We start from the raw sequence: 71,074 nt of genomic DNA, 5'->3' as shown, positions 1-71,074 counted from the left end.
ATGTCGAGCCAACAATGAGATCACCAGGATAAATTTGGTGTCGATGGGTAGCTGGTCATTTGATCTCTCTGACGATGCAAAAATTACCACTGTATTGTAAAGTTTTGCTGTCGCAGCTATTCTTGGAAGTTGGAGCCGGCGTTGATTGCGTCCGCACTCTCTCACGCCTGCAGCGTCTCTGTCCTTCTCAAAAAGTCCCACGCTTAAATCGATGTTAGCTTACAGTGGCGAAAACAAAACTTAAGCAGCTTATTAGCAACAGTTAAATAAGGCAGAATACACAAATGAGTGTACATGATTAGTTATATGGCAGCTTTCCCCTTACGCGTATGGCGAAAAGCGAAACCGTCGCACGTGGAAACTGTGTTGATTCGGCGTCTATTCCGAGCAACCAACAGCACTGTTGAGCGCTACCTTACTGTTTGGCGCGGAAACACGTGTGCAGCAGCTACGCGCCCGTAGCATTCTCCCTATAGCTACAGAAAGTTGTCGGTGAGTATAGATGATAGAAATTTGAACATTCGAATAATAAAAATGTTCTCAGCAAGATTTATATATTTTAAATTTTATTACGATAGGGTGGGCCGCCTATCGCGGCTCATTCTCTAGCACACTATAGAGAGAAGCGGGAAGGAAGCGCCCCATGTTCTATCGTGCGCAACGCTCCGAGGGAAGGGTAGGGACAGTGAGGGGCGCCCCCCCCCCCCCCCCCCCGTCCGTCGGGCCGCAACTTCGGGGGGACGGTGGGGACGAGAGGAGGTGCGTTTTACTCCGGGCGGCCCTGGTGGTCGGGCGCGCCGGCCGGTTCGCTGCATATTGAAGGCCATCTGGTGCGCCGAGAGTCCACCGTGTTGGTGGTGGTGGTACAAACTTTATTTAGTGAAGGCCAAAAAAAGAAAGGAAATTAAGATGCCACCGTTCCGTGGGTGGCCTTCAGGCTGCTGGACTTGGCCACCAGATCATGCCTGGCGGCGACTTCCGCTGCCCAGATCGTTAGCCGTAGCTGGACATCCGGCTCCGTGCTGGCCAAAGCAGCCTCCCACAGCTGCGGACTAGATACATGCCAAGAGGCAGGGGGTGAGTGTTTAGGGCACGAATACAGAATATGAGCATAGTCTGCTCGTGGGTGACTGCAGAGCGTGCATTCAGGTGAAAAGGCACCGGGGTGAATAAGGGCAAGTCGGGCAGGAGAGAGGAAAGTGTGGGCCTGTAAATGGCGCCACGTGCTCTGTTGGAGCTTAGACAGGGATTTGTGAGGGGGAGGGAGGGATAGGCGAGAGTTGCGGTAATGAAGGGTGATGTCATGGAAGGTGAGGAGGGAGTCACGCGTGTCCATCCCGGAGTGGAGGGGGCCAGCTCGGTCTGTCATCTCGCGAGCGATGGAATTTGCCGCCTCGTTGCCAGGGTGCCCCGCGTGAGCCGGAACCCAGAGGAGTTGGACACGACGAGAAGGGGGAGGGGAGTGCTCAAGGATGCTGAGCGCGGAGGAGGAGATGCGACCCTTCGCAAAGTTATGGACTGCAGCTTTGGAGTCGCTGAGTATGAAACGGGCTGGGGTAGTGGCAATGGCGAGCGCAATAGCTGCTTCCTCTGCGGCAGTGGAGGTGGGGGCAGGTATAGTGGCAACGGTCAGGGGAGAAAGTGTATGGGAAATGGTGGCAAGGGCGTAGGCGGGGTGGGAATTGTATGGCGCCGCATCGACATACACAGCGTTAGACTGTGTGCCGTATTGGCGCCAGAGGGTAGAGGCACGGGTAAAGCGGCGGGCGGCGTGATGCTCAGGGTGCATGTTCTTGGGAAGAGGGTTGGCAGTGAGCATGGAAGATACAGAGGAGGGTAAGGGGTGGGTTACACAGACAGGGGACACAGGGGTCAAGCGGAGGCAAGAGAGAAGGGCTCTACCAGATGGGGTGCGAGAAAGGCGGTCGAGTTGTGCCGTGCGATGGGCCTCCACAAGCTCTGAAAGAGTATTGTGGACGCCCATTGCAAGCAGACGAGATGTGGGGGTGTAGGTGGGGAGCGCAAGGACTGACTTGTAGGCTTGGCGGATGAGGCAGTTCACCTTGTCTTCCTAGGCGCGAGAGAGAAAGAGATAGGGGAGGGAGTAGACAAAGCGGCTGAGAACGAACGCCTGGACAAGACGACGGAGGTCGTGCTCACGCATGCCGTGGCGCCGGTTAACGACACGTCGAATAAGTCTGACGGTCTGGTGGACGGTGGTAGTTAGGCGGGAAAGGATGGCAGTGTGTTTGCCGTTGGATTGGAGAAGGAGACCCAGAATGCGGAGGCAGGAGACAGAAGGGACGGGGTGCGCGTCAATAATGATGCTAAGGGTGGGGGAAGAGGTGGGGGGCGTGTCTCGAGCCGGGAGGAGCAGAAGCTCCGACTTTGACGGGGAGCAGGCCAGCCCAACTGCGCGAGCATGACCGGCAACCACGTCCGCACCCGCCTGGAGGACGGCCTTCATCTCTCCAATATTTCCGGTGGTTACCCAGAGGGTGATATCATCGGCGTAGAAAGCATGAGACAGGTTGGGAATGGCAGCGAGAGTGAGTGCCATGGGGAATAGAGTGATGTTAAAGAGAAGGGGGGAGAGGACAGAACCCTGGGGGGTGCCCTGATTTCCAAGAGTGAAATTTGGAGAAGTCAGAGGGCCGAATGAAATCTCAGCGGTGCGACGGGCAAGGAAAGCCGTGATATAACCGTGGATACGAGGACCCACGTTAAGGGTGGAAAGAGCATCTAGGATGGCGGAATGAAGGACGTTATCAAATGCTTTCGTCATGTCCAGTGCCAAGACCGCACGAGTGCGCTTGGCGTGAAGAGGGTGGAGAACTTCTTCGGAGAGCTGGAGCATGACGTCATGGGTAGAAAGGGAAGGGCGAAAGCCAAACATCGAATCGGGGTAAAGGTGGTTCTCTTCTAGAAAGCTCTGAAAGCGGTCGAGAACAACGTGCTCCAAGAGCTTACCGAGACAAGAGGTGAGGGAAATAGGGCGGAGATTTTGGATGTCTATTGGTTTGCCAGGTTTGGGGATGAAAGTTACCTTAGCGTGGGTCCACTCGGAAGGTAGAGTGCTTTCATGCCAATGTTTGTTAAAGAGGTCAGTCATGGCCTTGAGAGATGGGGTGTCCAGATTACGGAGAGCCTTGTTAGAGATTTGGTCGGCCCCCGGTGTGGAGGTGGTGCGGAGCTTATGCAGTGCGGCACGAACCTCACCCAGGGTGATATCTGCGTCGAGCGCAGAATTAGGGTTGCCGGCGTAGGAAGGGAGAGAGGTCCATTGCCAGGCGAGCAAGGCGGAGGCGCAGCGAGCGGTTGTGTTTCTGGGAAAGCCAGCGGCGGTGCAGGGAGTGATACGCCTCCCAGAGGTGCAGGAGGCGACTATCAGCCGTGTAGGAGTAAGGAGGGGTGGGGACGGTGGAGGTGGCAGAGGAAACATCCTGAAGCAAGTTAGTGGTCCACTGAGAAAGGTCTGAGATGGAGGTGGAGGCTTGTTGCCGCGACTGGCGGAAGCGATCCCAGTCCACCACCTGCACCAGACGCTTGCGGGAGGAAGATAGGGTGGGAAAGGAGAAAGAGACGGACAGGATATTGTGGTCGCAACCAAGAGATACCCAGGTGTTCGTCCACACCGCGTCCGGGATATTTTTGCAGATGGAAAGGTCCGGATTAGTGTTGCGTTGTACGCTGGAGCCAATGCGGGTGGGTTCCGAGAAATCGTTAAGGACGGTCAACTGTTCGTTCTACAAGAAGGTCCATAGTGCCAGGCCCTTCCTGCAGTTCTTGGGGTAGCCCCAACTTACGTGATGAGCGTTGAAATCCCCAAGAATTAGGAGCGCGTTCCGGCTCGCGCGTGAGATGGCGTTGCGGAGAAGGAGGAGGAGGGGAGCTGCAGGTGTGCGGGGAGGGCTGTATACATTAAGGACAAAGAGGCTGGCATCTTGCCGCCGCCGGGGAAGGAGTTCCAAGAAGAGGTGAGTGCACCCCGGAACGTCGAGCGGATGCCCGATTGCCATGTAGGCGCGATGAACTAGCGTGGCAACGTTCGGAGGTGAAGGGGAAGCAGGGTGGAAAGCTGTGTAGTCCCGTAGTTTTACTGGGGAGAAGGTTTCTTGAAGGGCGATGATAGCGGGGAGGTCGGAGGGAGGGATGTTCTGGAGGCAGCGTGTTCCGCTTTGCGCGGAAGCCGCGGCAGTTCCACTGCCAGAAATTAAGGCGCGGGGGGTGTCTGGCCATCTTGAGGCCTGGTTGCCCCTGCTGTTGCAGGGTGTTTGGGAGATGAAGATGAGGGGAGGAGGGATGAGACATTAATGGTCATCTGGGCAAGATCGGCCTCGAGGGAACTCTGGCGGGCCTCAATTTTGGCCATGCGGTTGTTAATTTGAGCCATCCAGCTCTGCGTGTCCGTACGCAGAGCTGTAATGGCGGCCATGATGCGTCGTTCATGTGTCTCGAGGAACGAGGCCGTGTGGCGGATGACAGCCTCCATCTCCGGGGTGGCGGCAGGTTCGGTAGAGGAGCGCCTCTTATGTGGAGGGCTGCGGGTGGGGGAGGCGGCACGAGAAGAAGCGGCCGAAGAGGAGGCGGACATAGGGGCGGGAGGTGGCGGCGGTGGGGTCTGGAGAGCAATGGGTTGTGAGGTTTGGTGAGGGGATGAGGTGGGGTGGTGGGGGCGCGCGAGCAGCGCCTGCAGCTGTTCTTTCAGTAGGGCAATCTCGTTGCTCTGGGCTGCGATTAGATCTTTGAGCTTTTCTTTTTCGAGGTCGTGTGTGGGAGGCTGCGATCGCCAGCTCACCTGGGAAGCAGTCGATGGGTTGTCTTGCCCCGGTAGCGGTGGAAATGAGACGGAGCGGTGGCGGGGGCTGCGGTCCCGGCTTGATCGGGAGCTGGATAGTTGACGGGGACGCGATGAGCGGTTGTCTTTGGCGGATGGTGTTGACTGCGCTGAGTTGGATGGCGTTGACTTGGGACTGGATGCGAGTGGGGAGGGACCCCCCCCCCCCCCCGTTCAAAGCGGAGCTTACATGGGCTGGACCCCGTGACATGTCTGCCGCTGCACAAGATGCATTTAGGAGTGCAGTCAGGGGGGTCCCGAGCCGCGTGCACAGCTCCGCAGCGTGGGCAGCGTCCGGACCTGGACTTGGTACATACGTCGGAGCGGTGACCATGGCTCCAACAATTGAAACAAGCTTCAGCCTTGGGGCGGAAGGGGTGACAGATAAACAGGCCGCAGTTGAACACCACGGTGCGAGGGAGTTCTTTCGTGCCGACGAAGGTGATCAGGATGGACCGGGTGCGACCCATCTGCCTTGCGTCGACGATGGCGTAAGTGCTGCTGGGATTCATAGCCTGCAGGTCCTCGATAATCACCTCTTGGTTTTGATTGTCCACGGCGTTGTAGATTATGCCGCGGAGGGCGTTGCCAGGTGCGGCAACATAAGCGCGCAGTGGGTACAGCTGGGTGGCGAGATGCAACTCAGAGGTTCGCACATACTGTCGGGTGCGTTGGTCCGAGGGTGTACTGACGGTGAAAGAGTTGTTGTACGGGTTTATGCGTACGCGGTCCTCGACACGGGCGTCGCCGTACTCAACGCTGGCGCTAGAACAGAGTGAGGCAAGGAGGGCCCCATTGGTGGTTGTGCGGAGGTCGAGGCCACCTCCAGGGCGGAAGACGATCTTGTAGTCTTCCGCTGGGAGTCGAGGCAGCGGGACGTGGCGGCGTAGGCGGTGAGTCTTCAGCGATGGCGGGGGTGCCATGGCGGACTTGAGGTGGGCGTTCGTGGCTGAAACGGCTTCCTTTGGATGGGCCGCACGGTGGGCTTGGAGCATTCGGGACCAGCGAGGGTCGTCATCAAATTCTTGTTGGGAGATGAGTGTACCGTCGACTATACTTTTCATATCGGCGGCTTCGAGACGAGGGGAGCGAGTGCCGGCGCGGCGGACGCCGGTGCGACGCTAGGTGCAGCTGCGTGCTGCGGGCGAGGTGGCGTTGCGCCGAGCGTTGGGCTTAGCTCGGCGGCCCCGTGGCTGGTCAAAGATGAGGTCCTGGTGAAACGTTGGTCGGCGTGTCCGGGCAGATGAGGTGTCAGGAAGGTCCTTACACCTTCGGGTGCTCGGTAGCAGAAACTGGAGAATATCCCGGGCGAGATGCCAGAACCAGGAGCAGAAATCGCGGAGCCCATGCGAGGCACGTCCGAAGAACGCCGGGCGTGGGTTGCGTCTCCTCTTCCACCGTGTTGCCGTGTTTTCGCGGCTTAGTTCGTGTTGATGCGAGACGCAGCATGAAGATGAATTAGCTCAATGCTGCTGCCGCGCTTCCTCACTCCGCGTTTTGACAGCCAGTTTCGCCTGTTATCGAGTGAGGTGTGTTATCCTTTGCTTGAGCGCGCCTGGCCCCATCCTTGTTAGTTTCTTTAGTATGCTTGTGCTTACAACTTTATACGGCCGATAAAATTACTATCCTTACTTGGTATTACCGTCCACTAGTTTTCTATCACAGTCGATGCTTCATGTTTCGGGCGAAACTGCTCTTCTTTTATTTGGTGCAGTTAAAGAAAGCCGGCATACTGATGGTGTAGTACGATTCTTATGAAGCAAGTGTGTAAGCTTGGACCGGCTTTCTGGACGCAAATCAGTTTCATGAATCTAAACGCATGTCCTGAAACGTGCATTTCTGCCTTTACAATGGACTCTCCTACACAAGAAGCACCTCAGCGCTACGCTATATTGTCACGTAGTAGTAACGGTGAATAATATTGCGGCAAACTGCGAATGACGAAACTAACATTTTTTGGGCAAACTTCTGCCCACAAAGGCAAGTTACACTCAAAGCACGGTGATAGCGGCGAACGTGGTCGGCGATCATCGAAATCTGCCGGTCATGTGCATCGGCTTTATACATGAGCCACCGAAAGTTCCAGAGTAATCGCGTTTGCCTGCGTGTTTTCCAGAAAGTTATACACAATTCGCGCCGCACTTGCAATCAGATTACACAAGCTTTGGTGACAACAGGCATCAGAAAGAACCATCAATAACATTCGCGCCCGGCGCTGAGCTATAACATCTGTTACATGGTCAAAACTGGTCATACGAAAATGATAAACAAGTACACGTGTCAGTGCCCCTTCTCAAGAAGCGTCGTGCCGATGCTACAAACATAAGAGCGAAAAAACAAAAGGCACTTATTAAACACTAACAAAACAATAGAGAAACAAAGACCAAAGTGATACAGTCCAAAAAAAGTCCTGAAGTTCGCTAGCGCTGGTAGAACGGCTTAAGTCGCCCAACCTGGATTATGTCAGGTCGTGAGTGGTGCCGCTGTAACAGCGAAATACCGTCTGGCACGACCTCATATTCCAGTGCGCCAATGCATCGGATAATCTAGTAGGGTCCGGAAAAGCGACACAGGAACTTTGCGCTAAGTCATCGTCGGCGTATTGGGGTTGCCGGGCTTGTACTCGACGTAACGTTGTCGAAGGTTGTAGTGTCGGCTGTCGGTCCTCTGCTGGTTCTTGATCTACAGGGGGGTGAGCTGTCGGGGTTCTGCGGCGTGCTGGAGATCGATGGCGACGTCAAGATTCTTTTCGCCGGTGACGTGCAGCAGCATGGCGTCGAGAGTCGTCGTCGGGTTCCTGTCGTAAACCAGCTTGAACGGTGGGATCTCTGTTGTTTCTTGCGCCGCCATGTTGTAAGCGAAGGTAAGGTACGGCAGGATGACATCCGAGGTCTTGTGTTCTACGTCGAAGTGCATTGGCAGCATGTCGGCGAGGGTCTCATTCAGGCGCTGCGTAAGACCATTCCTCTGTGGTTGGTAGGTAGTTGTCCTCTTGTGCCTTGTCTGACTGTATTGCAGAATGGCTTGGGTGAGCTCCACTGTAAAGGCCGTTCTTCTGTCGGTGATGAGTACTTCTGGGGCGCGACGTCGCAGTAGGATGTTCTCGACGAAGAATTTCGCCACTTCAGTTGCGCTGCCTTTCTGCAGAGCTTTCGTTTCACCGAAGCCGGCGGTAGTCCTTCACCACGACGATCCACTTATTTCCGGATGTTGACGTCGGAAAGCGTCCCAACAAGTCCATCCCGATCTGCTGAAATAGTGGGCAAGGAGGCTAGGTCGGCTTAGAAATCCTGCTGGCCTTGTCGGTAGTGTCTTGCGTCGCTGACACTCTTAGCATGTGTTGACGTAACGGACGACGTCGGCGGTCAGGCGCGGTCAGTAATACTTTTCCTGTATCCTCGATAGCATGCGGGAGAATGCGAGGTTCGCCGCATTTGGATCGTCATGTAGGGCGTGCAGTACGTCTGGACGCAGCGCTGAGGGAACAACAACAAGGTAGTTGGCGCGGACTAGGGAGAAGTTCTTGTTTACGAATACTTTGTTTTCAAGCGGCCATCCGTCAAACCTCAATGAAAAGCACTGGCTTCCCTCACTGAGCAGCACCTACTAAAATTTATATTTGAGAAGGTAGGCGGAGTTTCAAGAACTTTCAGTTAGCAACATGGCCAAAGGAGCCATGCACAACATTCGTGGGCATGCGCAGAAGGATGCGCTTGCGAAGACGTGCAAGACTCCACGCCTATAGGAAACGTCACAAAAAAAGTTCATAAAAATAGCCGGAGGGGCTACGTCCAAGATTCCTGCACATGACTCCGCACAATATTAACAAATGTGCAGGTGTTCAGACAAAATGACATCTCATTGTTGTGAAAGCTTCATAGCGGTGAAAGAAAGCAGGAATTGCGCGATAGACAATACATTTATTGAGGGATAAAATTTTACTAATTAGCTTTTTTTATTTCTTTAGAGGACATGTCATAGCAAACTGAAGGCAACGAATATTGAAAACATACCAATTTGCCATAAATTGTGCCTGGCACGACTTTACAGAAATTGGAATTCTGCATCTGCAATGAAGTGCGTTGCTGTTCTAGTTATTTTTTCTACACGCTCTGAAGCAACATTCTGTACATAAACATCACAACTGGAACACCAATACATTTCATGGCATGTTTGCAGTATGTGTCCTTGAGAGTATTCTGCGGCAGAATGCTTCCGGCAACCGGATATAGAATGCAGATTGAACAGCTCTGCCGTTAACCACAATTGGTTTTTTACACGATAATCAGTCAAGTATTGGTAATGGTCATACCAGCGATTACTGCGGAACTTCTGTCTCGATTTCTATAAACTTGTTCAGCAGAAATCGAAATGTGAATCCAAATTCTCTAGTTTTTATATTCAAAGACAGCCCGGATCACAGCGTATAAATCATCTTTGCCCCCTTGCTACTTTTTGAGCGCCGGTCACTTACACAATGCAGCGTGTAGCAATTAGTATAGAATGCACGGTGCATCATAAAAGTTGTACCTTTTTAAATAAGCTGGCACATATAATTGCTAATTTTAGGACCACATGTTTAAAACACAGAATAATTGGTGGATTACGTGTGCTGCTTTAGTAGAGCTGAATGCACTGTATAAAGGTTGGACTTGCAACATATTTCTTTGCTGTGGTCCATGTTGAAAGAAAGATTTCCGCAAACAGTATGATGCCGTCATCACATTATAGTGAAATTTCTAATAATCATACAAGTGGCAAGCACATCTGGAAAGGTGGCACATTTCAGGATTACTACGCATTTCTGCATGCAACATTGTCTGTATCAAAACGAAATTTATGGAGGTATGAGGCAGCACAACCCACATTATGGAAATGATCTGTGTAGCAGCTGTGACAAGAGAAGCTGACACAGAACATTTAATGAAAATGTTATGATTACTTTATCTGCATATACAAAACAAGATGATTCATCATTTTCTCTTCACAACCAAAAATGCATCTTCATTTGCTCTCTTTTTTGCTTCACGGCCATGAAGCAATAATGAAAAAAATAGCTTCGAGCACAGCACTGCGTGGCAGCGCATATTTATTTCTACAGAAGCAACAGGAATGATGCAAACAGACGTAAATGTTGAAGGTTCGTGTACAGTATGTCTAAATGCAAAGAGATATAAATTTTAGACTATTATATGGAAGACGATCTCAACCCTATTGAGAGCACAATCATGTCCGTTTGCGGCGATTATGTCAGTTGCTAATTCTCCGATCTCCTTGCGGGGCTGTAGCGCCTTTAAGGACAGAATATTAATGTTACAATCTTATAGTTACTTGTTTAAGTTGCACTGCAAACAGCTAACAACATGTAATGAAAGAGGCTTAAATAAATCACGAACAGATAAAATATTACCGCAGAACATATAACTAAATGCGCAAAATTTCAGTATGCTCTATGAAGGAAATTTTGGTAACAATAAAAATTCAAGATTAGTTATTTAAAGATTACCAATCATTTCAAACTAAATATTGCAAATTAATTCCCAAGTCAGCTCGTACTCCACTCCAGTACAAAAAACAGCCCCGCAAGAATGTGACAGTTTACAATAAAAACGCCAATTGAGTGATACAAACTGAAGTGCCGCAATATAATATTCTTTATTAAGGATAGTTTACAATTCATTTGTAAACGTATGACCATCTGAACAAAATAACATCCGTTCCGTGCATGAGGTCTAGTGCTGTGCGGACTCACAAAAGTGCAACACATACTCGAGCTTTAAGAATAACCAACACAGTGGCTGATACAGACAAAAAAAATGTGTGTTTGTGAAGCGAGCAAGTAGTTCGCTTCAATAAACCTGATTAGTGTAAGCCGGAGCATGAACTGATGGCGAAATGCACGAGACACACGAACCAGCAAATAAATAATTGAACAAGAAGCATTGCTTACCTAGGTCACATTTATTGCTGTCTTCGGCATTAGTTACAGCAGTCACAACATAAGCGATACTGACCACTCTCACGTAATCGAATAACTTTTACCACTGCCCATCGGCAATGCGGCTCCTTGCAGCGGCCACGCAACGCGACAAACATGTCGCTGCTCCACGGCGGCATGGCTTCTTTTCAACGGCTCGCGCCACTTTAGTAGTTTTTTCGTAACTGTACCACGCGTCACGAGAGACTCAGACACACAACACACTTGGTAAGCGCACGTCACCAAATCGGAGAGCATTGAAACGTGGTTAAAGCGATGAAACAAAGCGCGACATGATCGTTACGAAAAGACCGCATCGGCGATACTCTTCCCGGCATGCTTCTTGAGAGCTGCACGAAGCAGAGGAGATATGACTGCGCTCATGTTTGGCTGAAGCTGAAGCGCTTTTGATTATGGCATCCATTTATAAAGCGCAACTAAATGTAATAATCAAGCTAGAGTTCCGTCAAAGTGTCACATAACCATATATCAATATTCTAATACTCTATAGTTTAAAGATGTTGCTGTACGTTTGTACTTGTATATATCCTGTTTGCTCCTTTGGCCGCTCACCATTGTGGCCTCATACCGTGAGGGCCCGTTCATCTCTCTACGAGGCCTTACTGGAGTGGCTGTCGCCCGCGGTAATGTGAATCTAGCGGCGTATTTTGTGCATGTTTTGCAAATAAACTCTGAAAGCATAACTGACGCAGAAAGAGAACGTCTGTAAGGTCGACCTGAGCCCTCCCAGCCTTTCGTGATGTTGTGATCAATGGTTTTGCTCCGTGACCACGTTCGGTGTGGCCAGTTTACTTTCAATGTTTATTCACGTTGTTGACTGGAAGGCAAGCAGCTTAAATGTTTATTGTCGATGTAGCAGTAAACCTGTGCTGTCTAAAGTTTTCTTGGTTGCAGAAGCAATGCACAGCGCAATGATGGTGCAGAATTAGGTTGTCGCTGGTATCAAGACAATGCGCTGCCACCGAGGGAAGAAAGAAAAAGGTGAAGGGCAAGGCAGGGCCGATGGTGATTGTGTCATCATGGCATAATCTGAGACCGCGGTCTTTACGCCCCAAGCGCTTCTTTTCTCGCGTGGGCTCCGCTTTCAGAAAGGGAAAGTTCTTAAAGTGCAGTGTCATTTGTTGCTGCATCATAAATATAAATATGTGTTTAAATATGCTCTATATACAATTTCTGTTCAAGAGTAGGTGTAAGGAAAGAAATGTACACATAGACAAACACACCCCCCATACACACACAATACGCACGCACAGATGCGCTCGCACACACACACTATCTCTCCCTCACACACACTATCCCTCCTTCGCATGCACACACGCACACACACACACACACACACGCACGCACACACACACACACACACACACACACACACACACACGCACACGCGTACATTCACCCTCACACACACACACACACACACTAGCTCTGTCTTTCGCGCGTACACTATACAAACAATGCGCACGCACCGACATCCACGTGCACACAAACATGCTCACACTTTTCGCACGCATGTATGCTGAAATACGAACTGCACAGGTTCGCAAACGTACACATTCACACGCGCTAGCCCATGCACTGCGAGCACGTAAGCGCACGCACACATGAACTAACGCGCGCGTACTCGCGCACACACACGCAAATGCACGCATGCACACCAGCCGCGAATGCTCCAACATGCATACACGCACTCGCGCGCATGCAAATGCAAAGATGAAGCACACGCACGCGGATACATGCACGCGCTCACACGCGCAAACAGCCATACACACGCCCGTTCAAAACGTGCACGTACATAACTACTCTCTCTCCGCCCCGGTTGCCTCTCAAAAACATTCGCGTGCAAACACACTGCACAACACTTGCTCTAAAATTACCGTTCCAACGCCAGCTGTAATAAATCGCGCCACGGTTGAGCCTTGGCACATCTTCAAATCAATATGCCCTCTGCAAGGAGGTTGCAATATGATTTGCTTCTGTCGTGTGACTTCACCGCTCATCTTTGACCAAAACACTGCTTTAACGCACGAGCAATGTTCTAAGTGCCATAAATGCATATGTTGTTAGAAGGGACTACACTCCCTTTGTAGGCACGTTGTGGGTACCAGCCCATAATTTAAGGCGACACCTGCAACAACGGCACGTACTATTCGCCACATGCGCAATGACCCAAGTTTGTCCGATGGTTGGTCTCGAACACTGTTCCCTTAGCATAACAGTCCGACGCGCTAGCCGTTCGACCATGGTCTACTCAGTGATCCTGGTAGGCGGGAAAACGGATTGATACAAACAAATACACATGTATAGATAGATAGATAGCTAGCCTCCAAAGTGTGCATGAACTACGAATGCTAGCGCATTATTAGCGCGAAATCCAAAGAGCACTTAAACGGCCACAGCCCGGTGCCATTCAGCAAATGGCGACACCAAGCTTTCTCAGATGGTGAACTGTCGCTACTGATAGCCGCATGCACTATACAAAGAAAGAGTAGCCGCTTTTATTCTACTGAAGAGTAAGTGTGCGAAATGCTTCATGTTCCTAAACAAGAAACACTATGTCAATTTTGTGAGAGATATGAACGCCACGAAGCCCTGCAGTTGTAACGAAATGCACTTTAGGTACCAGTTGATTTCATATGTACACATGCAGTAGGTTGTGCAGGCTAGTGCAGGCTTAAAGAAGGCAAACAAGTAAGAAAATAATTTAGCAAGTTAAAAACACCGTAGAAGGAGATGCACTATAATGTATGCAAGGTGTTGTGTTCCCTTCTTACATTTGGGGGTTACATTGATTCATTAAAAAGGAAAACTTCGGAAATTCACTGCCATTGTGAAGCAGATATCATTCGACTATATCATGCGATACCATGCAGTATCAGTCGTAGATATCATGCGATATCAAGTCCTCTCAGGAAGTATCCAATGCCGTACCGCCACGTTTCTTGAATTATTTTTTTTAGATATCGCTCTGGTAATATTAGGCAAATACAGAATCATTTGAACGTATAGCTTTCGAGCACTAGTACGTTTCAAAGCACATATGCATGCGAAACAATACTATTTTGCATTCAGGTACACGTGTCCAATTTCGTACCAGCTGACCTCAATAGAATAGAGATAAAGTCTGCACAAATGCGTGGCAGATAGCGCGCGATTGCCTATGCCGCGTGAACTTGTGCACCTCTACTTTATCGAATACACACATCTAGATGCCGTTTATCACCATGTGTTTATTACCCATCTTGTTATTCTCAGTTTCCACATTATAGCGAACATATGTTTTTGTACAACGGAGTACCTAAACACTCCGTGTCATAAGCGTTTAGTTTGTAAACCGCCGCTACGGCACGATCACTTGAACAAAAGACGATAGAAACTGGAGAGCTACGTGCTAGGTGAGATAAAAAAAGAAAATGAAGGCCGCTTCCCCTCCACATTAAGAGCTTTGAGGGGCCTATGTTTAGTATTTCTTCTGCGTTATGCTCTTATGCAATTATGCCAAAATGACAATGATAAGGACGCTGCTGTTTTATTTGAGTGCCGCCACGTGAATGCTCAGAGGCTTTATGCGCTCCTGCATTTCCGACAGTGTTTCGTCAAAACTAACCTGATCTGCATTTTGAAATAGCCGAAATCAATGCGTATGGAATATGAAATCACCACATTTCAATTTTCAAGAGAAGGAGGCTGTCATGAGTAAGGAGGCTCCAACAAACGATACTCTGCGATGACGTCACTTTCAAGGTGATGATGTAACGGAGTGTTTTCGTGGAAAGATAAAGAAATGGGCGTAACTGTGACAGAGCAGCTGGTCAATGAACCATTGCAATGACAAGAAACTAGGCTTCGCGTCCGTTTGTTTCGAAACGTGCCTTATCGGATGATAGTAGAGTACATACATATTTTGTGACATAAAGCACACATGCTCTTTTTCTCTAGGGTTATTGTCTGGGAGCTATATATGAAGCACTGGAAATTCTCTTTGGTGCCAGTTTCAGCTTGTTTTCTCGAGACACTAAAGAAGTGTGAAGCCCCAAAAAATATTTGAGCAGACAACACTACAATTGATATTAAGTAACGTTCACTGTGAGCAAGACCTCATTCATCAAGAAATATTTAAAGGAACGCGGCAGCGTTTTATTTTAGGTAAAGATGACGAGTGTTTTACGCGTAGGTTTTGCTGCGGTTCTAGGGGAAGCTGGAAATGTTTGGTATATTTTAATGCAGTGGATGAAGCTAGGTTCCTGCTCTCAAAATTTCTGCATGTTAATTTTTTTCTGTTCTCGTCTAGGCGAAATGCATCTTCGATCTACTTGGTGTGCAATTCTTCTTCTGACCATTGGTGAGTCAGAATTTTGAGCTATAGTAACATAAAAGACTGCGCTATAGACTATAAACGCCTTGCTTTCAACGATGATAACATACAACACAATCTTTAAAAACAAATGCTACGCTAACAAAAAGTGCGGATGTGTTCAAATATCATCGAAATTATCAGTAATTGTTCAACCAATAAATCGTCTTCTCTGCACTGACGCAGGTGTTCACGGGCACACCACTGTTACAAACTTCACTGAGGCGAGTTACGACATGGGTGAAGAAGCGCAGAAAATTGGTCAAGTTATGAAGGAGTTCAGTAGAAGGATGATGGTCGTCCTTCGAAACCAGTCAAACGTTGACGATGAGGTGAGTCAGTGGTTTGAATTAGGGGCGTGGACGCCCGTAAGGCAAGCATGATTGAGTTGTGACCGATTTCTGGTTTTGACATGGGGCTTCGGCTGTGACTATGTGACATATGTTCTTGCGAACATTTTCTCCTTACCTGGTATTAGTACACCACTGTTTGGCTGTTTAGGGAGTTACTGGCTGTTAGTGTGTTCGTAGGCATTTCATTGGACAATCGTATAGAAGAAAGTCGCCTAACAAGCGTAGCCTGTGTATTACACTAGCGTAAACTTTCCTTATTCACTCACCCATTACTGCGGCTAGGAAGCTCGTTAACTGCAATAAAAAATAAGAACAAAATAAGACGGCGCCTTTTGTTGCTCACTACAAGAACCTAGGAATAGCAGTTAGTGGGGCAAATACACGTCAAAATAAGGAGTTCTACAGTTTGTACACAGCTCCTTGTAAGTGCGAAGTGTAGTATGAACAGCATAGAGTAACTTTTTCATCGTAGATTTTTTAGTCAGCTATCATAAAAATTCATGCACAGCGAAATGAAACTCGCTTGTAAAATAGTCGAATATTTTATCTGGCTGCTTTTTCTAGCCGTTGGGAGTCTCTGGCGCTTAGGACTTGCACACAGGAACATTTTCCTTCCAAATAGCGGCTTGTTATTGGCACTGGCAGCCGTTGTCATCTAAGTGGCAGGAAATGCTAGCGCTCGTCAGTTAAAAGGCACTTTTGCAAAGGAGGACCTTTGTGAATGTAGGACCAAATTGCGGTCACTTTGCAGGCGCATCCGATGGTACTTACATTGTCTCAGCTGGAATCAAACTAGCTGATTTAGCTTAGTATGCGAAGAAGTTGCAGAAATGCTAATGTTAAGCATTGTTATAGTTGCAATCAAACAATCGTTTCATCTACAATCCGAACGAACAACGTACAACCCTATGAGCATTGAAAACGAGAACTAAAGGCACTGCAATGAAGACAAGCACGATGACGACCACAATGACGACACGATTGCTCACAGGTCGCAGTCCTGCATTGTATAAATGGTAGCAAATACCACGATGAGCCAACTTTAAAATTACTGTGCACGAAACTTTATAAGCTACTTCAAGTACGATCATTACTTTAGAATGACTTAGCATCGATAATAGAATTTCATGGTCCAGAAACATCTAACCCTCCTACAGAAAAACAGATGCTCGTATGTCGCTAAATATGTTCTGTTCATTCGCAAGCCTGATGCTCAAGAAAGGCTGACTTCCACTGAGCCACTCATGCCCACTGCATAATCATGAACGCGCCAAGTGCCTTTCGCTAAAGCACTCAACATGACATAAAACTGAACACATAGGGTGTTCGTTATTTACTGAGGCTTGTTTCCGGCCAATCCTGATACGTACTTCCATTGCTAAAAATGATCTGAAAAGCACTGGTTGGCCGTTAAAAATACGGCATTGTCACAGTGCAGAGCAGCCGACACGCATTTAGTTTTACTTTTCTGCACTGACATTGATAGCCTTTGGGAAAAAAAAAAACGGTAATTGTGATTTAGGTTTCAATTTATATTTGCTCGCTTTATTAAGCGCTGCACCTCAACTTCTGTAACCGTGTTTACAGGAGCTGTGCTGCAAATATAAGGACATCATTTCCGAGGCCCTCGACGCTGTGAAAGACCTCGATCCCTTCGAACCTGGAAAGATGCAGCAGGCACGCGACGCCATAGAAGCCATCCTTCTAAGAAATCAAAACAGGACTGCCTTCGAGGACATGAACCTTTTCGGTGCTTTCATGAAGGTTGTCGGAGATGACATCACTGACATCGGCCAGGAGTTTATCGACCGAGGCATCCAACTGTGCGGAAACATTGTGATCGAAGATGGGCTGACAGACTTTGAGAAGAACAACTTTGAGTACTGCGCCAACGTTTTCAAGCTGAGCTCAATGCAAAACTGGAAAGAATAAAGTTCACCATAATGGATAAATTTTTCTAAAGTACAACAAGGGTGTTCCTCTGCTGAGCGAAAAAAAAAAATCACATTGAGCTTGATAGGTTCTTCGCGAATGCATGTTTTGGTCAAATATGTGATAGTAGTACAAAGGTATGTTCCGCTGCACAGCGAAAAACGTAAGATTCAGTCTTCTAGGTCCTTCGCGGCTACTTGTTTGATCAAGTACATAAGAACCAAACATATAGCATACCAAAAACTTCTTCCATTAATATTTTCTATTTTGTTTCTTCTAGAATATAGTGGTCGGCTAAACAAACCGCTTTCACCGTGTTGCCTAATATTTTTTACTAGCAGTTTGGTATTCGTAGTGCTCGAAAAGTTTTTTAGGGCTTGAATAGTGTGAAAAAGCTACATCTATCACACTTCAAGTTTCAAACTTGAAAAAGACTTGAAAAAGACAAACTTGAAAAAGTTGTCAATTGTCAAGATTTCACAGGCGGCAATGAATCATAGGTAAATATTTCGGAAACGTCTGCCTGGTTGGCCACAACTAATTTTAGGGGAAGGGGAAGACCAATCAAAATTTATTTTAAAAAGCCCGAAGTTTGGCAGCCCGATCGGCAACATTTTCAGGGGTCAGACGGCGTGAGGAGCAGCAGTGCTTATAAGCCTTCCTGGCGCTTTGTCAGGGGCGCAGATACTTTTCGTGCACCTAAAGCGTAAGCGGCGGGAAATGTTCCTGACGAACAATTGATCTTACCCGGCGCTTTCTGAATGTGCCAGGATTCAAAAAGCAGCCGGTGCCGGTGGTTGTTTCCTTTCTCCAAGACGGCAGCACCGTCGGAACCGATCCGGTGATGAAAAGCTGGTAGCGTTCTGCTAGAGCAATGTGTCCTCTGTTTAGGTAGTGAAGGCCATACTTGTACTGACGAATTCTTTCCGAGAAGTTTTAGAGTGCAGCTCTTAGATGCTCGTTCCTGTAGCGAGCGTTGAGGTCGGCGTCGGCGTAATGGACCGAATGAGCACATAGAAGAAGGAGAGAGCTAACGCTGACCACAGCTGCGGATGAAAGACGCGAGGATGAAAGCGGAGGAGGAGGGTATGGCAAAAGCGTGAGAATTAAAGCGTAGTACGGCTACGATGGCTACGAGATGGCACCCCAGTAGGACATGTCGTCTGGGAGGTCTGTTGGCGGCGCACGCTGTTACTCGTGTTACCGGTGCGCTGCCTTTTGCGGTCTCCAGTTTAGCGAAGCAGTCACGCCACACTTCGCTTGGTTTACAACATTCCGCGCGAGACAGATTGTCCACGCAAGCAAATATATCACAAAATGAAAATGCGGCAAGAGCTGAGCTCAAATTTCGCATTAGGAAGTACTCGTAATTGTTGGAAATATCTTTAGTCTCGCCATTGTATGATGAAGGAGATTCGGTGTATCTAAATTGATATACACAGCCAGAAACACCCCCTTTTGGACGAGGAAGGAGGCTGCCATAGAGAGGCTGCCATATGAAAAAGGCTTGTGAGCAACATCAACCCCTGCCCCATGCAGTACACGGGCTAATGTCTCGCTGGCGCCTTGGGCATTTGGTATCGAGAGACGGCGCCTTTACCTGGGTGGTGCGACGGTCACCATCTTCCTGTCGTTCTCGTACCATCAGTGGCGGGAGTGGGAATAAATTCCTGTATGTAATCGTTCATCCTGAATCTCGGATTAATGCGTTCTTTTCTTCCCCCATGGAGGTGTGGAGACGACCAAATTCGCGCAGCTTTCTTTTTGTGTCAAGTTTAGCTTCTATTTAATTCACAGGCAGTATGGTTTGCTATACAGGTATAATGAAGGAAATATCATGGGGCAGTTAGTCCAGGCTTTCAATCTGTGCAGAGTTCTCTAAATCTGAAGCAACCAAGGTGAAAAAAAGCTCACGCGCAAGAGAAATTTTGAGAAATATTGAAACTGAAGTACAAATAATTTATATTTATTGTTCCTTCAGTAAAATTTCAAGGCGAAAGCCTCATGTAGCATGTTTCGTGATGACCTTGGAAAAGACGCGGCGTCAAATAGAGTGGTACAAACAAAGACCCGTGACTTTCTTCGAGCGAGCGGCGGGTGGAGAGGGGAACGAGCGGTGCGCGCAGACAGACAAGCAGGTGTTGCGTCGCTGATGTCAAGTGGGGCAGCGGCGGTCGTGGCGGAAGTTCACTGCGAAGGGACAGAGACGGCGATGGTGGACGCTCGCCCGGGGCCTAGCGGATTCCGCGGTAGGCCCCGGATGCTCGCCAAGCTTGAAACAAGGTGCGGTGTGGGAAACGGCGGGAGCAAAGCGTTCGGCCGTGAGTGCTGCTTTCCCCGGCTGAGAGGACGCAACGTTGTTGTGTTCAGCTTGTGTTATACACTTGTAACACTTACTGGAGGCAAGCATCAAGCTTCTTTATGTAGTGTATACAGTGCTGGTTTGCGTCGTTGAGGGGGTCGACCTAAAGCGCTACACGTGTACTTCCCCCTGCGGCTTGTAATGTGTTGCAAGGAGCCTGACCCCTATGATCATATGACTTAATGCGTTACCAAGTGTGCAGCCGGCTTTGCTCTTCGCAAGTTACGGGAGTGTATCGTGCCGCTGAACTTTTCATCATTCAATGCATACGATATTTACGCAGTTAGCGCGAAGGCAATGGAGTGAACCCCTTGTTCTCTTCTACGGACGGTTGCTAATCTGATACAGCAGGATAAAGGTCACTCTGTATGAGTCAGTTTTGCAAGACACATTGGTATTAGAAACGATCATGGCTGCTTCAATATTGAAATATGTTTGTACGTAAGCGCGTTTTAGAACACCTGTATTTGTCAGCGTGCTGGGAAGCTTGTTATGAGCATTTGCACTTAAAAACTTGGGACCGAATTCACAAAGGTTATCGTACGTGGCTGCTGATTATGATTGGCTCATCGCCTTCCCTATATATATGTCCCACATTGATATCATCTGGCAGGAACGCCTTTAGCGTAAGAACATTTTTGTGAATACGCGCCCAGTTTCATTCGCAAATGGAAGATGCAGGTGCCCGAGACAAACTAGAAGCTACAGCTGCCAGCTTCTGATACAGGCAAAGGTCTTGTCACAAGCTACACGATTCCACATGCTTTGTGGAGTCCCTGACACCAGCAGTTCAAGAAAAAAAACACAGACTGTGTCTTGTTTTCCGCAACATTAAAAAGTGGCACTGTTTTTCAAAGCAGAACCGGAAGCATATAATGAAGGCACTTGAAAACTTTGCTGTCGTTTTCTTTTCGTCGTCGCCCCTAATATTGAATGCTGCGCAGCATAAAATCACAACTATGCGTGTTTGTGAAAGTGTTCTTCTTTTTTTCAATTTTTCTGTGCTGAAACGAACGATGAAAAAACACTTTGTTCCAAAAAAGTGCGGCTTTTTTGGTGGCCCTTGACATAGTGGGAAGAATGCGGCCATATTGTCTGCAAATAATGGTGCGGATCCCGCAAATAGTGTAGCTGCACAAGCCGCTGATCATAAGGAACGTAATTACGGGTGTGGCAATATTCGAAAATTTTGAAGAACGAATCGAAAATTTTCGCCTAATCTATACGGAATAGTCACTTCATAAATGCATATAATTTTAGAATACTTTTTCAACAATAAGTGCTCCCAAATCAACATAAAATGGGAGGAAAGGTATGGTAAGGTTTCACCCCCGTGGACATAGTATAGACGTAAAACGTGAGAACTTGTGTAGTGGACCAGGCTACGTATCTTAAGTAGCCATTATTAGAGGCTGTACAGCGATTATTCTAGCTCTCTGATGAGTCCTGTGCATGCAAAAAAACGATTTATTTCTTCTTACGCAACATTAGTGCTTTTATTAAACAACGTTTCATGCCGTACTACGTAATGACAGAAACTTGCGAACTTTAAGAATACCGGGTTGGGAACGTCATTTATATTCATTGTGACAACAGCTATTCATAAAACTACTCCAACAATATTTGGTATCCGATTCAATTTGCTTCTGGCACTATTCGATTACTATCCCTTTCTGTCTTATAAATTACTATTCGCAGAACCAGACGCACAAACCCGGATACAATATGAATTAGGGCTGACTACGGCGGCAGCACCAATATAACCTGGTTTCCCTGCTGTAGTTGTCATTTCATCGCTGTAATTTATTTCCTTTATGATATTGTGACGATTTTCTTCCTGTCATGTGATCGTAACCTTTACCTCGCTTTTATCGTGCTGATGCCATTGCGTTGTCAGTTGTAATCAAGCCGCCTTCTAGCCGTCGTCATCATTCTATCGCCGTCACGTAGTTATCGACTTCGAGTCGTCAACAGAAAGTCGACGTCGTGCCGCTGAAGTCGTTCGATTGCCGTCATTTTCTCGTAGTTTATGTCTCGCGCGAACGACAGCGAAATTCCAGCAATTTCGTGACCGGTTCAACGCTGTAATTCACAGGTGAAGTGGCGTCGTTGATAAGCTAAGGGCAGTGGAAGCGCACAAGTAGTTTAAAGCCAACGATGTGGCTGTCGATCGATATCCACCACCTCAGCTGAATGTAATTAGATTTAACCACAAAGCCGACAATCATCGGACGCCAGGCTAGCAGCTGCGAAGAGCAAAGCCTATCTGGCTATCTCAGCACGAGTCGTCGCTGTCGTCATCAATTTGTCACCGAAAACACGGGGCGCGCCTCCTTCATTACGCATCGATAAACATCTTCGATTGTTTTACACGATCTCAGTTAGCCATCAGCAATTTAGAAAATCCAGTACATTTAAATTAAACCAATAAATCTACAACTGAAGTCATAAATTAAGACGAGTCACGCGTTTCCTATGCAGTCTCCAGTTGTCAGGATATTGACAAATAATAAAAAAGGGGTGCTTAGGTCATCGGTAGGTCGCCGCAACATATTTTGTATAAGGGCACACATTTTCATATTGACATTTTGATTACGTCAAAGAAGGGGATCATGATGATGCATCATGAGATGCAGATATGCGGGGAAACGAGAATGGCTTGGAAAACGACAGCTTACATATATCCTTAAAAATAAACTGTATGTATAATTATTCCGTTATAGTACTACTAACCAAAAGGGCTAAAAAGTAGGCGATAACAGAGGAACAACAGCTCATATGCATGGTGCAAGCTAGCAGTGCAATGGAACATGATGAGCGTGGGCGTCACCAGTTGGAAAGTGATGGGTGAATATTATACTTTAGCTGAGATTACCAGTAAGAAAAATGGACTCGGCGTCACGGCCCCGTGAAAGTTGATGTCCAACGTAGCTGCTGAACATCACCACTACAACTGCTGATTGGTGTATGCAATGCTGTATTGCTCAGTTCCCTCTTCGCGCCATTATTCAGCAGTAAGAGAATGTGGAGGCGCGAACTTTCCCCGCGTTGAAATTCCACGGCTACACGACCAGCCACAGCACGCAGCCGCTGGTCGTATTGCTGTTTATTTTTACTTTGCCGCTCCTCATATTCACGTTACTGGGCGTTGCCAGTATACGTTGCCAACCCATAACGGTGCTGCAGCAACAATGAAGTGAGTTGCTAGGCTGCTTCTTCTATGTGTGAAAGGCTAGTGACGTCACGCTCCTCGTCGCAAGGTACCCTCGCCATGGCAGCTTGTGCAACCGTAACATTTACCAGGAGAGCCCTTATGGAAATGAACAATGAGTTTCTGTAGAGGACGTTATCTGTTCCTAGTGTGACATCAGACATTCATAAGAAATGCATCGTCTAATGTCTTTTGGCATCACAAGTACATCAGAGACTCAAATGACAATGCACCTTATGATTTCTGATGAGAAGACTATACAGCTTTCTTGTGTTATTGTTAATGTCAAAGTACATCACATATGAATGTGTACGATGCTAAGTCGTGAAAAATTATTTGTAACGCGATAGCAGTAAATGGCTCATGAGGCGGAAAATCCGGCATTGTCGGCGTGAGCACACGATGTACAAAGAGGTTACAGACTCTCAACCTTTCATGCGAGTCGAACCCACTACCGATGGTGGTAATTAAGGCTACGAACACACGACCTTTCGTGGGAGTCGAGCCCACGACCTTTGTTGTTAATGAAGGCAATGCTAGTTAAGATACAGTTATTTAAGATATAGTTAATTAATGCACTCGAACCCACGACCCTAAGTGGAAGTCGAACCCTTGATCTTTGGTGTTGATGAACAACAACAAGTGATACAGTGTGTATTTCTGTGGTTGGTTGCCAAGTTTTGTTAATTTTCTGCCCTTTCTAGCATGCAGGGTACAGGTGCACTCACTTGAAGACGACCCTCCACCTTGGTGATAAGCAGTGGTTGAAATGAAAGGAAACTATCGCATCTGTAACCAGAGGGATATTATTTTTTTTCCCTTTCATTTACCTCCTTCCACATTCAAGGAAGCATTTATGTGCCCAATAAATGTTTTTGCTAACTTTCTTTCGTTGAGTAATGTCAAACATGCAGCATATGTACGGGTCCTCGTACATGTTGTCAAAAGTGCTGAATCTTCGCTGGACACACATACATGCATAGAGGCTGCATATATCAAGCACCAAAGATAGTCACGCGCAGGTAACATCTTTAAATAAGGTCTGACTGACATTGGGACACGAGAAAATGTTACCACACGTGGTGCCCAATTTTGTTATAGCAGTGCTATGAGCACCAGCAGTGTAATGTATAAGGTCATTACAGATTCATTAGGAAGACAAACGGTGCAGCGGTGGCGTAGAGGTAGAACAGCCGCCTCCAGTGGAAGAGGTCCGTGGGTCGAATCCCGGTGCCGCGGAATTTTCCACCGGATTGAAAAAAAAAAAATCCGCGTGTTGATAAAATTGCATAAACAGGCCTGGAGTGTGTCCTGATCCCGGTGACCAGAACCGGCAACGCACTCCCTCCCCAGAGCAGGATTGGCCACCCTGGTGCAGTACTTGGCCACAACCTGCTATATGAACACAACAATCAAACCCCGGCCCTCAGTCCCCAGCAGCTGCGAAGCAACTGACCATGGCGGTGGTCAGACCTGCGACGCAGCAGAGGGTGCTAAAAATCCCTGGCTCCGGACAGGCCGCCATTGGGATATGAACCTGGCAACGTTTAACGCTAGAACGTTATCTAGTGAGACGAGTCTAGCAGTGCTATTGGAGGAATTAGAGGGCAGTAAATTGGATATAATAGGGCTCAGTGAAGTTAGGAGGCCAAAAGAAGCACAAACAGTGCTAAAAGCGGGCACGTCCTGTGCTACCGGGGCTTAGCGGAGAAACGAGAACTAGGAGTCGGATTCCTGATTAATAAGAATATAGCTGGTAACATACAGGAACTCTGTAGCATTAACGAGAGCGTGGCAGGTTTTGTTGTGAAACTTAATAAGAGGTACAAATTGACGGTCGTACAGGTCTACGCGCCTACATCCAGTCATGATGATCAGGAAGTCGAAAGCTTCCATGAAGACGTCGAATCGGCGATGGCTAAAGTCAAAACAAAATACACTGTACTAATGGTCGACTTCAATGCCAGGGTAGGCAAGATGCAAGTCAGCGGGGGAATATGGCATAAGTTAAAGGAATAGCAGGGTAGAGTTATTAGTAAAGTTTGCAGAACGGAATAATGGGCGGATAATGAATACTTCCTTCCGCAAGCGGGATAGCTGAAAGTGGACGTGAAAGAGCCCGAACGGCGAGACTAGAAATGAAATAGACCTCATACTCTACGCTAACCATGGCATCATACAAGATGTGGACGTGCTCAGGAGGGTGCACTGCAGTGACCATAGGATGGTAAGAACTCGAATTAGCCTAGACCTGAGGAGGGAACGGAAGCAACTTGTACATAAGAAGTCGATCAATGAATTAGCGGTAAGAGCGAAAATAGAGGAATTCCAGATCAACAGGTATTCGGCTTTAACTCAGGAAGAGGACCATAGTGTTGAAGCAATGAACGACAATCTTCTGGGCATCATTAAGCAGCGTTCAATAAAAGTCGGTGGTAACTCCGTCAGACAGGATACCAGTAAGCTATCGCAGGAGACGAAAGATCTGATCAAGAAACTCCAATGTATGAAAGCCTCTAACCCTACAGCTAGAATAGAACTGGCAGAACTTTCGAAGTTAATCAACAAGCGTAAGACAGCTGACATAAGGAAGCATAATATGGATAGAATTGAACATGCTCTCAGGAACCGAGGAAGCCTAAAAGCAGTGAAGAAGAAATTAGGAATAGGCAAGAATCAGATGTATGCGTTAAGAGACAAAGACGGCAATATCATTACTAATATGGATGAGATAGTTCAAGTGGCTGAGGAGTTCTATAGAGATTTATACAGTACCAGTGGCACCCACGACGATAATGGAAGAGAGAATAGTCTAGACGAATTCGCAGTCCCACTGGTAACGCCGGAACTAGTAAAGAAAGCCTTGGGAGCTATGCAAAGGGGGAAGACAGGTGGGGAGGACCAAGTAACAGCAGATTCACAGCAGCTGGTCAGAACCCCCTGAAAAGGGGGCGCGTTTCTTCAGAAGTTCAGGCAGAGGCCAAGCAATGTACGTAAAATTTCTGACAAGTCGACGGAAATAAGAGCATAAGCCTACAAAGCTGCAGACGTCTTTAGCACACACTCTGAAAACAAGGTTCCGGGCACTCTCTTTGAGGGAGTATCTGCTTTTCCCATATTTCACTCTTTTCGAGAGTAGAACGACACTCTTTGAGAGAGAGAGTAGGTAAACTCCTCCTTACGGAGTTTCGTTACTCCATCGCAAGGGTGTGCTATACTCTTTCGCAGAGTGCTAATGCTCTCTTCTCAGTGAGTGTTAGTACTCTTCCACAGAGTACTAATACTCTCCCCACAGGTGTAATGCTCTGCCCACAGGGGTACACCCCCAGACGGAGCACTTCTTCTCCAAACCGAGTGTTTCTACTCGCCCAAACAAAGTGCGTATACTACTTCAGAACAGAGGGCTAGTACTCTTCCCAATAGTATGAAATCACGATGTAGATCCGCGGTCCCGTTTGAAGGGACTCGCAATACTTACATGTGGGAAGTATTTGATTCCTCCATACGAAGCTTCTGCGCTTATGCTTGGTGAATGGGATGTAATCTGTGGTCGCCAAGTTACTGAAATGAAACAGTTTCTCTCTTAAAAGGTCAAAATCTTGATTGACTAGTCACAAGACAAACTGAATAATAATTTGAGAAATATACTGGCCAACCCATAATATCAGATTACAATTATGCCCGTGAACTTCAGAACACATCTTGTAATAAAACATAATGTATTCTCTGAAGTTTCACCAGTATTACAATGTAGAAATATCATTTAATTTAATTGGCTCCTTCTTTGCAAAAATAAGGTATGCAATGGAACTTAAACATAGAACAAACGTGTGCGAGCTGACAAAGTATTGACACTATGATTGAAGAGAAATATGTGCCAATTTACTGGCCAGCAAACGCATTTCTGCCACAAAACGCGTGCACTTATATGGCCGAGGTTACCATATGAGCTGTTAAGCATGGGGCTGGTAATGTAGATAAATTGTGCAAAGAAACTTTTTTTGTATGCCATATTCTAAGAGCATACGGATGTCCCTGACTATGAGTACAGTGCGTTTAGAAATGTGTTGTATATTGTCACGTGAGGCCGCAGGTCTAGCTGGCTTTGCTTATATTTCACATAATGTTATTCATGTATGGGCTGCACCCCATTGTTTCTAAGTGTTTGTTGTCGTGGTTCTGCAGCAATATCATGCGGGGTCTTAAACCGGTACAGAGGCGCATTATATTTCCTATACGGTGGGCCTCCTCAAAAAAGTAGTTTCCTGGTGCTGTTGGGATTCATACGTTACACTCTCACAAATAAATAAAATTTAATTTACGATATTCAGGGTGTATCAAATGAGTATAAACCTGCAAGGAGCATTGATATTAAAAGCTTGCGCATCAAATTTCTTGTCCCATTAGGTAGCTTTTCATCTCCATCAAGGTAAGAATGCTATACTTCTGAGGAGCAGCTTGCATAAAAACATGATCAATTATTGTGATTCGTTGAATATACAATCTACCTAAAGTATAGCATGGCTTCATATGTGAACCAAAAATCAGATGTGATGAATATGAAGCATCATAGGTGACATAAGCATAAGTGCATGCAGGGAAGTGCACAAAAAATACAAACAAATGGCAACATCCTGTTTCACAGATCCCTTCCATGCACGCGTATTTTGCATGCAACTATGCATATGCTTGCACAATGAACCAACTACCTGAAACCAAAGCTTTTTTCCCATTGAAGTGGTTAGGATGCGCTAAAGAAAAATTATCGCACTTCACAGAATCTGCGCCTCAAAAGAAGTACATATGTGTCTAGGAAGAAACATACATCGGCTCATTGTGCAATCCATCTTAAGTCAAGAAGAATTTTGTCTACAGAAGCCATGAAACTAAGGGGCTTTTGCTTAACACTGTATCTTCACACCCGCCAATTGATGAACAAGTGTTCTGCTCAGATTCTCTCAGTCCTTTACATTGAACGAATCTCTACCTCCACTAGCATACTTGGTTGGCAAATAGATTGGAGAAACCACAATCTTATATCTTAAAAATAATTTTCGATTCCAAGTGACTCTCCGGCTTCTAAGACGCAGGGTGTGCACCACGGTGTACGCAGTGAAAGGCCTTAATTGCCCCTTGCTTTCGCTTCGGGAGGCACGAGTGGTTCTAATGAACTGGTTTCGGGAGCATGCTCGTAAGCGATAATGACTTCTTAAACATGGGATTCTTTTCCCGCAATGCTTTCCCTTTCTGGGACCTAAAAGCAAGCCATAACTCTAATATTAGGTGCAAGAAATATATAAAACGAAGACATGAAAATCTGCCTGCTATATGTCAGCATTTAAAATACCGAATCACAGTGGTTTTTATTTACACACATGCATTCACATGCTGTTCAATGTAAGCTACTAAAGGTGTTAAATGTATGTAAGCACTTAACCAAGCATGAGCTGTTGCTCTTCACAGTGAACACAGGCACCATGCGCATTGCAAGTGGTATCATGTCACTAAGCCCATATGCGATTTCGTTGTACCACCATTTCTTTGTCACGTGGTTATATCTGTTGACAGGCAAGACGAAAAGTAGTCACTTCTCACAACTAATCAGATTTTTTAAAACGCATTTCTAACTTTTCAATGACACTTGTTCCTATGTGTTTATCTCCAGAGAGCATACTTGTTTTTGACTTTCCCATCAGAGAAATTACATAAATATACCACGTTAAGATACCACGTCCTAGAGATCGTGAGAATTTTCATCTTGGTGTGACATACTGTATTTTGATCTTGTTGGCATTTAGTCAAATGGTACGCCCAATATACCCACATTGTAGTTTTCTGTTCCAAATTCCATGACAATGCACTTTGATTCTTTGGTGTGCGCTCCTCTGCAATACGTGAAGTCACGCTGGGCTTGCTCTTTGACATCCTTGTGTCCTTGCAGCTGCCTTCTTGCGTTATATAAAGGGGGTGCCTGAAAAATATACTGTTCAAATGTCAACACGAGGATATGGTGTAAAACAACATAAAGACAGTCAAGGTCATGGCACTAAAAGAAAGTCTTAGCTCTTAGTCTTCTTACTGAAATGCATGCGAAACATCTAAATGACTGCAACAGTCAACTGGCAAACTAACTTCAAATTTTAGATTTAAACAAAAAAGAAATAGCCGACAGTTCATCCTCATTCCGCACTCATGTTAAAATACTCCTGCTAATAAATAGAATGTTGGTCATTGTCAGATGTCATAGGCCTGTCATTAGTCTGGTGTGTCGCAAACACCACTTGTGACACATCCTAAGCACGTGCCCAGTGTGCCCCCCGCACCATCTCTGGTTGTGACACTGCTCAAGCCATAATATGAGGATCATATCTGCAAACATGATGCTCAGTAGGGATGAAAATATGGTCCCTCTAGCTCAATGGATATGATTGGATGTGCCTATACGAAAGGGCAACAAGGCTTGTTATGGTAAGCTTACCCACATTTCAATAATAACAAGAAAGTTCACTGCTGCCTCCATCTAAGCTTACTAAAAGGCATGAAATAATTTTCATTTATGAGGTGCGCAATGGAGTTCATTTTTCACAGACTCGACTACTGCTGCAGTTTAAAATCTAGCATTCTAGATACTTGACGGCATGTAAAAGTTGCAGTTAGACCGCCGTTATTAGTTTGCTGGACCAACTCTTTGTTTTGTGTACGACGGATGACTGGTAACACGGAATAAAAGCAACGTTTTATTTTTAAACTTTATTTCTCTACTAAAAATATTAAAGCGATAAACACATTTTGATCTGCCATGCAGTATCAAGATGCGCACATTACGCTTGCAAGCCTCAGATGAAGGGTGATTTAGCTGTTCATATCACACAAGTCTGAAACGCCAACTCATATTAGCAAATGCACAGGCATGTCCAAAACAATAAGCTTATGCTTATTGTTTCACCCCATCATTCACCCCTGCAATTGTAATTCCACACAGCAGCCGTTATATTCGATGCCGATGCATAACTCGCTGCTTGACAATTCACTGAGTTCGTAGACACAAGTAACCTTTCAGATTCACACCGTGCTCGAAAACCGCAACAGGAGACATCGAATCAGACATACAATCACAGCATTTCAAAACTTGAGCAAAAACAGATCAGTCTTAGAGCTAAGCATCATGAGAGCGATTTAGTGCGCGACGGCGACGAGCGACGGCTTCGAGCGACAAAACGGGTTGCCGCTTGGACAGATCGCTCGGTTCTGAAAATCTAGAAATCATCGCTCGTCTTCCAGAAATGCAATGAGCGACTAGCCATTAGCGCGAAGCCGGAACTGGATGAGTGTACATTGCTCAAATACTACCGATTGTCGCGCGGAACGAGCAAACGATTGAATTTTTATACGCGCATGGATAAGAACCTACTGCAACACCTTCGGAGGCTACTTGAGGCTTCGGAGGCAATTTGAGGCTACTTTTACAGTAAAATATATCACCTTATATTACTTAAGCACGCGTCACGCCAGTTTCGATGCGTGTTTGCAGCCCTCATACCGGCAAAACCGGGGAGGCGTCGCTCAAAATTGTCGCTCGCACGGAGTACGATTTACAGGCGACGAGCGAACGTGACAGCCATCTCCATCGCAGTGCTTGTAGCTGTCGCGCGCAAGATTGCTTATAAGGGATTTATACATTATTCAGCATAAAACATGGATTCCGCATGCGTTTTCAGTAAGTTCAAGATAACGCGCCCAATTGACCTCATGCCGCATGCAGCTGAATGCCTGCGGCAAAGTGCCTAACTAGCACTGGTGCTGCACGTAACTTCAGTGGTTGCAGATTACCCATGGGCTAGACACCCTCAAGCGCGCGGCGTATTTATAACGAAAGCATGCCGCCAGCGAAATGACGCATTCTGTTATGTCACTCCTTATTTCAACAGCGCTCCGTACACAGTTGACTGCCAAACTGAATAAATTCAAACACACAAAACGCACGCTAACCATGCTCCACATAGGTTCGGAATCAAGGGCTCTCACCTCACGTCTTGTTAAACATACCATGGGTCTGGCAGCGTTTGCAATTTTCAAAGCTCTTACGGATAGCGACAAGTGATAAAATCACATGCAGTTATAGCGACGACTGGCTTTTTCGATTGACATCCGAGAGACATAGCGCGCTTGCCTAGTCTGTTGTCAATCGCGTCGGCTAAGTACCAGGACGACTTCCTGGCGATATCATGTCATATAAGCAGAATGTGCACCTAAGTTAGTATTCACTTACCGTGGAGGATTTGTTGGTATATCCAACGAATGACGAACGACTGTCGTGTTTTCGCGGCGCCGCGAGAAGGCTGACACACGGTATCCCTTGGATGGCATTCGTTGCTGCTCGCTGGACGGATCAACTTTCTCCGGTGCTGTGCTGTTCCGCGATGTTGATCGCGCATGCGGGGGAGCAACTCCAAGTAAAAAAATAGCGCGCTCGCTGCGCGTTCCTTTGAATTGTGGCTGGCTGTTCTTCGCTCAGCGTGCTTGAGTGATACATCGCCATGTTCGGGGCCAGCCTCCAACAGTTGAAGCGGAAGATTACGCTACGTTTTGTTCTCTATTGGCGCAAGAGTAGAACGGGCATTCTACTCTCTCTCTGAAGGGCAGAGTGAAAAGCACATTTCACTCTCTCTTTGGTCACGGAGTGAACAATGCATTTCACTCCCCTCGACATTTTGCGAGTGTAAAACAACTTTTTGAAGGGTACATCGGCCGCTTCCCTCCTGCGATACCCTCCCTAGGTTTTAGAGTGCAGGTGGCAAAGGAAAATCGAGAACAGCACGAACTTTTGCGGGATCGGGGCGGACGCCAGATGAGTCGACGAGATCACCGAGGATAGTAATTTTGCAGCGACTAAAGTAGCACTTCGAACAATTTAATTGTTGCCCAGTAGCACGAAAGACGAAAGGCGTTCCAGGTGTGCCGCGAAGGTCGGTGAGAACACGATGACGTCGTCGAGGTAACAAAGGTATATAGACCACTTAAACCTTTGCAAGAGCGTCTCCATCACGCGCTCGAAGGTGGCTGGAGAGTTTCACAAGCCGAATGGCATGGCTCCAAACTGATAAAAGCCATCTGGCGTGACAAATGCGGTCTTCTCACGGTTCATGTAATCGGTTACGACAATCTGCCAGCAACGGTAGCGCAGGCATATCGATTAAATATACACCGCACCCTGTAGGCAATCCAATGCGTCGTCTATGCGTGGCAGTGGATAGACATCCTTCTTTGTAATTTTGTTTAGATGGCGGTAATATATACAGAATCACCAGCTGTAGTCCTTTTCTATTACAAATACAACAGGAGCAGCCCACCGGTTCGACGATGGTTCAATAATGCCCTTGGTAAGCATAATTATCAAACTCCTGTTGTATTACTCGGCGTTCGGCGTGTGACACGCGATATGTCCGTCTGTGAATAGGCGGTGCATCGCTGGTATGTATGCGATGCTGAACTAGGGAGGTTTGTCCCAAAGACCGACTGTCATAATCAAAAATGTCGGAATAAGATGTGAGCAGATGACGAACATCGTCGGTTTGTCTGGGGATAAGGTCCAGGGCTATCATCTTGGTAATGTCGCGCGATGTGATGGAATGAGAATTACAGGAGGTGGAAAAGATTGGGGAAGACGGAAGATGCGAGTGGGAAGAAAGGTCGTACTTGTGCGACGTCGACAGTGTGGCGAGCGAGATCCCTTTAGGGAGTGCCTCAGGGCAGAAGCCGAAATTGAGGAGCAGAAAGTAGGTTTTGTTAGCCGACATGCTCACTATGGTGTGAGGAAACGATACACCGTGCGAATTTAAGGCACTGACACAGGGAGTGACGACATAGTCGCCATCCGAAACACAGGGGTTGGGCACAGCAGTGATACAGGTCAGTACCTGCGGAGATAGACGAGCAAAGTCGGCGCAACAGAGCTGGATCGGTACGGTGTGGGTAAGGTGGGTAACATCAGCGAAATCAGGTTTGACTATACCAAGTGAGCGGTCAATTATAGCTGAGTGGGAAGATAAACATCAAGGCCAACGATGACGTCGTGCGGGCATTGGTCAAGTACATGGACCAATAAAGATGTGTGCTCACCGGCGACGCTGACACGAGCGGCACACATTCCCAGCACAGCGGGAGTTCCCCGTCAGTGACTCGTACGACGCTGGACTCGGCAGGAGTGAGTACTTTCTGGAGCCGCTTCCGGAGATCAGCGCTCCTGACCTAGGTGTGTGCGCCGGTGCCGATCAGGGCAGTGACAGGCAGGGCATCAACTTCCACGGCGATTAGGTTCTGATCTGTCGGCAAGGCAAGAAGAGGATTTGCGGGAAGAGAGTCCAATGCAGCGTGACCTCCGGGAGCTGCATCCGTCAATTTTCTGGGGATGAGCGCACAGAAGGGTGAGGCGATGAAAAACGACGAGAAAGGGGTGAGCCGGACCTATGATCGTGCGGTGACGGCGAATGGCTCGAGCGTCTGGGCGACGCAGAAGAGCCGCGGTCGCGGTATATCCGGTCATTTAGAGCATGAAATGAATGGCGCTAGTTGTTGTGGCGGTAGGAGAACGTGGAGCATGAAAACCAGGGCTGACGATAGCGACAATTGCGAGAAATGTGCCCCACGACGCTATGATGGAATCATATGGGCTTGTCGTCTGGTGTTCGTCATTGTGCTGGATCTCGATAGCATCGAAGCGTCGTTAGAGATCGATGAAGAGGGGCAGGGCTAACCGGAAGGCGTGTGATGGAGCACACAGGTTGAATTCCTGCGTTGGCCAGTTGTTCGCGGACAAGTGGGTGGATGAGGGCGATCGTCGCTTGCGTATCCTCAGAAGGCCGTGCAAAAGAAGATGGCGACGCAGCCTCGATTTCGCGCCGCACAATTCGGAGAACGCTATCTGTAGTGGACGATTGAAGAGCCGAATGCGTGTCTTTGCATGACGACGTAGCGGCGGTGTTGGGAAGCCGCACGAACTGTCCAGCAATGCGACGGCTCTTTGCGTCGTCGAAACATCTGCCTTCACGGATAATTTCATCTGCTATCGAGCAGTCTTTAAAAACGAGCAAATTAAACGCATCATCGGCGATTACTTTATGAATGTGCCTCACTTTGTCTGCCTTGGGCATATTCGCATCGACTGGGCGGCAAAGAGCTAGGATTTCAAGGATGTACGCAACGTACGACTCGGTAGCTGTCGGAGCCCGACAGGATAGGCCTTTTGCAGCGGGCGCACTTGCGACCAGCGAGGTTACCGAAGAGGTCGCGAAGTTTTTGCTTCAATACGTCCCAGCTGGTCAACTCTTCTTCGTGTGTGTCATACCAGGTGCGTGCTGGTCCCTGGTGGTAGAAGACAAAATTTTCGAGCATCATTTCTGTGCAGCGACGCGATCGTATATGTCAAACCATTCTTCGATGTCGACTTTGTTGGTGCCGTTACCAGAGAAGGTGGCGGGGTCGCGCGGATGGGTCAAGAGGACGGATGGTTGCGGTGTCGTGGATGCTGGCGGCCTGGCTGTGCCGAGTGCTGAAGCCGTGCTTAACCCAGCGGCCTGGTCGTCTGTCAGCATGGTAGGACGGCCGAGGACAAGCCGGCTGCGGAGTTCTGTCTTGTTCAATACCCCGCACTTCCACCAAAAATGAAAATGGCAGAGATATAAGGTTTAATGGGACCGTGTTTACTCTGCAGAAGATATGGCCGGAAGCAACCAGTATGGCCGAACGTTAGGTTGGCCCCACTACATCGTCTCTTTCGTCTTGTTGGTGATCGTCGTCTTTGTCCCTCTCGTGGCACCGTGACAATATCTACAGCCTCACGAGTAGTAGTCAGGGCCTTTGTGTCCAGATCGGTATCAGCTAAAGTAACTAGAGATATTTCTCCTCACACAATGATCTGGTTTCCGGCTCACCTCGGATCACATGTGGTATCCATGGCCAACCTGAACGAGATCGCCCACACCTGAGCGCCCGAGCTAACTCACCGAGCTGGGCAGCCTGGGCGATTTTCGGAATAAAATCAAGCGGTCCTTAGAGACGTTCTCCTCACTTTTAATGATATCTTCAGACATTATCAGTAGGGCTCGAGGGTCTTCCACCTTCCTCATAAGAATCTCTCTAGACCACAGGCATCGAGCCTCCGCAGGTTTTTTATCGACGGCTGCAGAACTCCCAGCTATCCGTGCTGCTCTGGAGTTTATTGGTCCCAAATCACCACATTCATGGTCCATCTTTTGTGATTCAAAGGCAGCTCTTCAGTGTCTGCTGTCCTCTTTCAACCACGGACCAAATGTGTAATTAGTCGCAGACATCCGACTACTACACCATTACGCAATCGACAAGGGACACAACATCAACTACCAGTGGATACCGGGTCACTGTGGAATTTCGGGAAATGACAGTGCGGATGACACTGCCCGGTCGGCCCATGATGGTGCCCAGATTGTACCCATACCGCTGTCAAGAACAGATGCAGCCACAAGTCTTCGCTCCCTCGCACGCGAGCTTACGCTAACTCTGTGGAACACCAGTGAATAAACGAACACATGTCTTCACAGATTGAATCCAAGTTTGCAACTCCGCCTTCCACCAGGGTTGCCACGAGCGGAAACAACACTTCTGGGCCGCCTATGGCTCGGCGTGGCATTCACGAACTCCTATTCCTACCGCATTGGAATGGCCGACAGCCCTGCTTGCGACACCTGTGGCTGCGAAGAGACGATGGCGCACCTCCTCTGTGACGGTCCACGTTGCATTGTGCAAAGAAAAGTGCTCGTGACCGTGCTCGAAAAACTGGACAATCGCCCCTTCACAGAAGAGAAAGCTGTAGGACACTGATCCAGATGGGTTTCGGCACTAAAAGCCTTAAGGGCATTGTTCAAGTTCTTAAGGACATGGGAATTGTGCGAACGCCTTTGACTATTGTTGCGCGTAACATCCCGTTACTGTGTGCATTTTTTTGTATTTTTTTCTCTTTTCCTTCTCCTTTTATTCCCTTTACCCCTTTCCCCAGCACAGGGTAGCCAGCCGGTATTTACACTGGCTAATCTCCCTGTCTTTCCGACCCTTTCGTCTCTCTCTATCTCTCCGCAGGTTTCATAACACGTCATACGGTAGTCTTTCTTCATACAGCCAGTTTATCGAAGGCCTTGATCCAACATGGCCAGATTGTGGCGCCGCTTCTACGTTAGATCACACGTTTTGGCAGTGTCCCTGATTACAGTGTCATCAACGCACGACCGAAGAGGAATGGAGCTCCATGCTCAGGAACTCAGACCTTCTACATCAACTCAGGGTCGTCCAGAGAGCACGCGACGCAGCGGTCATGATGCCACTTTCTAGGCGATGACGTAATGCAGCGTTTTTGCAGCAAGATAAGAAAACGAAAGCAACTCTGGCAGATGAGCTGGTCAATGAGCATTTGCACAGCCAAGAAACTAGGCTTTGCGTAGGTGTGTTTCGAAACGCGCTTCATCGGATGAAAATAGAGGGCATGCATATTTTGTGACATAAAGCACACATGCTCTTTTTCTCTCGGGTGATGGTCTAGGAGCTATCAATGGATCACCGGAAATTCTCTTTGGGGCCAGTTTTAGCTTGTTTTCTGGAGACATCAGAGAAGTGTCAGATGCAAAAAATTATTTAAGCGAACAACTGTACAAGTGATATTTAGTAACGTTCACTGTCAACAAGTCCTCATTCATTAGGAAACATTTAAATGAACGCGACAGCATTATATTTTAGGCAAAGATTACCAGTGTTTTACGCGTAGATTTTGCTGTGGTTCTAGGGGAAGCTGGGAATATTTGGTATATTTTAATGCAGTGGATGAAGCCAGGTTCCTGCTCTCGAAATTTCTGCATGTTAATTTTTTTCTGTTCTCGTCTAGGCGAAATGCATCTTCGATCTACTTGGTGTGCAATTCTTCTTCTGACCATTGGTGAGTCATAATTTTGAGCTATAATACCATAAAAGACTGCGCTATAAACGCCTTGCTTTCAACGATGATAACACACAACACAATCTTTAAAAACAAATGCTACGCTAACGAAAAGTGTGGATGTGTTCAGATATTGTCAAAATTATCAGTACTTGTTAAACCGATAAATCGTCTCCTCTGCACTGACGCAGGTGTTCACGGGCACACCACTGTTACCAACTTCACTGAGGCGAGTTACGACATGGGTGAAGAAGCGCAGAAAATTGGTCAAGTTATGAAAGAGTTCAGTAAAAGGATGATGGTCGTCCTTCGAAACCAGTCAAACGTTGACGATGAGGTGAGTAAGGTCGCCTATAATGCAAGCATCATTGAGTAGCGGCCAATTTCTGGTTTTGACATGGGGATTCGGCTGCGGGTATGTGGCATAAGATCTTGCGAACATTTCCACCGTAACTGGTATTAGTACACAATTGTTTGGTTGTCGAGGGGGTTACTCGCTGTTCGTGTGTTCGAGGACATTTAACTAGACAATTGTACACAAGCAAGTCACCTAACAAGCGTAGCCTATGTGTTACAGTAGCATAAGCTTTTCTTATTCACTCGCCCATTACTGGGGCTAGGAAGGTCGTTAACTGCAATAAAAAACAGACAAAATAACAGAACAAAATAAGACGGCGCCTTTTGTTACCCACTACAAAAACCTAGGAATCGCAGCAAGTGGGGCAAATATGCGTCAAAATATGGAGTCGCTTTGAAGTGATTCAATATTTTATTTGGCTGCTTTATCTAGCCATCGTGAGCCACCGGCTCTTTGTACTTGTACACAGGAAAAGGTTTCCTTCCAAAGAGTGGCTGTTGAGCCGCTGGCAGCAGTTGTCATCTAAGTGGCAGGAGTGCTAGCGCTCGTCAGTGAAAAGGCACGTTTAAATAGAAGCTTTGTGAATGGAGGACCATATTTTGTTCACTTTCTAGGCGCATGCGATGGTATCGACATTGTCTTAGCTTGCGTCAGACTAAATGATTTAGCTTCCTATCCGAAGTTGGAGTAATGCTAATGTTAAGCACTGTTCGAGCTGCAATCAAAGAATCGTTTCATCTACAATCCAAATGAACAACGTACAGCCCTATGAACATTGATGGCGAGAAATAAAGGTACGGGAATGACGATAAGCACGATGACGACCGCAATACTGACGACGCGATTGCTCACTGGTCGCCCTCCTGGAATGTATAAATGGTAGCAAATGCCACGAAGAGCACGCTTTAAAATTAGTGCGCACAACACATAAGCTACTTCAAGTACGACCATTACTTTAAAATGACTTAGCACCAATAATAGAATTTGGTTGGCAAGAAACAGATAACCCTCTTACAGAAAAACAGATGGTCGTAGTTACGAATCGCTAAAAAATGATGTCTTCATTTTCACGCCTGATGCTCGAGAAAGGCTGATTACCACTGAGCCACTCATGCCGGCTGCATAATTATGAACGCGACAAGAGGCTTTGGCTAAAATAATCAACATGGTACAAAACTGCTCACATAAGATGTTCATTATTTACCGAGGCTAGTTTCCTGCCAATGCTGATAAGTACTTACATTACTAAACATGATACGATATAAACTGCTTGGCAGTTCAAAGTAGGATATTGTGAGAATGCAGAGCAGTCGGCAGACACCTAGGATAACTTTTTTACAGCGACATATTTAGATAGATTTTTAGGAAATAAATGTAGTGGCGATTGTGACTTAGGTTACAATTTATAATTGCTCGCTTTATTGCGCGCGCTTCACCTCAACTTCAGTAAACGTGATTACAGGTGCTGTGTGGCAAGTATAAGGACATCATTTCCGAGGCCCTCGACGCTGTGAAAGACCTAGATCCCTTCGAACCTGGAAAGATGCAGCTGGCGCGCGACGCCATAGAAGCCATCCTTCTAAGAAATCAAAACAGGACTGCCTTCGAGGACATGAACCTTTTCGGTGCTTTCATGAAGGTTCTCGGAGATGACATCACTGACATCGGCCAGGAGTTTATCGACCGAGGCATCCAACTGTGCGGAAACATTGTAATCGAAAATGGGCTGACAGACTTTGAGAAGAACAACTTTGAGTACTGCGCCAACGTTTTCAAGCTGAGCTCAATGCAAAACTGGAAAGAATAAAGTGCATCTTAATGGGTCAAATCGAATAAAGTACTACAAGGATGTACCGCCACTGAGCGAAAAACATCACACTGAGTCTGCTTGGTCCTTTCCGACTATAGTCCTTCTAGGTCCTTTGCGAGGGATATGTCCCGCTGCTGAGAGAAAAAAATAAAATTCTGCCTTTTAGGTCCTTTTTGGCTATTTGTTTTGGTCAGGTATGCAAGAGTGAAATATATAGCAAAACTAGTCAAACTTCCGCTGGTGTCTGAGCGGCGGAAGCAGCGTCAGTAGCCATAACAGCAGGAAACGATGTGACGCTCGCTGCGAAGATCCAGGGCCGGCTTTTGGCGAGATTACCCCTCACGTCCACCAAACTGTTATTGGGAGAAAATATATGTATTTACAATATATACAGTTACAAGGGTGTAGCTCACTGACCAGGTTAACACCATCAACCGATCTTCGAGACACTTCAACCTCCTCTTCACCTATCACTAACAATAACTAGCACTGGCGTGGCGCTCTTTGGACATGCCTAGCCTTTGCGCCAATAAAAACCACACATTCATTCATTCCTCTTCAATTGCCAACGGCATTTTGTCCACAGCGGCACAAACACGTACGTGACATTAACCCCCGGCGGCAAAAGCACCGTCTCGATGCTTTTTAGGGCGTCGAATCGGCGTGCGAAATATAGGGCTTGAGTCGCGAAACGTGCGCGCTATCAATTCTAGGGGGGGGGGGGGGGGATGGAAGACGTCGTAGTCAAAGGTGATATCCCATATGTGAGGCTGGTGACTTGGCAAAAAACTCGGTACGGCGCGACGTATCGCTGCAGCAGTTTTTCGCAGAGGCCGACGCGACGGGAGGGTAACCCAAGCAGGGCAAGTGACCCAGGGCTGAAATGAGTGTCCCGACGACAACTGTCGTAACGATGCTTTTGGATAGTCTGAGACGCCAGAAGACGATCATGGGCAATGCGACCTGCTGTGGCCGCGCGAACAATGGCGTCGTGAGCGTAGAGCGCAGTAGTGTTGGCATCGGACACGAGCCGCGAGTCAAGAGGCAGGAGTAGGTCACGGCCATACAGTAGACAGAACGGAGAATAACCAGTACTATTGTGACGCGACGAATTGTATGCAAACGTCACGAAGGGTAAGGAGTAGTCCCAATCCCGGTGATGATCGGACACGTACATGGAGGGCGTGTCCATGAGTGTGCGGTTGAGACGCTCGGCAAGTCCATTTGTCTGTGGGTGGTAAGCCGTTGTGAACTTGCGGGACGTTGAGCAAGAGCGAAGAAGGTCGTCGACAACCTTGGAAAGAAAACAGCGGCCTCTATCAGTGACGAGCTGACGTGGGGCACCAGGATGTAGGATCACTTGATGGAGGAGAAAATCAGCCACATCAGTCGCACAACTCGTAGGGAGGGCTCCCGTTATGGCATAACGCGTGGTATGGTCTGTCGCAACGGCGACCCACTTGTTACCCGAAGTTTAAGTTGGAAATGGGCCAAGGAGGTCCAGGCTGACGCAGAAAAATGGCTCACTGGCGATATCTATAGGCTGAAGGTGCCCAACGGGAGACAATAAAGGCTTCTTGCGGCATTGGCAAAGTTCGCAGGCAGCGACGTAGCTGCGAACGGAGCGACATAGCCCAGGCCAGAAAAATCGCCTGCGCACACGGTCGTACATAAGGAAGACAACCAAATGCCCAGTGGTGAGCACATCATGTAGCTGCGAGAGAATTGCCGAACGCAGATGCTGGGGAACGAAGAGAAGCAGTTCAGCATCATGTGGATCCATATTGCATCGGTATAAAGTCCCGTCCTGGAGAACAAACATATGGACGGGAACCTCCTGTTGCTCCGAAGTAAGGCGTTCGATTATGGATCGCGAATGTGGGTCACGACGCTGCTCGTTGGCGAAGCGGGAGAAATCGGAGATCGACAAAACGCAGGTATCTGCCTCGGTTTCGGTGCCATGAGATGGGTCGACAGGATAGCGGGAGAGGCAGTCGGCGTCCTTATGTATCCACCCAGATTTGTAGGACACGGGAAAGGCGTACTCTTGCAGGTGTAAATCCCAGCAGCCAAGACGGCCTGTCCGGTCTCTGAGTGAGGATAGCCAACATAAGGCATGATGATCTGTCACGACGGTGAAATGTCCACCGAACAAGTAAGGGCAGAACTTAGCATTGGACCAAACAAGGGCCAAGCATTCACGTTATGTTATGGAATAGTTGCGTTCTGGTGCTGAAAGAAGACGGCTAGCATACACGATCTCGCGATTGGTGTTCCGCTGTCGTTGGGACAAGATAGCGCCAATGCCATGGCCGCTTGCATCAGTGCGAACTTTAGTGTAGGCATGCGGATCAAAATGACCCAACACGGGTGGATTGATAAGGCGACTGATAAGCGCGGAAAATGCTGCAGCCTGGTCGGGTTCCCAGCAAAAAGTGGCGTCCTTCTTGAAGAGGTCAGTGTGAGGACGAGCGATTTAGGCAAAGCTCTGTATAAATCGCCGAAAATAGGAACTCAGCCCTATGAAAACTTCCCACATCGGTAGAAGTAAGCGGAAGTGAAAACTCAACAATGGCACGAACTTTATCAGGACCAGGCTGGGCGCCAGAAGCGTTAACCAAGTGACCAAGTACTCGTATTTGGCGGTGGCCAAAATGGCATTTTGCAGCATTGAGTAGTAGGCCAGCTAGTAGAAAAACAGCAAAGATAGCTGAGAGTCGGTGGACGTGGCGCTGAAACGTCGGTGAAAAACCAGTGACGTCATCAAGGTAGCAGAGGCATATGATCCATTTGAATCCGCACAGAAGAGTCAATCATGCGCTCGAAGGTAGCAGGAGCATCACAGTCCGAAGGGCATCACTTTAATTTGGTAGAGACCATCTGGGGTGACGAAGGCGGTCTTTTCGCGATCTCGTTCATCCACTGCGATTTGCCAGTAGCCAGAGCGCAAATCAATCGACGCAAAGTAACTGGCACCGTGTAAGTAGTCCAGTGCGTCATCAATATGTGGAACCAGATACACGTCCTTTTTGGTAATCTTATTAAGGTGACAGTAATCGATGCAAAGTCTCCAGGTGTTATCCTTCTTTTTAACCAGAAGGACAGGTGACGCCGACGGACGGCAGAAAGTCTCGATAATATCTTTGGAGAGCATTTGTCCTACTCCGTTTGGATGACCTGGCGTTCAGCAGCAGACACACGGTACGCCCTCCGGTGTATAGGAGGAGCATCACTAGTGTGGATTGGATGGGTGACGGCACGGGTTCGATCTAGTGGGCGATTGTCGAAATCAAATATGACTTCATAGGACAACAGAATGCGGCGAATTGCATCAGCGTAAGCAGGTCGTAGAATAGTAGCGATCATTCGCGTAACCTTGCCGTTGCGTGGAAAAGGAGGGACAGAAGGTGCAGCAGTGTTAACTCATGGTTCAGGCAAAAGAGCAGCTATTCCATAGACTTCCAAAGGGGATAGCACAGCGAGAGATACACCCACAGGAAGCAATCGCATACAAGAACCTAAGTTCAGAAGAGGAAGCCACGCTCGATTGTTGGTAAGAGTTACATTTGAGCTCGGTAGTGCTATTTGACGTGCCAGGATGGCGTCGCAAATTGGGGACACCACGTAAAGACCATCTCGAAGGGGCAGAGAAGGCGACATGAGGACGTAACTCGCAGCAGCAGGTTGTCGCAGAGCTTAAGGAATTCTTTAACAGCATGAAAGGAACATTCATAAACCGGCACGAGTTTAGAGACAGTAACCGAAGTCCGTTAGCCGAGCAGTCGAAACGCAAGGCGCTCAACCCGGAACCTTTTAGCGACACGGAGGAGGAAGCAGAGGGCGACATAACCGAGGCTAACGAGACCCTGTCCGCCGCCTCGGCTTCCTTCGTGAAAAACGAGGGTAAATTGAGAAAGGCCATAAGTAGGACTATGGAAATGTTCTCCACCATAGTGTTGAGAGTAACGCTAGGGATAAGCCCAAAAGTAGACAAACAACACATACTGAACCGCTCCCGACCGGATCAAATCCCGACGATGGCGCCAATAATTTCTAAAAAATTCACAGTAAACAATATGGCGATCGCAAATAACAATACCGTTAAAACTTGGTAGTGGAACTGCGCTAGCTTGCAGAGGTGCAAGGCTCCGTTAGGTCAGCTCGTTAGATTGGTGACAGACAAGCCACAGGTCATCTTACTGCAGGAGACGCTCGTGGAGAAGATCACTCTGTCGGAGTATCGCGCAGTACCGTACAAAGGCGAAACGAGGAGAGGCATCGCCGCCTTAGTTAAAAAGAGCGTCTCCTTTGTGGAGCATCATGTTCCAAAATATCGGAGCGCACTAGAAGCACAACTGATCGAGCTCGTGCCCAGTAGATCGAGCAAAGCGAATGTCTTTATTCTTAACGTCTACAGTTCGCCTGCAGATAAGAACAGGGACTTTAATGCACTATTCCATTCCGCAATCAGGGCAGCCAGAAACTAGCACCTCTTAATTGCGGGGGACTTCAACGCTCCAAACGCAGAATGGGGATACGGCTTTAACAGCAAGAAGGGCGGAAACTTAGCCAGGTGTGCAGCCGACTTTAACCTCACGCTTGTTACAGATCCTAGGTTTCCCACTAGAAGGGGTAATTCGCTCAGTAGAGACACAGTGCCAGAACTCACATTCTTCCGAAATATCGAGGGCACGTAGGACAATCTCCAGGAGGACTTGGGTAGTGACAACTACGTTCTCAAAATCGTGGTGCAGGTCAAACCCAAACCTCCAGTGAAATACGAGTACGTCGATTGGGATCTTTTCCGGAAAATTCGAGCCGAAACGGCCCCCTCAAGCGAACCCTTCAAAGAACAAATTGCCAATCTTAAACAGGCCGTCAAAAACGCGACCAATGAAATCAGCACAGAACTTGAAACCCCCAAAATGGACTCGCGGTTGGCGCACCTCCTGGAGGCTAAACACGCTCTTGTAAAGAGGTGGAAAATGCAGAAATTAAATCGCCAACTTCGAAAAAAACTAACGTCACTAAAGAAGGAAATCGAGTACTATTCCAGACAGCTGGCCCTGCAGCAGTGGGACTAGATGTGCCACGAAGCGGAGGGTCGCATGAGAAGAGGCAGTAAGTAGAATCTGCTTAAAAGCCTCCTCAACGGCTAACAGCGCCGGAATGCGTTAAATCTCGCCGTCGATAGGCTCAAACATAAGCGGGTCACCTCGGGCCTCACAAACGATGTAATTATCAGCGACCTGGCGCGAACTTACCTACCTGTCAAGGAAGGAGATTCGCAAGGCATTGGGACGAGGGTGGGTTTCACGGGGCTAGACAGGCCAGAATTAGACGGACCTTTTACAATTTCAGAAATCAGAGACGTACTCTTCAACTTAAATGGAAGATCGGCTCCAGCGCCAGAAGGGGTCACCAACAATCTCCTCCGGAACTTGGACGACAAGGCCATCGGAATCCCAACGGCAGAGATGAACGAGGTGTGGAGCTCGGGGCAGGTCCCGCCGGAATGGCGCACGGACAAGGTGGTGCTCATCCCCAAACCGGGGAAACCTCCGCACATAAACAACCTGCGTCCCATCTCTAATATCGTGCATTTGCAAAGTGGCTGAACATGCAGTATACAATCGAATCGTCGAACACGTAGAAAACCACGAACTATTTAGACATAATCTAATAGGTTTTAGAAAGGGACTCTCCACACCGGACGCTATGCTCTTCCTGAAAAGATCCATATTCGACAACGAGACGCGGCAGGTACGAGGTATCATTGCACTCGACCTCGCTAAGGCCTTTGATAAGGTGGCTCACGAACATATTATGAACAAAATTTCCCATCTCAACCTAGGGCGGAAATTCTTTAATTTCACTCTGTTGTTCCTATCGGAAAGGACAGCATTCCTTCGACTGGGCACTATCTCGGGCGGTCCTTACGAACTGGTCAAGTGTGGAAAACGTCAGGGCTATCGCCGCTACTATTTAATATCGCAACGCATAAACTCTCCGAAAGGCTGGCCACACTCCCAAAAATAGTCCACGCAATCTATGCAGATGATATAACAATCTGGTCTCCGGGGGGATCTCTGGCCGATCTAGAGCAACCTCTCCAGGCGGCCATAGATGTAACGGAAGAATTTCTTACATGCACGGGTGTCAAGCTGTCACCGACCAAATCCGAACTCTTCCTCTACAGACAGTCGAGGCAGGGCGTTAGAAACCTCGAGCCTCTGGAAACGCTGCCAGTCAAAATTACAACACGAGAAGGGCACCCCATTCAGAGGGTGAACTCCATCGAAATTTTAGGAATTTTAATCAATGCCAAAGGCTGTAATGTAGAAGCTCTAACCAAGCTAGGCGCGTAGGCGAAAAATATACTAAGACTCATAACTAGAATCGCAAGCAAACTGGGGGGGGGGGGGGGGGGGGGACTCAAGGAGGAGAACCTACTCAGGGTTTTCTAAGCTGTCTTCATCAGTCATATTACTTACACGGCACCCTACCTCAAATGGAGCAAAATCGAAAAGAACAAACTCGACACGCTCATTAGGTCCAGCGTCAAAAGAATACTCGGTATTCCACAATCAGCTACCATGGTAAAACGTCCGGAACTCGGAATTCACAATACCATAGACGAATTAATTGAAGCACAGTTTATTGCACATGTCTCCAGGCTTTCGTTAACTCAGCCGGGAATTTGGATTATTGATGAAGCTGGTCTACTCCCTATAATGGCACCGCTCTACAGACACCCCCTGTCTAAATTGGCCCGGGAAGGTATAAAGGTTGAGCCCGTACCGAGGAACATCCACCCAATATATAATGAAGGTCGCAGAAGTGCGCGGGCTAGAACCATTCTTCGACGAATCGATCCTTACAGGGCAGATGTATTCTTCGTTGACGCCGACGCCAAATATGTCAGCGAAGGCAGGTTTGCGATCTCGGTCGTTAAAGCGCGCGGAACACTTATCAGCGCCGCGTCAATCTACACTAAACACACGAATGAGGCGGAAGAAACCGCGATAGCCTTGGCTTTTCAAGCCGCAAAAAGCCCGATGATCATTTCATCCGACTCGCGCACGGCGGTCCGGGCTTTCTCGTCGGCTCTAGTTTCTAAACACGCAGCCGGCATCGTCAACAGATCCTTTCGTATTAGTAAGGGAGAAGAAACTGGAGAAGAAACCATAGCGTCGTTCCCGGCCCACGTGAACGATATAATTATCCAAGCGGGTTGCAACCCTAACGGGTGGGCCAACTGCCTGGCGTGTGAATTCACAAACGGTGCCCGAGCTAACGGTCCGGCTCTCCGACAGGATTGCCCCTTCAAAGATTTTCGTTCCACCTTTCACGAACTTAGGTCACATTACAGGCACAGCAGGAGGGAATTTCCTCCCCCCAGCCCGAAACTGAATAGGGCCCAGGCTGTTACTTTCAGGCTCTTACAGAGCAGGTCCTACCTCACCCCCAGAGCGCTTAGTTGGATAGACCCGAACTTCCCGCAGTCGTGCTTCAAATGCGGTCACGCATGCTGCTCCTTCAGCAACATGCTCTGGCTGTGCCTGTACAACGCGGGCTCCGACTTTCAATACAAGTCCAAGTTGGACGCCTTACTGAAGAGCTCGGATGTCGCGAACCAAGTACAGGCCGTCCAGAGGGCCCGCAACGTCGCGGAGAGTCACCACCTCCCTGTGCCGTCGTGGGCGGAGCCACCAACTTGATTGGGGAGGCTTCGGTTCCCCCCTATCATGTTCCTCAGGACATTCTAATAAAGTTCTTGTCACTGTCGCTGTCACGATCCTTAACAATTGACAGAGTAGTCAGGTGTGTTGTATGGATAGCGTAGACTATACTCAGCCAACACGGTAATTTAACACTTTACAAACAAGAGAACAATGACAATTGCAAAAGTCTGGGATCTCTGCAATTCCTAACGCGTCTAAGCACACATAGAGTGTCCTAAACGCCAGTGTGTCGTCGTAGTTGCCGTTGCGGTTGTTGTCGTGGCCGCTCTGTGAGACAGTCGAGAGTGCAGCACCTGCCGAGGTGCTTGTACCGCAAGTGTACAGCAGGCCGGCAGAACACCAGACTGCCACTGTACAGGTCAGTGGCTCGCTAGCCACTCTTGCCGCAGGCTGCTGGCACATCGGATCACCTGATCTGCAGGCGGGTGCTTCCTTGGTCCCACGCCACGAACACCACTGGCCATCAGGCCTTCAGTTCAAATACGACACCAGGCCGCTACGACAGCAGGCCACCGGTCGCTGAGTGAACAGCAAGCGCAGAGCGAGACATCGGCCTCGCCAGGTCCGCATTACAGCAGGACGCCCGGTTGTAGAAGGTCGCGACTAGAACCACCGGCCACCGAGCTGCCGTCCGAGTCTTTCCATGCTCGATTTGCTCGAGCAGCACGCCGCTCTCGCGGTCGTGGCCAGGGGTTTGTCACCCTCGCGTCACGGCTACACAGACTACATCATCACTGCCTTTCCTTCTTCGCCTCATTGCGGCCGTACAATCCACACCACGGCAAGAATCCCCCACTTAAGAACGTTGCCCGCAACTATTCTTATGTAGGGCAGGCGGAGTGGTGCAGGCGCGTTCGCATTGTTCACATTGAGCATAAAAGTTCACATTGAGTGCGAAATTTCTATAGGTCCAAATGTATATTTTACCGCACAGCATGAAATGCACGAGAAGCGCCACAACAATTTAGTACGTGGTTTAATGAGGACATTTAGTATGTTAAAAAACGAACAATAACAAAAGATAATTCTTTGTAAGGTTGAGAACCTCTGGAATTCTTCCTAAATATTTTCGAGAACTCTTTCTAGACGTGAGGAGTAGACATGAATTATCATTCCTCGCATTTCTTCAACATAGTAAAGCGGCAGACCTTGATCTTTTCACCTAAATTAATGGCGTTATCATTGTCGTTTCTAACTTCAGCGACCTTAAGTGGGCCTTACCATTGTATGAGAAGCTTATGTGAATCGGCAGGTAAAACACTGAGAACCTTGTCAACGGGTAGTTGTCTTTGTTGTCTGCTCTTACGATCGTAATACAGCTTCTGCCTTTTATGTTCTTTACCAAGCCCCTCGTGAGCGAGGTCAAATGTTTCCTCGAGTCGGCTCCGAAGGTCCAGAAGGTAGGCGTACGTTGCTCGGACCTCATCATCAATCTCGTCTTTCATCCATAGCTCTTTCAAAACAATCAAAGATCCACGTAAGTGTCTGCCATAGAATAATTCAAACGGCGAAAAGCCCAAACTAGATTGTGGTACTTCGCGATAGGCGAAGAGAAGAGGAGAAATGTAGCAATCCCACGACCATGGCTTCTCCTGGCACATTCTTCTTAGTATAACTTTCAGCATGCCGTTGAATTTTCTGACCAGGCTACTGGCCATGGCATGGTACGAAGTGGCACGGAAAAACTTGACAGAGAGTAGTCGGCTCACTTGCTTCATACACTTCCGACGTCAAACTTCAACCTTGATCGGCAACAATTTCTCGGGGAAGGCACTCTCTGGAATATATTTCAAGTAAGGCTTCGGCGACACTGAAAGCGTCGATGTTGGTGAGTGCTACTGCATCTGGATAGCGAGTAGCAAAGTCAATTAGGGTAAGCAGGTAGCGATTTCGTTTATCTGCTCGGGGGAGATAACGGTCCAATCATGTAAACAGCTACTATCTGGAACCGTGTTGGCATGAGAGGCATGCTGCCCAACGGAGCGACTCGGACTTTCTCTCTTGGCGTTGTCCTCTGGCATATATCCCAAAACTTGACAAACCGTTTGATATCTTCATGCATCCTTGGCGAGTAGAAATCTCCGAGGATACTGTATGTAGAGCATTGGACGCCCTACTGACCAGAGATTATGCTTTCGTCAGTCACTTTCAAAATATGTTGTCGAAATGAGGTTGGCATGACAACTCGTTTAAAGTTTCTTCCCGCAGAAAGATGGCAACGGTGGTACAGCAAACTCGACTATTCCGAAAAATGGTGCGTAATGTCCTCCTTGGAGTGCAAGTGCTTGTCAATCTTATTAAACCACGTCTTCAGATTTGGATCCTACTTCTGTTTCTCCGCTAGATGGACTCGGGCAACTTAAAAAGAACCAACTAATGCGGCTTTCGTCATAGTATCTGTCTTTCCCAGTGTCCGGGCGAGGGCAGATACCAAGGCTGACTGTTCCCTACATGCCGGCGGTTTCCTTGAACACTTATTTCGGGACACATCTCCTCATGGTACTCCCGAGCAGGGTCTGGCTCCTGCGGCTGCTAGACCCCTGGAATATTGCCAAGCACGAGATCCTACTGGGGATTACTCATGCATAAAGCATTGACACCTCCAAAGAAGTAGGGCGAGGGTAATGGATGTTTAGTTCCTTGGCATTCCCGTAAAAAGCACAACTCTTCTGGTTTTCCCGGTCAAGCATCGATCGAGTACCAAATCACATCGTACAATGGTTGCGTTGCTGCCAGTGTCTCTAAAGGCTTGCCCTAGTTGTCTAAGCACCCGTTCTTGGACCACTGGCATGTTGTCGACTGAGAACATAGTTGTCTTCTCGCGCTCCTTGCGGCATTCAGCTGCAGCGCATGTCGCTTTCGTCGACTTGGCCAAAGAAAACAAATCCTGTCCTTTGCGGGGACAAAGGAAGCAACTCGGCGGTTCTGTTGTGCATCACCGGGTTTATTAACATTCTTTGCGTCGTTTTTGACTCTTCCAATGTTGGTTATGCTCTGGGCTTTCAGAAAGCGGTCAACGGAGTCTGAAACGGATGCAAGGACTTTGCATTCCCTCTTTTTGGGGAAAATGGCAAGCTTCGGATGACAGCAATGGGAGAATTGATCAGCTATACCATGATCGCGAACACCATCAAACGTTTTAAGAACATAGGCCATTTCGATCCAGTTGTCAAAGTAGCTTGAGATTCTTGCGGCTAACTGCTTACTTGTTTCACCATCTTCTGCCTGGGCTTTCCGCAATTTATCTTTATATCCATGACTGTGAATCTGGAGCGCTGAAGCAATGTTCTTTTTTTTCACTGTCTCGTAGTCTAGGGAGTCCTCAGCAGCCTTAAGTCCAATGATAGTGAGCGTCTCACCAGTTAGACAGATGCTTACTGCGACACCCCATTTATCTCTTGGCGAGTAATGCCCGGCAGTTACGCGCTCAAATCTTTGCAAATATGCATGGAGGTCATCGCGCAGCTCATCCAACAGCGGCAGTAACTTTTGGGGATTGAGGCGTGCAGTGTTCGCCGATGTTACGAGTGCTGTAACGGTAGATGCCTTTGCCTGAACCCCTTGTGGAAGCTTGAGCTTCAGATGCAGGAGTTGTAGCTGCCTCTCGTCGGCTAACCGCTTTCTCACATTGGCTAAGCGCTGCCTTTGTGATGCGTCTTTGGCTTCTCTCTCAGCTGCTCATTCATACCTCTACCAAGCCTGGTCTCGCTCAATCGACGCGCAAAGTTCCGTGCCAGAGAAGCCCAAGTGCGCTGCCGCAGCCGGTAACTTATCTAAATCCACGTCGTTCGTCTTGTGTTGTGCGCACACACCTGAAAGCCGGCCGGCGTTGGGGATGTCACTGGCCAATCCCGGCAGGCTCGCTAGCGTGTCTTATGATAGCTAATGTGGGCTCAGGAACCCTAAGAATGGACGCGGCGGTCAGGTACTTCGTACGGACAACACAGACTGCACTCCACAGACACGACAATTTACACGCCCGACAACCAACAAAGCAATGACACTTGTAATAGTTTGGAATGTCTGGAATTCCTAACGCGCATGCGCACACATAGACCAACCTACTCGCCGTTCTGTCGTCGTCGTTGCCGTGGCGGTTCTCATTGTGGCCGCTGTGTGTGGCAGCCGGGAGTCCAGCCCCTTTTAGGGTAGCTTGTACCTGACCGAGACGTAGCAGCAGCAGTGGAGGTGTACAGCAGGCCGGAAGAACACTAGGAAGCTGCAGTAAAGGCCAGTGGCTAGCCAGCCACTCTTGCCGCAGGCTGCTGGCACATCGCATTACCTGGTCCGTTCCTTACAGAATAGCCATCCTTTTATGCAGAACAGCAGCTTTTCTACGCTCTTTTTTTCCCGCACTTCTAAAGAATCGTTAGCCTCCCTACTTTTCCCTCCTCGTTTCTCTCTCTCTCTCTAAAGAATGGAACGATCTCCCCAATGAAATTATATCTATTACTGACGTCAATAATTTTCGCAAAGTTGTGATTGGTGTTGTATGACCACTGACAGTGTTGTATTTGGTATTTACAAACAATTTCATTCTTTGTTTCTGCCTAACATTGTGTAGATAGGAGGAATCGTTTATGTACCTGCATTGTTGACACTGTCGGCTTTAGTTTTCTTTCTTTTTAGTCCCCTCTGTAATGCCTGCATTCTCCTGAGGGTAAAATAAATAAATAAGAAATAATATAAATAAAGATAAATAAATAAATAACTGCCGTTCCTTCTTCGTCCCGTCGCAATCACACAAACCCCATGATCACAGATATATATTGAAAAAAAAATCATTATGCTTGTCACAGGTGGGTCTAATGGCTTCGCAGATAGTGTAGTAGTTTCCAAGTCATTCGCACTGAACAACGCTAACGCACTCAGACTCGGTACCCGCCCTCTACAATTATAATAGATGGCGCACGCCGGGTTTGTTTGAGTGCCCTACGTCGCGTTTCGCAAGCACTTTGCTAACTCCAGTGGTCGTTAATGTCTGCAGTATTGCGAACTGATGGGAAATACTGGCGCGTTCCTAAATCGAGGCTTCCTGTATAGCTTCCCTGCACTTTTATGACGGACACATATACAGAATACCACAGCAGTTATTTGTGGCAGTGCAAGCAATGTAGTATGCAGATGGATCTATTTTATTATAGTTATTAACATAATGCATAATTATATAAGCCACGAATATGACCTAAAAAGTGGTAGAATAATAAACGGTAGTTCTCATAGGACAGTCATCGCATTACGTCCGTATGTATATGATGATTGCATAAAACATGCCTAAGAATTTAATAACCGAAGAGGACGTGACCATTGCATAGCCACAATGAAAGACGCCAAGGTTCTATAGCAACTTCCAGATTGTGCTACGGGAAGGTACATGCCATGATTATGTAAAGCCAGGATTCAGGGTTAGCTGAAATAGGAATTCCACGAAAAAGACCAATATCAGCTTTCTTCTAGATCGTCGACATTAAAACAGCAGAATACTATGTCGGTCGCATAAACTAGTAGGCATAGCACATTTGAAGTGCAAGTTGTGTGCTCAGCCTCATCAATTGCTCTGCTTTTTTAAGATCCCGCATCACAGAATTTTATGGCCTTGTGTACATTTCATGGTCATGAGAAGATGCCACATATAAAGCTGATTTATTTCCGCCGTAATTTTATATTAAAGCGTTCGGGAAATATAGCTTTTAATGACGTGGAGTCAATTCAACAGTAGGTGATGCGCGTAGTAAAGGAGTCTAAATACGGAGGTGTGGCGTAAGCTAAGAGAAAACCTATTCAAAAGCCAACCAAGATATCTGAAAATGAAGGGGAAGCGAAATTCACCGTTAATGAAACAGTGAATTCGGGGCTAAAATAAATAGATGGTGGTGCAAAAAATTCAGAAAGGAACGATGGCTAATGAGCTATACGTTCGCGAACTTCGCTGTGTCCATAAAAGTCGAAATTTTACCCGATTGCAAGTTAACAAATGACATTGGGTCGATTCAGGCCCACGGTAACGTCACAAATGAATTAGCGAGGGGTGACTCTTGTAGGGCCTTCTTTGTTCTCACAGAGTCACAGGACCAAAATAGTCTTGAGTGAAACCTAAATAAATGAATGAAATGAAACAGGCTTTTCAAGTGCACAAATATATTTGCTTTAAATGCATGGATAGGGAGTGGCAGAAGAGATAAAGGAACTTTGCAAGCAGGTACAGGGGTAATCGCAAGTCGAAACAGACATCCCTCTATTATCAAAACGAAAACAATAGAAACAGGGGAGGTAAAATTGAATGCAAGGATGGAAACAAAAAAAAAAGCCCACGAAGATTTAAAAAGACCGCACCAAAGAAATTAGGAAAGAAAATTGGCACGACAAGAAAATCGGGAGTGGCTTCCCTTCGATGCTTAAGCTGGCTGCCTGAGAGTAAAAGCATACACCGGCCAATATTTACAACAGGGTGAGACATGTGGCTGCTGCAGTAAAACATTGGGGACGATTGAGCGCACTTTTTTATTCAAGCAGCCTAGAGACGCATACGGGCATTACGCAAGAGTTTTGCAATAAATCAGTGAAGCTTACACTAGATGCATTTAAACAGATAATGCATGCTAGAATAAAAAGAACACAAGCGGATAAAGAGGGAAGAAAAGTAAACCGTAAGAGCACTGCAACGTCACATCCTAAACGTTCAAGATACCTATAGGATTAAAATTGGTGTAACACAAAATCAACGTTACTTGTTTACTCCATACAAGAAAAATTCTTACTAAAAAAGGTACACATACCAGCTGATACTGCATGTAACAATGAACGAAGAAGCACAAGGAGAAAAAAATTGCATGAACTACAAGGAATTCGGTGCAAGCCTAAACCAAAGCATTCGCGCAAGGAGCATCAAAAATGTGGTGAGGGAGAAAGTAAAGTAAGAAAAAGAGCACAAGAACACAGTGATGTTTATAACGAATGAGCAAGAGAATCCTACGTGAATACGTTAAAATAATGTTTTAGTTTTGCTATAAAATCATCAAGACCTAGAGCGGATACGATTTCATTTGGTGACTCACTCCAGTGATGTATGTCGAGAAAGAGGGGGGGAGTGATTCAAGAATTTAGTGCGCGCAAGAACGAGCTGCACTTTAAAGGAATGATCTAGGCGCGGGAAGATAGGATGGGCGAGCCTGATGCGACATGCGCTGAAAGACGACTTGTATTGATAAAGCTTGTGAAAATGAGAAAGAAGTCCTGTCAGTCTTCGATTTTCTAGAGAGGGGAGATTTAGAAATATCTTAACGTTAGTGATGCTAGACGTTCGTGATTAATTTTTCGTAATGAAGCGGGCTGCTTTGTTTTGGACTGACTCGAGCTTGTTGCTGAGAAACGACTGATGCAGCTTCCAAATAAACGACGCGTACTCCATTTTCGAACTAACCAGTGCACTATAGCCTAATAATTGAGGGAGCTTGTTCGCTGAGTAAAGGTTACGCCTGATGTAGCCAAGAGCTTTACACGCGCTGCTAGCAATCACTTCGATGTGTTCATTGCATGAAACGTTTGCAGATAAATGAATTCCCAAGTACATTATTGTGTGTGCATGTGCAATACTAATGCCCTTCATCGAGTAATGGGTAAGCCTCGGTTTACTAGCTCTAGTGAAAGCTATAGCTTTAGTTTCTGAAACATTTATTTCCATTTTATACTGTTTACACCAGTCAGTAACTTTCGAAAGGCTAGATTTCAAAGTGTGCATGTCAGAAGAGTTAATTATTCGTCTATAAATTATGCAATCTGCAAATAGTCTTATTGTAGATTTAATAATATTGCTGATCTCGCCGACTTATAGGAGGAATAAAATTGGTCCCAATACAGAGCCCTGCGGCACTCCTGATTTCACTAGTGATCGCAAAGAAGAAAATTCGTTATTAGCTACAAATTGGTACTGCTTAATTAAATATGTCCTAAACAAATTTGTAGTCCTGCTAGTTATATTAAAATTGTGGTTTCACTAATAAACAGTCATGAGTTACCTTTCAAAAGCCTTCGCAAAATCAATAAATATTGCATGTATTTGTAATGAGTCTTTAATAGCTTGGTACAGGTCAGAGACAAGCTCGAATAACTGCGTCTCAAATGAGCGACCCGGTGGGAACCCGCGTTGGTCCATGAAGAAAAGATTGTGCTCCGCTAGGTATTTCATAATCGCTGATGATTTAATGTGTGCTAATAATTTACATGAAATACTGGTCAGGGAAATAGGTCTGTAGTTAGAAACAGATGATGGGTCACCGGACTTAAAGATTGGAGTTATTTTAGCTATTTTACTTTCGTCAGGAACGCATCCCGAATCAATAGAGTGTTGAAAAAAAGCGGCAGAAATGCGAGATTTCACTGAACTACTTATTTTTGTAGTTTTGGACATATTCCGTCTGTACCGGGAGCCGAGCTGTTAGAAAGAGTGCAGGTATTGTACTCTGTATTTTATTCACATTGTAATCAAATGTCAAGGTATTCAGCTAGCCAGAACCATAGGGAACTCCCACCTTCTAAACATTACGCAGTTCAAAGGTGATAGGAGCGTTAGCGGGGGAGTGGTACAGGCAAAAACAGACGTTTACGTTATTGTTGGAAGAAAAGAAGGGAAAAGAGGTGCGGTGTTCTGGCAGGCATAGGTAATCTTACAATACAGAGTAATTACACGCAATATGTTAGACAGCAATAAATATTCTAAGCATGCTGAGACCAGGAGAGTGTCGCCACCTTCTTTCAAAGTTGATGCTATTCTAAATCACAAATATCATGATCGTCATCATCAATTCCAAGTCCTTGCTTGCATCAAAATAGGTTATATTGAGTTGTGGAAACTGCCCTAAAATACTAAAGCAGTGCGATTTTTATATGGAGTGTTTTTCTTAAAGTTCTTTATTTCGCTGTAGACATCCACAGTGTTACAAATAACCGATGTACCATCTACTTTACATTCCTTAATGCGTGTAACATGCGAAAAGAAGATAATATTCATGGACCTTTTTAGCCCAACATTAGCGACAAGAGATTTAGGATTTTGGATATTTGAAACGAACGTTATCATTTTATTGTCTAAAATGTCGCATTATAGGGCTTATAGACAGGTTATGAACGGCACTGCAAACAACTCATAACGACGGCACGCCGTGCTTTTAGGTATACAAAGGCAGCTTGCAGTAATGAAATGTTCGCAGCTGGCTTGAGAATGAGGTATATGAAAGGTAACGTTCAAATATTGTAGACCTTTACTAAAGCAGGCCAATGATATCTTGATTGCATGTCACGATATCTTTTTATTAAAGCGCTTCGACGACTCCCTGGACGAATTTCCTCTCCTTTTCGTCTAGAAACCTACGGCCACGACATGTGCAGAGCTGTGTTCCTTTTTCAATTAGGGCACTTCCTACACGCTCGAACTCTTCGGCCAGGTCATAGCGGAAATCATTGTATGTCTTGCCGTCTTCTAGGGCGTATACGCCGAGCTTGTCCTCGAGAAACTTCTTCACGATGTCAGCTGCCTTGGAGGTGACCACGCCCTTCACACCTTTCTCAATACCCTTTCCGACTTGCTTCACTGCGTTCTTTGCCTTCTTCCAGAGCTTCTTAATAAAATATTCTTCATTCTGCAAGACACATCAGATAATAAGCAAAGGCTCGTCCATTGTGTGTGGATTCCCGAATCTCCTCGCCCAAACATAAAGAAACATACTTCGCGCCTTACGAATTCGGCAGAAATGCCCCAAACGGAACGGCTTGCGGCGACGCAAGCCGTTCCGTTAAGCTTCTTGTGCGCAATGCATGACTGTGATGCTTGCAGGACGCGACCGCAGAACATTCAGCCCAACTGAGTCTATTTCTCAATTCATGTTGGGTCAAATATGCAGCATTTAATATTGTATTGTAACAGAAAGCGCTGGCATTTTCGGGTGGCTGCTTACTGGTCATGACTGCCAAAGCAATATGGCCAATGGGTTCTTTTATGCAACGAATAAGTTTACTGACAGCTGAAAAGCCAGTGTATATCACAGTAGTGAAAGGAGCCCGGTAGTGATAAAACAAGTCTACAAACAAACACGAACGTTATGTCTTTACTTCCCTTATAGCGGGGATATTCATGTGTGTTACTTTGCTATTCATAGGAGGTATTTAGCATTCTCAGAAAGGATTTCAATTTAGGAAGCTTTCTTTTAAAAAGTCTTATTGCAACGTTATATATTGAGCTTCGGCTACCATCCGCATTCCGCAAATATGCAATACTGCCGTTGGTTTTATGGTTTTCACAATCTGCTGAGGAAAGCTGAAGTACTTCAACTACCGGCATCAAGTGAACACATTTCAGTACCTCCGCAAGAATAAGGGCAATGACAGGCGACGCAGCCGCTAAAGCGTACAATGTAGTGATCAGTTGCAGACCAAACGGGGAGTTATCCATTTGCTATCACTTCTCACGGCGATGAGAGGAAGACAATGTTCCAAGGTGCAATATTAAGTTGTGTTATTGTTGTCGTAAGCATTAAAACTAAATATCTATACAAAATAAATATAAAATATAATGAGACCGGAATGCTTTCACGTGACAAACAGGTGCTCTTTACTAATGCGCTGTCCTTAACAGAAGGGACGTAATCCGAAATATTGTCTTCATTAATTTTTTTATTTCGCTTTTGGCTTGTAAGAAGCCACAACCTAGTACTGTCACCGGGATTGGGCACCCGGCGAGAAATATAACAGGAAATTAACACTTATGAAAAAGATCCCCTTGGCAATACGGCCCTAGACATTGTGTATATAACGAAAACTTGTGCTCAAAATACAGTGCTCAAAACAGTCGCCCTGGGGTGTCTGATCAAATAAACAAATGAACACTGTGGTTTATTTGTAAAGATATATCCACCTGCCCACATACCAGCACTGGAAATTTGCATTTTTCTAGCTCGGAAAGTTCTTTAAAAAGTGCTGCGTTAAAAACAACTGTAAAGGCTGACCGCATTCTATATACATGTGTACGTCGGTTACGCCAAGCACTAAAGCCGCGCGCAAAAGACGCAGCCAGACTTTCAGTCTTATATCGCTGTTAGCTATTGCCCGTTGATTGAATTGGAGTGCCGGTCTGTTTAAAAGCTTTGGCACGCAAAAGTCACACACGAAGGCGATCACCTTTGCCTTGAATGAGGCCTGAATAACGCAATGCTGGCGTTAACTAAATGGGAAACAAAAGGAAAAACTAGCATCACAAAGTTAAACACAGTAGTATGATCAATTCTGTACGCTTATTAAAGGAAAAAAGGGGATGTCTGATTTTCCCTTTATTAATTACTTCTCTCCAGCTTGCGATTTTCCTCAGAACTACTACGTCAATTCTGTACGCTTTTTACACAAGTGTGGAGTTTTTCACGCAAGTGTAAATGTTTCGGTATCCACTATGCCAAGACTCCATTGACTTGGTAGAAGAAGCGTGTCTGGGAAAAAGGATGAAAACCAGACGAAAGAGAAGTATGGCACACAGACGCCTTTCTAAGGATCTCGTTCTACTTGTGTACATGTATGGCATGCTTGTCATTGCCTTACACAAATTCCTTTACCGTCTTGCCCAGCTCATCTTTCTACAGCTGTAAGCGCAATCGCACTGGCCTGATCTTAGAAAACCAAACCAAATATGCGTTTCAGTATTATGGCTCAGTTTACCTCATGTTCCACTTGCTCTGACGGCTGCACAGTGTCCCGCAGTCCTTGGGAAATGGCACGGAGCACTTCGCCTACTTGGATGGCTTGCACGCCCACGCTACGTGACTGCTGGTCAATTACGACGTCCAATGCCGGCTCATTCTTCTCCAGCTCGGAAGACGAAGCTGTGGGCGAAAACGTGCACCGTGATACCCGACTGATCTTTTTATTACAATTACGCTTTGCCCAAAGGATGTTGCCTGTAGTATTATTGCAACGCTGATGTGTAGCACGACTGTCTGTGAGGAGAGTAAATTATTGAAATTTTCTTGATATGAGGTAGAATTTACGAAGGTTTTCGTTCGTAGGTGATCTTGTCTAGCTGTCAGTCGTCTTGCTTATTAATATATCCAGCGAACTGTATTGGTTGTGATTTGCTCTTACGATCGGCTCTGGCGTAAGACCATTTCGAGAAAGAGGGCTGCGAAGAAGAATTTAAGCAGCCAAATGTACAAATGACCTTCGAGTCGCCTACAGTATTTTCACTATTCGACCATGAGTACCCTTCATCTATTGCACTTCGTATGATCTCTTACACACCAACAGAACAAAAGTTAGGCAAGCGAAAGTTGAAGTTACCGGGAAGCGACACATTCATAGGGTATTTCATTGAAGTATTATTTTTCTTTGTAAAACGCAAGCCGCGATGACCTCAACAACAAAGGAAAGTGGCGTGCACCGTATCCCGAGGCCACACAGCCGATATTTTTTTTTAACGTGCAGAGTATTACAATAAAGCAGCGTGTATATTTTGGAGCTGATGAGGTTAAGAAAGACAACACCGCTGAGAAATTGTTTCCAATAACTCCGCAATATAAAATTGTGCAGGTAGCTCACCACAGATAGCGACGCATCCAATGAGGCACAACAAGCTAATTATTTGCTTCATGGTGTCTGCAAAAAGAAAATAAATTTTTTTTCGCACTGCAACTCCCAGAGATACAACAATTAACGCAATTGGGCACTGTTTCCAAACGCTCAGGTTGTATGGAATTATTTGCATTTAACCAGCTTTTCTGTTGTACCCATTCATATCACTAATGATTATTCCCGCACACAGTATATATGCGGCCGCAATTAGGAAGGAAAGACTACAAATATAAAGCTGACATAAAATGTTGCGGCTGTGCACCAGGTACGCGTCTGGTGATATATAACCATGAAGTGCTTGATGTACGCATATTTGATCAAGCATGTTCTTGGAAAGACGCTGGTTAAATTGATTATGCCACTTTATTTCCGCGCTGCTTTTTTAGCAAGAAACATTGCTTACCGTGCCTTGCAGACCTTTTCAGGGTGGGTAGTAGAGTATACGCCGCAGGCTCGTGGTCTGGCTCGCTTCGGAAGGGTCCTATATACCTACGCAGGCATTGCCGCTATCTAGTTGGTGTTAGGGAAACACAAGATGCACGAAGATAACAACAGCAATGGGCTTACCAATGGCCAGTGTTTTCCGAGTTGTGATTGTTCACTGCTCGTGTCAATTGTGCCTTTATCTATTGAAAAAAAGAAGATCACGTGCGGTACAGGGCTTATTATTATCAGCTCACATGGGAAATCCCATTACCGCGGAATTCTTGCACAGTGCGACACGGGAGTTTGGCTGATTTTCCAGGAAGGCAACATTTTTGGGATGTGTGCAATTGCAGAATGGCGGTTATCTTCACGATTACTGATAACCTTTGTGCCTCTCACATGTGCTCGGCATTGGTATGGGCTCGCGGGACTCCTTTATTTCGCATTCTTATTGAGACAAGAAGGTTGGCCACAATAAACAGCCGCAACAGTAAAATATAACATTTAAAGAACAGCCACGAGGATAAAGTGTCTTCTAGGTATAAGCAGTTAGAAAAAAACTGCAGATTTGTGTGACATTGGGCAATCAAGTTCAAAATTTCCCCAATTCTATTTTTTTCGAGGAGGTAAATGAAGATCTTTACCTGCCTGAAATTCAAAAATCTACTACAGCGCTAAGCCCATGTCCTCAGCCTGTCTGAAAACTCGCCGGCATTACACTTTTCAGCACTGGGTAAGGTGTTGTTCACCAGTTGAGTAATGCATCCGCATATATTTCACTCGCGAGAGCGTCGGGAAACGTTTCCCCATACTTGCGAAATTTGATCTCGGTAGAAATTACAGTTACCCCAGGAGCAGTGGCTTTAGTTGCTCGTAAAACATGCTAATAACACTCGGGATCACTTGCACACGCAGTGATCCGCCATGGTGTCGTAATGGCCTTGGAGTTGCACTACAAAGCTCCAGGGCGCGGGGTGTAATCCGTGCCACGGCTGCCGCATATCGTTGGGGGTGAAATACGAAAACGCCATGTGCCGTTAATAGCGTGCACGTTACAAAACTACACGCGTTCAAACTTAATCAGGATTCACTCGCCATAGCGTGCCTCACAATCCTATTGTGATTTTGGGAGGTGAAACATCGGAATTAAGGCTCTTTAGCATACGCAGTTGACTGCTGGCGGCGTATATAATCCGAACACACGAAAGTTTGTTTGCAAAGTACCTATACCTAATGCTAATTTTAAACAAATATAGACAAAGTGCCTTTCTTCAGTTAACCAAGGACACCAAAAAGGGTACTACGCTTGGAAATGCCAAAGAAAATATTGTGACGGTCTGAGAAAACATTGTTGACGCTAGTAATTACATCAGCATCATCAAAGCTTCCCACAAACATTGCGCCTAATATGCTCCCGTTGCGCTGTTGCTTTATAATGTGCAAAAATGATCCTATATGTACTATTTTTCGTACCGGTGTATAAGAATTATTTGCTTTCGCTTGTGTGTTTACGCTGTCACTTTAATTATTAACTTTTCGCTTGTATAATTCTCCTTTTGCTTGTATATTTACCCTGTCATTGCTCCCACAGGGTGGACGGTGGTTAGTCAAGCTGCAGTATCCGCAGCTTTTTCGCCGTCTCCCCTTTTTCATAGATGTCTTTGTTTGGTGAAAATAAAACACTGACTGACTCACTGACTGACTGACTAACAAACACTTCTTTAAGACAATTTGCTCAAAGGCTGCATTTCATCGACACGCATCTAACGTCGCACACCAGATGTAGCATAACGTTCCCCCGCTTTTTGCAAGATGCATAGTGCTGGAAATTGTATTTCTGCCACGGCTGCAAAGATAACTTTCCAAGCGTTACACGAGGCATGAAGTTGGTTTTTCAGGTGCGCCGTGTTTATATTTTCTTGAAGTAAGCAGTATGGCCTGAATTACGGATGATAGTTGTTCGATGCGCCCTGTTTATATTTTCTTGAATAAGAAGTATGCTCTGAAATACGGATCATAGTTGTTCGATGCGCCCTGTTTATATTTTCTTGAAGTAAGAAGTATGCTCTGAAATACGGATGATAGTTGTTCGACGCGCCCTGTTTATATTTTCTTGAATAAGAAGTATGCTCTGAAATACGTATGACAGTTGTTCGATGCGCCCTGTTTATATTTTCTTGAAGTAAGAAGTATGCTCTGAAATACGGATGATAGTTGTTCGACGCGCCCTGTTTATATTTCCTTGAATAAGACGTATGCTCTGAAATACGGATGATAGTTGTTCGATTGGCCCTGTTTATATTTTCTTGAAGTAAGAAGTATGCTCTGAAATACGGATGATAGTTGTTCGACGCGCCCTGTTTATATTTTCTTGAATAAGAAGTATGCTCTGAAATACGGATGATAGTTGTTCGATGCGCCCTGTTTATATTTTCTTGAATAAGAAGTATGCTCTGAAATAGGGATGATAGTTGTTTGATGCGCCCTGTTTATATTTTCTTGAAGTAAGAAGTGTGCTCTGAAATACGGATGATAGTTGTTTGACGCGCCCTGTTTATATTTTCGTGAATACGAATATGCTCTGAAATACGGATGATAGTTGTTCAATGCGCCCTGTTTATATTTTCTTGAAGTAAGAAGTATGCTCTGAAATACGGATGGTAGTTGTTCGATGCGCCCTGTTTATATTTTCTTGAAGTAAGAAGTATGCTCTGAATTACGGATGATAGTTGTTCGATGCGCCCTGTTTATATTTTCTTGAATAAGAAGTATGCTCTGAATTACGCATGATAGTTGTTCGATGCGCCCTGTTTATATTTTCTTGAAGTAAGAAGTATGCTCTGAATTACGGATGATAGTTGTTCGATGCGCCCTGTTTATATTTTCTTGAATAAGAAGTATGCTCTGAAAAACGGATGATAGTTGTTTATTATGTTGCGGGCATATATGTTTACATTCATTTCATCTCTGTACGGCATGAGCACTTGCAGCAGCCAGAATAGCCCATTGTATGACTGCAATGATTATTTACGTTCTTTTTCATTAGTGTGCCTTGACATATATTTGTACGCTCATTATTCATTTATTTATTTATTTAAAAACACCCTACAGGCCTCAAAGTGAGTAATTTGGCCTCAAAGTAATTTGTTAAACATTTGTGTGCTTACATACACGTTCGCTAAAGGTATCCGGAGATATGCCACAATGTTTTTCCGGCCTTTTTTTTCTCACTTTCTGTTTCTCTGGATTGGCTCGTTGTATACTTTTGCGTAATTATATGGTCACTCCAGGCGCATTATTTCCGTCACCTTTGTCGTCGGAGATGTAGCCGCGATGTTCCGTATAAAGCCCAAGGTCGATTACATCGTCGCCACGCACCGTATGCTATATGCGCGAGTGAAATCGTGCGAGGGTGAGCCCGATCATGGTGGCTAAATCTTGAGCGTGCTAGGGAGGAAAGTGGGGAAGAAGCGCACCGCATTCCGTCACGCGCAAAGCACCGGGAGAGGGTAGGGATGAGGTTGGCGTAGTTTGGCGACGGGTGCGTTTGGCACGGCCGCATGGGCCATATCTAGTAAGCGAACTGCGAAAGGGACAGAGTGCGTCAAGTGCAGATAGCTTCGCGTGCGCTCTGTTCTCGCCGCTTAGCTCTTGACGCGAGAGATAGCACGAAGGCTAAGTCGCTCGCTTCCGTCGCCGTGCTTTTGCAGAGCAGCGTTTTGACAGCGAGTGTGCGCGGTCATCGAGTGAGATGCGTTCACGTTTGCTTTGGCGCGCGTTAAGCGAGGCTTGTTCATTTAGTCAGTAAGCAGATATTTCCAACTTTATACGGCCGATCAAACTACTATCCTTACTTCGTGTAGATATCTACCAGTTTGCTATCGCAATCGACATTTTGCCTTGCGCGCGAAACTGGCACTTTCTTATTTCTATAGTTTACAACTCGATCCACTGCCGCAATCTTTACAGGAGTTATAGGAATTAACCTGCAGATCACTACGTGTATTATTTTCTTTATGATAATAATACACTATCTTGCTTTCTCGTTCTTTCTACGTTCATTAGAGCCTTTATAGCAGATCATTCGTTCAAGCATCCTTAAGTGTCATACTGCTGTTTTATGCACCAATTACCAAAGTCACGAAACAAGTGGGAGGACACTAAATTCAATTTCGGCATTTATGGGGGCACGCTGAATGTGTCTTGTAGCCAAACGTTCACGTTTCTGCCGGTTTAGAAGCGTTCCATTTAATTATTCTTTTATTTCGGTATGTTCATTCACAACACAAGTTCATGTTGTACCATTCCCCGTTGACATTAGTGAGCTAAGCCACGCACTTTGTTTATATTTCTTAAAGGTATGGACTGTGTCATTGATGGGGATAAGTGTATGTAAAGGTTGAACTCAGTGACTTATATTCGGCGCTTGCAAGAAATTACGTATGCAAGCGTTCCGCATCTTTATGAATGTCTTCTGAGAGTGGCGCAGGTTTTGGCCCGTAGCCCTTGAAGAAATACATGTGCCACTAAAATCAAATTTTGTGAAAGTGGGCGGACAGTGCTGAAAATTGTGTGCGAAGATAAGTGTTTGTTGAGCAAATACAACATTTGCTAAGAAATTTCCTAAACAACTGTTTGAAGGTATCATGCCGCCTTCATGAAACACATATCGCGGGACACCGAGAGAACCTTACAGTACACAAACTTTCCCGCTCAATGTTTGTGGCTAAACTTGTAAGTTCGTTGCCTAAATAGAAGGGCTGTCAATATTTACTGAATACTCTTTTCTTCTATATTTATACGTTTACCGAGGCTCGTAGTAGTTTTCATTAGTGTCCTCGGTGAAATAAACAAAGCACCTTGTGTATGGTTTGATACACTATGAAAAAAAATGTGGGTAATTTGGAGGCAATGTTCAAGAGAGAGAGAGAGAGAGAGAAAGGCGAGTTTCCAGTTTGCTAGCCTGCACTGGGGGGATATAGGGGTTGTATAGATGACAAAGAGCGAGAGAAGAAAAAAAAGAAACAAGGCGAAAAAAGGAAAGAAAAGAAGAAAAGAAGAAAACAGCTAACAGAAAAGTCCTTCCAATAAGAGGCGTTCAATGTTCAAGATGTGTGAACCTACTACGGCCTACGCAGTTAATTACGCATGCAAGTAAGCCGCAGCTTCACTGGTTCGTTTTACGAACAACGCATAATTTAGCTTGCTGCCCTGGGAGAACAATGAGTGCCACCGGGATCAACATTATAGAAAATTGATAAAAAAAAACTTACTCCAGATGTAAAGCAAGTATGTTATAGCATTTCGTGAATTAATTACTGCCTTCGCAAATAATTGAACAACGAGCACTCAAAATTGTTGTATAGGGGCAAGCTTTCAAAAAGCTCATCGTTTACGGCAAACGTGTTCACAGGTAGTTGAAATTTTCCACAGTAACTGCTCGAGAAGAAAAAAAAATTCTCGGCATGACTGAAAATTGGGTTGTGACTCTTTAACCACTTTTAGATTGTTTGGAGTCGGGACCGGACAAGCCGGATCGATTCTTGCTAGCCGGGGCCACACAGGTCTGCTGTCTTTTTGTTTCGACAAATGTGTTCAATCTATGTCCTTCAAAAGTTTGGTGCGCGTCACGCATGAAATAGCCCAGATTTCGTCTAAATTTTTGATTGACGCCGCTTGTGGTCCTTCCACGGAAGTGTAGAACCTTTGTGTCCCCAACGATTTAAGACAGGCCGAAAACAAGGGCTGGGTAATATTCGTTCAACGTCTATTGCCACACATGCCTCAAAATTTGTCTGCATGTTGCCCCTAACAGGTTCTACAATTTCAGTACATATAAACTTCTTCAGTGATTTGGTCTTTTCCGACGGCTGTAAAAATACACATATAACGGCTGTGAACGCTTCAAGTCGCACTAACTGCTTCGTTGTACTTTCTTTTATTTATTTATTTATTTATTTATTTATTTATTTATTCATTTATAAATTTATAGACATAGCAGCCTCGTACAAGTTTCCAGCAAGCTGGGTAAGTAAATGGTTTTAGAAGACAACAAAGAATTGAAGGAAGAGCAAGCTTTCGCTTAAGCGCAAGTTAAAAATGAAGTTTGGTGACTTTCAAACAATTGGAATGTATCATGCACTCTAGAGAAAAACAGGGCACCTAAAGAATGATTCCGGAGACCGACTGTGGAATCGTCTTACTGCGTACTTCTCGAGTAGCATAAGCCGAGGTGTAAACGAGCATGTCTGAGGTATCAGCAATCGCCAAAATAATGATCAGCAAGAAAAAACAATTTGGACAACAAATACGGATATTTTTCACAGGATGCAGCAAGCTAAATTTCGTCAGTAGTTTCACTTCTAGACGTCTAATCGAAGGAGCTATTAATAAATATCAAAGTTGTTTGTACATGTTCTACTTTTTGAATGCCGCCTTTAGGAAGTTTTCCGTATACTTTACAAAGGCACAACTACTAGGTAGCACGCAAGCACAAAAGACGCTCACATGGTTGGGTGTCCTTTTAGCTCTCTAAATGAATGTTCTGTTTGTCCGTGCTTTGCTACACTGTGAAACTGGTAATATAGCACCGACTAGCCAACGCTCAGATTTCACGGTCGTGTCAGTGTTGCACGTACGTCTGGCAAATCATATGGCTTCTATAGCTGGTACTACTTATTCTGAATATCTTAAATTGATGGAAAAACGCGAATGGAGATTTTTTTATGAATAATGAAGTGCATATATGACCAGGACAGAAGGCTAACCATCACGATCTTCATAACCGCGTCCCCTCATGACCTACGCGCATGGAAACGCAAATTTTTTTCCCCTTGGGTGTCTAGTGGTGGCAAGAACAAAAAGCGAGAAACCTCTTTATGCTAATATGGCTTCTTTTCAGTTTAGCATGCTGAGTAATTCCGCACACAAACCTTCTTGTGAAGGCATTACCATGTTTGGCAAAAACGGCTTCCCTTTAGTGAGCAATGGCGAAAGAAATCATTTTAATAGGAGCCTTCAATAGGAGCCCATACGTTAAAAACATGGTGGTTGATCGGTGGTTCATGGGGCTTAGCGCCATCTGTATGTGGAGAGAACACTTCCGGGGGAGGAAAAAATAATGTGATCCCATATCCGTTAAAAGCAGACGTGACGTCATTTTATTTTCGAAGGTGCGAAATTTGTTTTCTTGGCCTGCCTGTGGAGCTATATATTCAAGTGCCCCGCCATTCGACTTGATAGACGTTTCGAGCTTTCAGCGCGGAAAGGGATTCAGGCAAAGGCCAGCTGTACGGTTGTCGAAATCGCACCTCTGCACATAAGATATTTTCTTCGGAGGGCGACGAAAGCTTTAGGTGTAGAGTGCTGATCCTATCGTCGGATGCCAAGCCCGTCGGCCAGCGCAGTCGCACGAAAACAACTACAGCATTATCTCGCGGTCGTAACTCACTACTTTTAACTGAACAAAAATAGTTTTGACTGACTGAACATTTGGTGACGCTACCCACATCACCAAATGCAGACAATCTTAGACAAGCAAGAAATCACACCGTGTGAGGCATCTCAACGGGTGAACTTTACGAGCGCGCCTTTCTGCACACTTCAAGACGTGCATTGCAGTGCGAGTGATAGTGGCGTCAACGCCTCCCTATAACGATTGGTGCTGAAAAGAAATATATTTATTAATAATAATAAAATTAAATAAACTCGTATTTTCTTAACTCGTCACGAATATATAAGGTTGACCAGGAATTTTGTTTTCGCTGAATGTATCTAACTGTGTCTCGCTTGAATTGAATTAAAAACGATTTGTCGTTTCCCAATGTTTGTTCCCTCCAAACATAGCGGCGATTCAATCGCTGCTCCCATACCCACCCTTGCTGATGTCGGTGACAGTTTGTACTGAACCGCTTTTCGCCGGAAGCTTCGCGACCTATTTCGATCGGCTTTGGTACGGACTTTCAAGAATCTAAATTCGCACGATGACGCATGCAGTGTACTGAATGAAAGCAGAATACACACAAAAAAGCTAGAACACGTCAACATCTTTCACCGCCGAGCGCGAATCGGCAATCGCGGATCTGATAACCTCAGTGCGTATAAGACGGACATATGGCTGGTCGACTGCGACTCTACAGTTGGGCTGCACTCATAAGCGTACAAAAGGCTCGGTCACGATACCACAAGGCGGATACAAAAGAAAAAGAAGAACAACTAGCCCTGCCCTCTATCTCATGCCTCGTCCAACTTGTTTGCCCGATCCAATCAGATTGTCGTGTGGCTTCACCGGGCGATTTATATATGCAAGAACATCCTCCTTTTCTCCCTGCATTCCTCGTAAGCTGAACAGGTGATTTTCAAAGATGAAATGCCAGCTTGCTAAATGGTGGTGGTAGGCGCATTTTCCGAATGCCCAGACGTAGGATTGATATCTCTAGTCTCGGCTGGCCTTAGTTTATGAGTTTATTTGCGCATTTGAGTGGAGATGTCTTGTTTGTTGTTGTGAATGTGTTGTTTAGTGGCGCAAGGGCCAGGTATGGCCAAAGAGCGCCATGCTCTGTTAGTGAGCTCAAAGTTAAGTGATGAGTTATAGGAAGTTGACGTGACATGGCTGTAGAGGGGCCTAAAGATATTACCTGTAATGTGCGTAAAATTTTACGTGTAATAAGAGCCTTGCTAATGAAGTGTACTTTGAACATGCAGAATGCATCGCGGTAGAATGACACGATATACAAAGTATGCCAGATGCAAAAAATGGATAGAGCACTACTGCCTCACCAGCGCCCTTGAAGCACAAGGGCCTGGATGCATGGGCTATACAGAGCTACTGTCAGAGTGGCATCCTCTGAATAGAGGATGCGCTACGAATTCATTGGGAGTATAACATGTGAGATACTTTACAGGAAGTTTAGGAGTGTATTGGTATAAAAAAAAAACGAATCTCGACCGAGAAACATTACAGGATGAATAGAGATGTGCTGCCGGTATGCTAGGGTAAAATGTCTCTTTTTCTGAGATTCGGCTTCCCGGCAATACAGGAGGACGTGGAGGACGGTCAGCCAATCAGAAAATCGCAGAAACGATAATTACGAATCATGATGCAATCTAAGCAGGATCACCCCAGCAACCCAATATTCCACGATCTACGGATATTACCCTTCGATTCACTACGCCTCCTAAAAACAGCAACTGTCGAAACAGTATCGTAAGAAACAACCACCCCTTCCATATGTCCCTCTTCCATACATCATCGCTTACTACCAGAAATGTAATATTAGGCAACTTTAATCTACCTCCCACGCACAAGGTTTATGGAGAACGACGGCTCTCTTTCATTGGTGTTCAGATATGGAACCCTCTACCACAAGAAATAAAATACGCTCAAAATTTTGCACTTACAGCTAAAAATTCTTTCAGCGCATGCATTAAACATGTTAAAAGACATCTATCTGCTGTTTACATCTCATTTATTATAATAATATAACATGCACGATGTTTTTGAATTGAATCAAAGGTTTCTTGTTATGCTTTCCTTTTGTCATATGTATTATGTATATATTCCCCTCTCTACTTTTCCAATTTTTTATTGTTTGTGACGAAGTGTCTGCGTTATATAATTTCATTTCTTGGACCCGTATCTAGCCTACGGTTACGGGTCCAAACAGTACTGGACACACTTTTATTGTATTTTTATGGAAAAAATAAAGAATTTGAATTTGAATTTGACATCAACGACAGGTTGGATGTTCATTTTCAGTAAGTAGAAATTTATGGATGCCCAATATGTGTCTTATTCTGAAACGGCAGAATAGGACGTCAGTTCGCTGTATTGTATTCTGGAGGGCCAGAAACCTAACTGTGGCTTTATTACGTGAAGCATATTATTTTTTCTACGTCCCACAAGCGTTGCAAGTGGTTTCGCAGTTTTTTTGCGAATTTGTTGCTGTGCAATATGTTGTCAAATTTGTTGCAGGGAAAGCAGCTGCAAGATTAATAGCGTGTGATGTAGCTAATATGGCCATTTTGTCTGCTAGCAGATTAGCCCCAATGTCTCTATGGCCAGGCACCAAGCATATAACTTGCTGGTTAGGTATAAACACTCTGCATAGAGCAACCTAGAGCTCAATGAATACATTATTTTTGTGTTTACAGAGTAACTTCAATGCTTTTATGAACCTTTGGGAGTCTGTAAATTTATTAGGTATTGGAAGTTTTGATTTCCTTATATGCCTTACAACTGACAATAGTGCAACTGACAATCAAGCAAAACGCAGGCGATAGAAATAACAAGGTGTGCGCCCCCCGCCTCGTCCGAATTTCGTCCCCACAGCCCGTACATAGGGCAGGCTGCGTGCTGCAGTCCACATTGTCGTTGCTTGAAGCGCCTGCTCAGTCACGGCGAGAGCCAAGTTTTCCCCGTCGCCAAAGACTGGTTTTGTTTCTATGCACACTATGAGTTCCTTTGTCTTTTCTCCTTAACCACTATGATTAGCAATATCTAGCTGTTGTTATTATTAGCAGTAGGAGTGCATTACTCGCAACTCTTCAAACTAAATAGGTGACCCTTGCGCAACTCTCAGAATCACACAAAAATTCGCTACTTAAGGAGACTATGCAGCGGCACATTGTTTCGCCTATGCGAACTAAAGGTTTTGCCACTCAGAGTATGCCTAACACCAGCCGATACGTTCCTAGCACCCGTGACTTTAATACAAGCGGAAAGTCCTTCGATTACCTCCCCCCCCCCATATACAGAGGCAAGACCAATATTGTAAAAATTTGATGACTTGAAACTGTACTTCCAAATGAAATAAAAAAATTGTGTGCCAGTACTTTTGCTTCCATGGGACTAACGACAACGTTTAGATATTTTTTTTCTCGAGAGCAGCACAAACAGGACATGTCAGTCCTAGTAAACAAACACGAGAATATATGTTAGCGTGAGATTGTTGAAAGAGGGAATGACGCACACCCTATGTCGTTGTGTCTCTCAACCGAAACATCTTATAGTGATTCAATGATCACCCACAAGTAGACATAGGGCAGTAATGAATACATGTATCCTTTTCTACTCCGTATCTGTAAGCCTCCAATCGAGCACGTTGGTATAAAAATAAGTCAGTGA

At 46.1% G+C, this 71,074-nt stretch overlaps 3 protein-coding genes and 2 long non-coding RNA genes across 7 annotated transcripts; 3 read left to right on the top strand and 2 right to left on the bottom strand.

Moving 5' to 3' along the window:
• The first annotated feature begins 10,710 nt into the window (after positions 1–10,710).
• LOC126540468 (uncharacterized) lies at positions 10,711–17,516 on the top strand. 2 transcript variants are annotated; one of them, XM_055076049.2, is made up of 4 exons: positions 10,711–11,816; positions 15,127–15,177; positions 15,376–15,521; positions 17,130–17,516. In XM_055076049.2, the coding sequence occupies exons 1-4, from the start codon at positions 11,786–11,788 to the stop codon at positions 17,472–17,474; spliced, it is 573 nt and encodes a 190-aa protein (XP_054932024.1). In that variant the 5' UTR covers positions 10,711–11,785; the 3' UTR covers positions 17,475–17,516. The 2 variants fall into 2 exon arrangements, with proteins under 2 accessions (XP_054932024.1, XP_054932025.1); XM_055076050.2 differs by lacking the exon at positions 10,711–11,816 and adding an exon at positions 14,818–14,981.
• Positions 17,517–19,489: 1,973 nt separating this feature from the next.
• Positions 19,490–23,933, top strand: LOC129387422 (uncharacterized). The gene is made up of 2 exons (XR_008614649.1): positions 19,490–19,757; positions 23,752–23,933. It is a non-coding gene; the product is annotated as an uncharacterized lncRNA (long non-coding RNA).
• A 2,596-nt stretch (positions 23,934–26,529) lies between these two features.
• Positions 26,530–51,259, bottom strand: LOC129387249 (uncharacterized). The gene is made up of 3 exons (XR_008614500.2): positions 50,983–51,259; positions 28,872–29,018; positions 26,530–26,608 (listed from the first exon to the last, which is right to left on the bottom strand). It is a non-coding gene; the product is annotated as an uncharacterized lncRNA (long non-coding RNA).
• Positions 32,268–39,238, top strand: LOC126540467 (uncharacterized). 2 transcript variants are annotated; one of them, XM_050187285.3, is made up of 4 exons: positions 32,268–32,427; positions 36,954–37,004; positions 37,196–37,341; positions 38,825–39,238. In XM_050187285.3, the coding sequence occupies exons 1-4, from the start codon at positions 32,328–32,330 to the stop codon at positions 39,167–39,169; spliced, it is 642 nt and encodes a 213-aa protein (XP_050043242.1). In that variant the 5' UTR covers positions 32,268–32,327; the 3' UTR covers positions 39,170–39,238. The 2 variants fall into 2 exon arrangements, with proteins under 2 accessions (XP_050043242.1, XP_054932026.1); XM_055076051.2 differs by lacking the exon at positions 32,268–32,427 and adding an exon at positions 33,152–33,251.
• A 4,943-nt stretch (positions 51,260–56,202) lies between the features above and the next one.
• On the bottom strand, positions 56,203–60,137 carry LOC126540471 (uncharacterized). Its single transcript, XM_050187288.2, has 5 exons — positions 60,091–60,137; positions 59,927–60,012; positions 59,491–59,547; positions 58,615–58,778; positions 56,203–56,552 (listed from the first exon to the last, which is right to left on the bottom strand). The coding sequence occupies exons 3-5, from the start codon at positions 59,540–59,542 to the stop codon at positions 56,226–56,228; spliced, it is 543 nt and encodes a 180-aa protein (XP_050043245.1). The 5' UTR covers positions 59,543–59,547; positions 59,927–60,012; positions 60,091–60,137; the 3' UTR covers positions 56,203–56,225.
• Between the last annotated feature and the right edge of the window lie 10,937 nt (positions 60,138–71,074).

The sequence above is a fragment of the Dermacentor andersoni genome, chromosome 2 (genome assembly GCF_023375885.2).
Source record: "Dermacentor andersoni chromosome 2, qqDerAnde1_hic_scaffold, whole genome shotgun sequence".
In the NCBI taxonomy this organism is placed as follows: Eukaryota; Metazoa; Arthropoda; class Arachnida; order Ixodida; family Ixodidae; genus Dermacentor; species Dermacentor andersoni.
This window is presented reverse-complemented; position numbering and strand designations above follow the sequence as displayed.

Bases quoted from the DNA above. Each gene is read 5' to 3' on its own strand.
- LOC126540468 (XM_055076049.2), top strand. From the start codon at position 11,786: ATGCGCTGCCACCGAGGGAAGAAAGAAAAAG. The intron at 15,178-15,375 runs GTGAGTCAGAAT...GCACTGACGCAG, and splicing joins AATTCTTCTTCTGACCATTG to GTGTTCACGGGCACACCACT. The intron at 15,522-17,129 runs GTGAGTCAGTGG...CCGTGTTTACAG, and splicing joins AGTCAAACGTTGACGATGAG to GAGCTGTGCTGCAAATATAA.
- LOC126540467 (XM_050187285.3), top strand. From the start codon at position 32,328: ATGGCGGTAATATATACAGAATCACCAGCTGTAGTCCTTTTCTATTAC. The intron at 37,005-37,195 runs GTGAGTCATAAT...GCACTGACGCAG, and splicing joins AATTCTTCTTCTGACCATTG to GTGTTCACGGGCACACCACT. The intron at 37,342-38,824 runs GTGAGTAAGGTC...ACGTGATTACAG, and splicing joins AGTCAAACGTTGACGATGAG to GTGCTGTGTGGCAAGTATAA.
- LOC126540471 (XM_050187288.2), bottom strand. From the start codon at position 59,542: ATGAAGCAAATAATTAGCTTGTTGTGCCTCATTGGATGCGTCGCTATC. The intron at 58,779-59,490 runs GTGAGCTACCTG...TTTCGCCCACAG, and splicing joins TGGATGCGTCGCTATCTGTG to CTTCGTCTTCCGAGCTGGAG. The intron at 56,553-58,614 runs GTAAACTGAGCC...TGTGTCTTGCAG, and splicing joins CAGAGCAAGTGGAACATGAG to AATGAAGAATATTTTATTAA.